We start from the raw sequence: 60,948 nt of genomic DNA on the forward strand, positions 1-60,948 counted from the left end.
GGCGTAGAGCTTGTAATTGTCACAGTGGACTCAGATATTACATAACACGTATCGTGGCAGAGAGAAATGTAGCCTATATGTTGGCGTAGAGCTTGGAATTGTCACAGTGGACTCAGATATTACATAACACGTCTCGTGGCAGAGAGAAATGTAGCCTATATGTTGGCGTAGAGCTTGTAATTGTCACAGTGGACTCAGATATTACATAACACGTCTCGTGGCAGAGAGAAATGTAGCCTATATGTTGGCGTAGAGCTTGGAATTGTCACAGTGGACTCAGATATTACATAACACGTCTCGTGGCAGAGAGAAATGTAGCCTATATGTTGGCGTAGAGCTTGTAATTGTTACAGTGGACTCAGATATTACATAACACGTCTCGTGGCAGAGAGAAATGTAGCCTATATGTTGGCGTAGAGCTTGTAATTGTCACAGTGGACTCAGATATTACATAATACGTATCGTGGCAGAGAGAAATGTAGCCTATATATTGGCGTTGAGCTTGTAATTGTCACAGTGGACTCAGATATTACATAACACGTCTCGTGGCAGAGAGAAATGTAGCCTATATGTTGGCGTAGAGCTTGTAATTGTTATTGGACTATTAAGGTTTTAAACAATTTAGAAAGGTTAGGGATCAGTAATCGAAAGACGAAGAGTAACTGAGTCAAAAAATCGGCCAAGTGCGAGTCGGACGCGCGCACGAAGGGTTCCGTACTGTTATAGACCAAAAATTGTGTTTTTGTATGGGAGCCCCCCTTATTTTTTATTTTATTTTAATATTATTCTTCAATCAAGTGCCTACCTGTTGCCATTATTGATATCGAGCAAAAAAGGCAAAAAAAATCACGTTTGTTGTATGGGAGCCCCCTTTAAAATATAAATTTTAACAATAGCGGTTCTTGAGATACAGCCTGGAGACAAACAGACGGACAGACAGACATCGAAGTCTCATGAATAGGGTGCCGATTTCACCCTTTGAGTACGGAACCCTAAAAAGGTTTTACAAAATGCACTCCAAGGCGTCTAGTTGTTTTTTAAACTCTGATAGATCATACAACTTAAATTACGTAATTACGTACTTATTAAGGTGCTTCACCGCGAGCATTTGCGTGTAATGTAATATTTTAGATTCGACGAGCATTCCATAGCAAGCTGACTTCACTGTCAAGTAGCATTGATGTTCCAAGTTGTATCAAGATATTACACATTATATCATCACAAGGTGCGCATTGTAATGCACGGTTCTCCTCCCTCACTGATGTAATGCTCGACTCTGTAACGTTACATTACAAGCGAATGCTCTCGGTGAGGGAGCACCTTTACAGTTACTGGATACTAGATATTAAAGGGCCCATTCACGGCAGGCCGCCTTGCCGTCCGCCGGCTTATGCAGGATAGTGAATGGTGTCGCAGGCCTGCACTAGCTGGCCTGCGACACCATTCACAATCCTGCATAAGCCGGTGGACGGCACGGCGGACTACAATGCAGGATAGTGAATGGGCCACTTTTGAGCGGTACATACGTTTTTTTAAGGATTTTCTAAATCTTTAGACACGGAACAGAACGCAAGCAAATCCTAAACCATCGTTTTTATTCATTGTCTATATTTCAATCAAATAAAAATAAGAAAATCAAGCAAACGCATCCTACTGTACCAAATTCTAAGAAAACTCCAAGATTTTAGTCTTCTATTAAATCGGTGCGAAAGTTTTGATTTCTTAAGTCGATCAGATAACTACGTTATAATATTAGCTTATTCGACTTGTCGATAATTTTCTTGGCTCAATAAATTCCAAGTTATTAAAAGTTATATCGAAAATTCCAGCGAACTTGTCGCGCGCGACAGCCGGCGGAACCTATCGAACTTGCTCCACAATTAATTATTATTCAAAAAATATACCATCAGACAAATTGATTCGGTCGGGTTATAGAGGCCACCACGGCGCATCATCGCACACCATTGCTTTATGGACACAGTCACCGTATCGCCTTCGCCTCGCCGTCAACAAGGCATCAACCAGGCGTCAACCTAACGTATGCACGTATTAACAAAGCGTATCAGTAGCGTCTGTAGTACGTCAACTCGTCTACGGCTAGGCGACGCCTCGCTTACGGCTCGCCGACCGCTGTCCCCTTCCGAGGCGAGGCGATTACGTTACGGTTCCGCTTAGTGTGCGTTGCAGTAGGGAGTTTCATGCAAACAATATTCAACGGCTCGAGGCGATACGGTGCCGATCCCTTTCCGAGTTGATATGTGTGCTGTGACCATTACACGGTGCGAGCTGACATACGAGCTGACATAGCTGTTAAGTTACTGAGGTGCAGCTACTTGCACCGTGTGACCGCATCAAACGTTTTACTTTGATATGCGAGTTGATCAGTTGCTCGGGTGCGAGTTACTACAACAGTTTTTGTTTTCACTGTCCACTCGCCTTCCCCACCACATAGACCTAGGGAATGCCACTATCTACTATGTCGCCAGCTGCGTGCATAGTGTGTTTGACCCAGGGAGGCTAGTCGAGTGCTCCCATGAAAGTACACAGGCACATTAGCTGCCTACTATCACTTCAGCTGCTCGTACTGTGTAACCTATCCTTATGTCTTAAACGACGATGGTTTCAAATCCAACACATTTTTTAATCTATAAATGTCCCTTTACATAGTTATAAACGCCAATAAAATGTGTATATCCTTTGTGAAATCAGCAAGGCCGCATTCTCAAAATTGTCACTAAAAATAATTCAAGCATATTCGATAACATACTGATTATTTTATTTATGAGTATTGAGATTTGAGCATAATATATTTGTACACCATGCTGATATGATTTGTAAATCCTCTACTATTATTAAGCCATACTTTTTAATTAGGGTTGCGTACCCAAAGGGTAAAAACGGGACCCTATTACTAAGACTTCGTTGTCTGTCCGTCTGTCTGTCTCCAGGCTCCAACTCAAGAACGGTAATAGCTAGAGAGTTGAAATTTTCACAGATAATATATATCTGTTGCCGCTATTACAACAATTAATACTAAAAACAAAAATAAATTAATATTTAAGGGGGGCTCCCATACAACAAACGTATTTTTTCTGCCTGTTTTGCTCTATATCAATAATGGCAACCGGTAGGTACTTGAATATTTCACGAAATCCTTAGATATATTTGTGTACTTTAATATTATATAATAATTATAAAATAAAATGTAAAATGAAGGGGGCATACAAAAAACACAAATTTTGGCCTAATTTTGCTCTATAATTGTACGGAACCCTTCGTGCGTGAGTCTGACTCGCACTTGGCCGATTTTTCAATATAATAAATGCGAAAGTGTATCTGTTTGTCTGTTACCTCTTTACGCCCAAACCGCTGAACCGATTTTGCTGAAATTTGGTATGGAGATACCTTGAGTTCCGGGAAACGACATAGAATACTTTTCATCCGGAAAAATGTACGGTTCCCGCGCGATAAACTAATTTTGGCGCAACGGAGTTGCGGGCGTCATCTAGTTTAAAGATAATAATTATTTATTATTTATCGTGACTATGTGCGAATATATTTCAAATAACGAATGAGGTTTTCAATTAAAATAACCATTTTTAATTGGAAAAATTTTTTCAATCAAAAGAAAAAATATTTTAATGAAGACTTATTATGAACTAAATATTTGTATTTAACCAAAACAGATTGAGAAATCAAAGTAAACACAAAATCATTACAGTTTAAAATTGTTTTATACAAACAACGCACAACGCAGAAAAATAATTATATTGTAAGAGAGTTTAAGTTTAACGGGAGTTTTTTTTTTTAACTCAAGTACCTTATTTTTTCACTCAAGTCTTGAATTACTAATCATTAGTTACATACAGGAACTTGAAATATTTACAAAGTAGTTACTCAATCGTTGGGAACCGTGAGAAAAACCGCCTTAACTTGGCCAGCTTTTAAGGCAAAACTTTGTCGTACTTCATTAAAAAAAAAAAACGAAAAAAGTTATCTTAGTACGTCTTACTCCTCTACTGTATAACACGTACTTAAGTTCCCACTTCACTCCACGTATAAAGGGCGAAGCTGGCCTTGAAATTTTGCGGCCCTAGGCTCAGTCCTTATGGCCCTATAGGGAAATCTGACCCTTTTGTAAATCTTTTACTGCGTATCCCAACTCTGGGTTTTATGACTAGATCCACTGACAACTCATGATTTTATTCTTGCGGTCCAGACGTCTAATAAAAAAGTTTTTTTTTTCATATTATGGGCAAAGCAACATATTTTTAACTTTTTTTTAACATACAGAACCAAAAATGCGTTACTAGTTGATGCCTGCAATTCCGTTGCACCAAAATTCGTTTGTCACGCGGGAACTGTACATTTTTCCGGGTCAAAAGTACCCTATATCCTTTCCCGGGACTCAATGTATCTCCATATTATTATATACAAGACCTCTGTGGCTCCGTTGGTGGGCGAGTTGGTAGCTCAAGCCGGGGGTTGCGGATTTGAATCCCGCCGACTGAATAAAAAGTTTCCAAAGTTCCTGGGTCATGGGTGTGTGTTAAAATATATGTGTAATAATAAAAATCTTAAATATATGTATAGTAAAGGGTGTCTCAGCGCCGATCTTCAACTTTAAACACGAATTTCTCGGCAACCTTCGGGGTTAGCTGGAGTGGAGTGGTAGCGTCCGATAGGTGACGAGTGCGGATTTTTTGATCGCCATGGCGGAGTGGTCTGGTGCGCACCGCGCGTACGCTGTAGAAGCGTACGTATGCAATGGGTTTTCGTTGAGTGAAGCACGGCGTAAATTTTGTAGTCGCTATGAAATCCACCGTTTGAGTGATGCCCCGAGTACTCAATTAATTAAGTCGTGGGTAGAGAAGTTTAGAGCGACAGGATGTTTACTACATCATTCAATTGGACCACGAAATAGACCTGTGCGATCGACTGAAAACATCAACCGCGTCACCGCTGCGGTCGCAAAGCTTCCAAGACGCTCACTTAGAAAACATGCTGCCTCTAAGGCGAGGATAAACCCCAATTTGTTATTCCGTGACTCCCGGTTTACCTAGTTCCAATATAATAACGAAGTGTTAAAAAATGTGAGATATAAAGCACAATATTCAAAATACCTTAAACCATAAACATTTTAATAAAACGTAATACTTTGGCTGTAATTTGCGCGAACGTGCCCACAAATTAAGTGAACAGTGTCTTCTAAATTATAAAAAGAGAATAGAATACAACATTTCTGCTAACCCGAAAAGCTTTTGGGGTTTTATTAAAGATAAACGGAAGGGTAACACCACTATACCGACAGTCATGAATAATGGCGACACGATAGCAACAAATTTTATAAATTTTCGTCCGTATTTTCTAGCACTGTCTTAGACAATGATACAGATTTAACTTTTGATGGTGCATTATCATTAAACAACATTTATATTACCGAGAACCAGGTTTCACGAGCAATTAAGAAACTTGACATACGAAAAGGTGCTGGCGCAGATGGAATTCCCCCTGTCTTTGTAAAGCGTTGTAGTTCTGCCCTATCACATCCTCTAACAATTATTTTTAACAGATCATTGCGGGACGGAATATTGCCGGAGATTTGGAAAAGAACCAAGATAATTCCCATTTTAAAAAAAGGCGATAGCAATGATGTTAGTAATTATAGGCCTATTGCAATCATTTCGTGTATCCCTAAATTATTTGAGTCTATAATTTGCCCTCTAATCACGCATCAGTTAGAAAAAAATCTTTCCATCCACCAACACGGGTTTAGAAAAGGCTACTCAGTGGAAACTAACTTGGTAAGGTAAAGGTTTAAAACTTACTTGTGCAATGAAATAGACAGTGGTCGGGAAGTAGACACAATTTATATGGACTTTTCTAGTGCCTTCGACAAGGTTTGTCATGCCCGGCTGTTAAAAAAGTTAAAAAGATATGGCATTGGAGGATCTCTTTTAGAATGGTTTCGATCATACCTAGCAAAGAGACTTTTATATGTTGTTGTTAATGGTTTTATGTCTGACGATTACACAGCAATTTCTGGTGTACCTCAGGGCTCCCACCTTGGTCCAGTACTTTTTTTAGCTTTTATAAATGATCTCTCAGATGCCATACACAATAGTGAGTTCAGTCTATTTGCTAATGATCTTAAAATATACAGAAGCGTAACCTGCGCACTGGATGCTGATCTTATTCAGCAAGATTTAAATAGTATATATTACTGGTGCTGTAGTAACGGTATGGTTCTAAATGCTAAAAAGTCATTTTATCTTAAATTTACACGAAAACGTGAACAAAATAATGTAACTGCAACTTATGCTATAAACTCTGCCGTACTTAAACAGGTTACAGAAATTCGAGACCTGGGCGTGGTTTTTGACTCCAAGCTCAATTTCAAGTCACACATAGATATGCGTGTCAAAAAAGCGTATAGAATGTTAGGATTTCTTAAAAGAAACACTACAGGATTTTTAAGTATTAAGCCTAAAATTATTCTATATAACTCATTAGTTCGTAGCTATTTGGAGTTTTCATCAGTAGTTTGGAGCTCTCGATATATTTCCCACTCCATGCGCGTAGAAAATGTCCAACGTGCATTCACGAGACATCTCGCGTTTCACTCTCCTGGTATTTCTCATCGTGCTACTTATGATTTACGCTTAAAACACTTTAAAATATTGACACTTAGTAATCGCCGAATGATAACTAATATAATTTTCTTAAAAAAGATATTATCCGGAATTATTAACTGCGACAACCTACTTCGTTGTATAAAATTAAATGTCCCGTATCACTATCCTCGTTATCCAATTACCAAATTATTCTACACTCCTAAAAGCAAAACTAACATCCTAAAATACTCTCCCTTATCTAATATCTGTTCTGATTACAACCTAGCTTGCACATCTGTAAGAGACTTAGATATTTTTAATGATTCCTGTAAGAGTTTAAAAACCAAATTAACCAATTATAATACTCAAACTTCTGCTTTCGAAAATTAAAACTCATATCAAGTAATCATTATTACATTTAATAAATAATATATCTACTGTTCTAATGAATGCCGTACCCGCCTATAATTGGCTTACACATAAGTGCATGTTTTAGTTTAAGTTTTAAGTCTAAATGTATTTCTGTGTTTTGCTGTTGGCGAGTCTAATAAAGAAATAAAAAAATAAAATAAAATTAATTTACAAACTTACCTCCGAAAAAACTCTATTTCATCAAAATATAAGTATTAACTAGGATAATTGTACATTTTATTTGAATAAATTGTTAGTAAATCTATATTAAAAATCTTCTTCTATTTATTATATTTATTTCCAAAGATATTAAAAAAAAACATGAAAAATAGAGATATACGCTTGGTCTTTGGTTGTGTGCAAGGTTATCGTTTTTGATTGAGATTAATCCCCGCCTTAAGCTTCCATCGGTCAAGAATTCAAAGAATTTTGGCTTTAGATTTAGAATTTCATCCATATAAAACCCAAATTGTGCAAAAAATTAAAGAAGAAGACTACAACAAGCGAAAAAATTTCTGTCGGAAGATGTTACAGATTTTTTCGGAGGAAAACGAGATGGACAACGTTTATTTTAGTGATGAGTCACATTTTCACCTCGAAGGGTACCTACGTCAACCGTCAAAATTGCCGCAACTGGTCATCCAGCAATCCAAAACAAAAACATCAAAAAGCAGCTGAAGACTAAAATAACGACAGAAGTGAGAGCCATACCAGCGGACATCCTTCGGCGCGTCTCGGCAAATTCACGTGTCCGATTTGAAGAGTGCATTTGCACAGTTTGGATGACAATGCATTATATTGTATGTGATATCACTCTAAATCCAATATGGCCGACCATCCAAAATGGCGAAATAGTTATTTTCTATGGACTTCTACAATATGGATATTAAATGAAAGGGCTTTTTGAGAGTAACTCGAAAATGAATGTAATGTCATACTACATCCAATATGGCGGCTCATCCAAGATAGAGGTATAGTTATTTTTAATGCACTTCTGCAATATGGGTATCAAATTAAAGGGCTTATTGAGAGTAACTCGGAAACGAATTTAATGTCATTCTACATCCAATATGACGTCTCATTTAGGGGAATATAGTTATTTTTAATGCACTTCAGCAATATGGGTATCAAATGAAAGGGCTCATTGAGAGTAAATTGAAAAGTCATGTCATGTCCTGTCGTGCCGTGTCGTGTCGTATCGTGTCGTATCGTAACATGACGTGACGTGTCGTGTCGTGTCGTGTCGTCTTGTTATGTCAAGTCAAAACCAGCCGGGTATTAGAAAATGCCTGGTTGTATCCGGTCATTTTTGTTAAGTAATATTTAATTTTTTAGTCGTAAAATTAAGTACGTTTTCTTAAACACTTAAATTAAGTTAATAGATTTTAACAAATTCTTGAAACAAAACAAACTACGATCAAGCAGACTGAAGAAATCTAATCGGAGATCTAAAAAACAAAAAATAAATTATAAGCAAAAAACTTTTTGAAAAAAGCTTTTATTTAAATACTCTAAAAAGAAAAAAATAAATTTCCCCTTTAAAATTCTAACTTTTAAGTTATAACCTCAATATATTATATAATTTGCATTATAATAAAAGCTTGTCGCGAGACTTAACAATCTGTCAATATTTAATTACTTTAATAAAATAAAAAATATAATATCAGTTTACTCAGTTAAATTGGCACTTACTAGTTTATTATTTACAAATCACGCGATAAGCTTTTATTATCATGCAAATTGTATAATATATTGAGGTTATAACTTAATAGTTAGAATTTTGAGGGGGAAATTTATTTTTTTCTTTTTAGAGTATTTTAATAAAAGCTTTTTTCAAAAAGTTTTTTGCTCATAATTTATTTTAAAACATAGTCACCGAGGCTTTACCCTCACCCTAAAACTTGACTTGATTTGACTTGTAACCTGAATTTGACAAGGTCAAGCCAATTTCTACAACTTTAATCGAAACTCAAGGTAATCATAACATTTGATCACGCCGTTGTTATTATTAATCATTAATTCACGAATGTTACAAAATCTGTAGGCTTAAAATCCAAACTAATATTATAAATGCGAAAATATATCTGTTTGTTACCTTTTCATGCCCAAACTGCTGAACCGATTTTGCTGATAATAATAATAATATAATATATTCTATGGACACTTCACACCCCGTCAGTCTGGCCCAATGCTAAGTACCTGAAGAGTGAAGGACTTGTGTTACGGGTACCAGACAACTAGAAATATTATATTTAATACTTTTATAAAGGGTGTCTCAGCGCCGATTTTCAACTTTGAAAATTTGTATAAAAAAAAAACAAATTGTATTTATAATATTTTTATTGTAGTAAATTAAAGTGTATTAGTGCGGATTTTATGTACGAAATATTACACCGTCAAGGTGTCTTCCATCACGGCAAATGCACTCTTCAAATGTGCATGCAAAATTTCAGCTCGATCGGTTAAATATATCTACTTCAAAATTGAGTTCCAAAATTTCACCCGAACATACATACTTACATACGGAGCAAATTAAATAAAAGCTTTTAAAAATAGAAATAAATTAACAAAGAATCTCCATTTTGAAGTCGGTTAATAAAACATGTTCCACGTGAAAGCTATAAAATATAAGTAGATTCACTTATATTTTAGGAATCTACTGCTTATTAAGTGGAAAATGGTATGCATAATATAATATACTGAAGCAAAAAAATGTCATTGCTAAGTACTCACTTTGCTCGATCGAGCCAATAACGTCAAGCAAAACCCGCGGCTCGGTCCACACATTCAGCATTGCTCGATAGTTTTCCATCGAGCTGGTTCGATGCGAGCCTTCGAGCCGTGAGTTTTACGGTCCACACAGTAATTAGGTATTACTCGATTTGGAGTAAAACTATCGAGCAAACCCGTATGTAAGTACCTACTTAGCAATACACGAAATAGAAAATTAATCTTGTATGACTCAACGCAACAGCCAACATACGCCAACGAGATATTATCTCACACTCGAGATAATTAAAAACTACTCGTCTCATAATGTCAAAATCTTGACATTATTTCGACAAAACTCTACAAAAATGTGTTATTTCGATGATAGATCTACGCGAGAACAAAATATGTTTGTCATGCTAGGGTCAATAGAGATGAAGAGACAAACCATCAAACATCGAGAAAACATGTAGAGTGAGATATCTCGTTTGGCTAGGCAGGCAGTACGTTCATAAAATAACTGTTGATTTTATTATTTTTATTACACCTTAAATTCCTTAAAGTAAGTAAATGAAAAATTAAACTATTAAAACTAGTTTAAATCAATATTTCGAATTTTAAGGTAAACTCTATTAAAATTTAACCACACAACAAATTAATAATAATATGTGCTGTCCAAAGAATATTATAAATACAAAAGTGCGTCCGTCTCTCTGTTACCTCTTCACGCGCAAACCACTGAACTGATTTTGCTGAATTTTAGTACGGATATACTTCCCAGTATTGAAAATAGGATACTTTTTATCTGTGAGAATTGAGGATTTCGGCGCAACGAAATTGTGGGCGTCATCTAATACTTATTTGATTTTTATCTTTTAAAATATCACAATTCCATTTGGATTACACCAACAACTAAGTAATAAGGAATTTAAATCGTTTTTAAACGTTTTCACCGAAAAAGTTTTTCAGCTTCTAACTAAGCTACGTGATGAGAATAAATCTAATTAGAGATTAAAAGATTTACTTTTAACCTTAGATTAAAGCGTTCTGGTGAAAAGAGAAAAAAAGTTCCAAAATTAAAATTGTATTTTTTTATTATAACATCTAAGTGATATTGTTGCTTTTTAATATCATGTATACTGTTATTACAAAAAAAAATCATCAAGTATATTCAATTAATTAATGTTATGCCGGTTTTTAATGGGAATTAAAAGTTAGAATTACCTATAAATATAAAAATAAAGTTTTTCCAAGGCGTCTCAATGTCAGACGCGAATTATTATCAATAATAAGTTTAAAAAACAATAAAAATACTTTAAAAAGTTTCCAACTTACCTCGAGTTTACAATTTCAATTTCACAAAAGTTTACATAGTAAAACTTTCTTAGTCAACCACTCAACCCATGTTTTTTTAACCACTAACATTCAACCATTCAACCACTACACTCACAACCACTGTGACGTATTTTGCGCGCGAAAAAATCAAATATGGCCGCCGTGACGTGACGGCTCGCTTCCCGGTGCTCTACTAGAGCCAACTCCGTCGGTTCTCGTTACTTTCTATGCGCCGTACGATGCGCAACTTTTTAAATTTAGTATTCTTTTTTAATTATTTTTTTACTTAGCCATTTATAGAGGCTTGGTACACAAATATGCTATAACTTATGGATTAAAAATCATTTTAAATAACATAAAATATAGTAAGTAAACGTAATTATTTAAGTAGGTACTTAATTAAATTAATATTTTAGGTGCTATACAAAATGATTAAAGTTTAGTGAATAGGTATAGTAATCTAAAATTGAATTGTGTACAACAAAAATTTTTAGATTTGTTGTAAGTATCGGAATTTCATACACTTCAGTAAATTGAAGAGACCAGAGGTCGCTTTTCCACCTTAATAATTTTAGTACAGCCAATCTATCAATATAGTATTGTAAAGAGATATGTAATGTAAACTTTAAAAAGTATCGATAGATAATCTTTGAATCCACTAAAAATAATTACCAAGTTTTTCAACGTTTTTCATTCATTTTCTGGCGTTGCGTTGACATTGCGAAAAACTATACAGTTCATACGTTATTTTGTTCATACGTATGTTTCAGATTGATGTAATAGAAAATAAAAAAAATACGCGTGGCACTCGGAGACTGCCGCGGTAAAGTTATTGCATAGCATTTTTATCAACTTATAATTTGCGTACGTCTAGTCGCACGCCCACAAAAACCGCGTTGCCAGACTTGCAACACGTTGCCAGACTTGAAACACGTTGCCAGACTTGCAACACGTTGCAAGTCTGGCAACGCCGCACCGCTGTGTCGGTCGAAGTGGTCGTGTTAGGTTTTTTTCGTTACGCAATTTTTTGATTCGGTTCCCGCGCTTGAATTCCACAATAGAAGCTATGCTATATCCCAAATAACCCAAGATAGTCGAAAATTAAATCATTACCCTAACTACTGGTTCCTGGACCGGATTGGAGAATGTTAATATTGGTAGCTGATCCAGCATCGAAACAGCTTAGCTGCCACCAGCTTCTGTATCAATTTAAACCAGTTTTTAGTGTTGGTGCTGGTGATTATAATGTTCTTTAAGAACATTATAATCACCAGCACAATCGATGGATTGGTGATCGAATACGAATATACACGTTCGTAATCGCTTGCCCATCATGGACCATAGTAGAGAGAGAGAGATAGAACGGATATAGGCTGTCTCTCTCGTCTAAACGACACTAGCCGAATTTTTATTTCGGATCAAGATTAACGAATTCCGGTATCAAAAATAAAACCAGTTTAAAATTAGCGTCTCTGACGTCACTTACGACTTATACCTTTCACTCAATCTGACGGTACCATTACGAAAAATTCGGTCAGTAACCAACCGGCTCGTTGGTCTAGGGGTATGATTTTCGCTTAGGGTGCGAGAGGTCCCGGGTTCAAATCCCGGACGAGCCCAAATCCTTTTTTGGGGAGTACATTAAACTAATCACGGAAAAAAACAAAACATACGGCATCCAACTTATGATTAACACGAAAATACTACCGGAAAAAGTACGAGTGGTTATTATTTTTGGTATAGGTTTAAAATTGTAATGTATTGAAATTCTATGATATATTTAAAAATATCTAGATCTAAGTATAAAGAATAAATTATGCACACTGTGCCAAAAATAATCATCTTATCTACCTAAGAAAAAAAGGGTATTCAACTAGAATGGTGTTGAATGTTTTAAATATTTTGTATAATACAAAATAATACTTATCAATGTCCTATTTCTCCTATCAATCAATAAAATACTATCGACAACAAAACAAAATATAATATCTTTATTGTACGCTGCGCTGTAAGCCCTGATTAAACCTGTACGACAATGGTACAGAGTTTATATTATTATTATTATTATTAAACAATGTTAATTTATAGTAACATAATATACTAACTATAAATTTAGTAACCAGAAAAGGCTTAAAAACTATTATTATTGTAGAAAAACCGTGGTTGCTTGGAAATGGTTCCGTAGGCGTTGGAGTTAGTTTCATTAAGAGGATACAACAGGGGCTAGAGAAATGAAAAAAAAGTACGTGTAATATCTATAGCTGTCTCCCTTACCTCAAGCCTATACCGCAGAACGCGATAGAGACAACTGCAGAAAATCCTGAAAACCAACGATTCGTTGTCCCCTGATTCCTTCTCCAAAACTTAACCGATTTAAGTACTTTTTTCATTAAAGATTAAAAAAAGGCTTGAGCTGTGTTCCTATGTTTTGCTTTTTTTTGTATAATCTAGCCAAATCTGTTTTCTGGACGTTTGAACACAGCGGAAAATCTGGCCATTTTTTTAGGTTTTTGAACGTTCATATCTTATTTAATAATTTAATTATGAAAAAAAAGTAAACATAGGGACATTGTATTAGTGGCCGTAGATATTCAGGAAAAAAATTATAACTCTACTAGCATTATCCAGGGAGGAAACAGGGGACAACGTTTGTATGGAAAAAATGGCGGTGTGGAATCCTCTTAATAGCGAGTAATGAACTGCATTTGGTTTTGAACTGCTTTTTAGGGTTCCGTACCTAAAACGGGTAAAAACGGGACCCTAGTACTGAAACTTCGGTTCTTGAGTTACAGCCCGCTACAGACCCGCTACAGCTAGACTTTTGAAATTTTCATAGATTGTGTATTTCTATTGTCGCTATAACAACAAATACTAAAAACAAAATAAAATAAATATTAAAGGGGGGGCACCCTTACAACAAACGTGATTTTTTGGTCTTTTTTGCTCGTAATTAATAATGGTAGCAGGTACGTACGGAACCTTAAAAATAAAATTCGTAAGAATTTCAACTTGTATCTTATATCTTTAAACGGCTCCAACGATTTTCATGAAATTTAGTATATAGGGGGTTTCGGGGGCGATAAATCGATCTAGCTTGGAATCATTTTTAGAAAATGTCATTTTATTCGTGTTTTACCGAATACCGAGCAAAGCTCGGTGAAATAGCTAGTTTGTTGATTAATTGTTAATAACAAACATCTTAAAGGCTGTTAGGCTGATAACCGATCTCTCTAATCTCGGTTTTCGATTTGGTAAATTAATTAATTCTATTTTGAGACGAATTTTGTAATACATAATTGTTTTGTTGTTCATAACATTTTTTCACTTAAGTGGTAATTAGGTTTTAAAATATTGCGTTGCTTAATTATAACGGGCTTTGAGCGCGGCGACCGAATCAAGACATTCCGTAACAAAAAAAATCTAACATGTCCCACTCCGTCCGGCACAGCGCAGCGGTGCGGCGTTGCAAGACTTCGGCACGGTGTTTGTGTGCGTGCGACTAGACGTATACGAATTATAATTACATCATTTGATAAAAATGCTATGCAATAGCTTTACCACGGCAGTCACCAAGTGCCACACTTTTTTTATTAAAAAAAAATCATAATTGAATAATTCAAAGATGATTTCGATCTAATAGATTTTCTGTCACTCTTTATTAACTTATAGCTAAGAAAATCTTATATATAAAATTCTCGTGTCACATAGTTAGTTACCGTAGGTACTCCTCCGAAACGGCTTTACTGATTTTTACCAAATTTTATATGCATATTCAGTGGGTCTGAGAATCGGCTACTGGGTACTTTTTATATTGATAAGTGCATTTATTGAATAAATAATAGTAAATTATTACAACTCGAGACTGACGGCGACCACTGTTTGTGCGACGGGATAGCGATGGACGTTGCCATGGTGCCATACTTATAAGTCACTTCAATAAAATAATATGGGCTAAATACTTATATGGCAAAACAACGTTTGCCGGGATAGCTAGTATCATTATAAATTTCTATGATGTTATAGTTATGGGTAGAAATAAAATATTGTTTGTAAACGCATTTTTTATTTAATTTCCAAAAAAATCTTACATTAAATGATTTTTATAAAACGGTTCCAGTCATGTACATTTTTACTAATTCCATAAGGAAATAGATGTATTTAAAGGAAATAAATTATAACATGACTGAAAATGTTTTAAAAATATTCTTACACGCTAAATAACATCTACTAAAAATGCACGAAATTTCCAATAAGAGAAATAAAGTAAATATATTATGATATTATAATTCTTGTAAAATAAAAAATAAGAAATAAAAACATTGTAATGAATATTCCCTTTATCATTTCAGTTCCTTATAGTAGCATTAAACTATGGCAGTGCTATTTCTTAATATTCAATCAATTATTATAATAATAGAGCTAAGAGAGATATTTTTGAGCCATAAGATGATACTGGTATATATTTTCTGTTTACTGGCATAATAATATGTATACTGGCATATACTTGAACATAATACGTTGAAACAAAGAGGTGGACTGAGAAAATCACAGTATGTAATTGGTAAATTGGTTCCAATGTGTGCGGGAGAAGTGACACCTAAAAAGTAGTGAGTCCTGCATCATTTGATCGGGTTATATCAATTCAACGTTAGTCGTAGTGTGTCGGCTGGATTTGACATAACGCCACCAAAACGTAGATCAATCTGACTATGAACCAACTCCTCTAATTTTTTCCTCAGTCCCTCCTAACAAAATGGCACTTAGTAGCATTCCTCTCTGTCAGCGTTGTCGGGCCAGTCGCAGACGTTGAGTTTGGTGTTGAAGACAGTGCCGGGCTTGCACGTGAACTGGAGAGGCTTGCCGTTGTCGCAACGCCAGTACTGGAATGAAAAAATTGCATGAAAAAAACGTTCTTCCAAATGAGACCACCAAAACGACACCACCGGTGGTGTATCTAGTCCATATGACCCTGGTGATGTCAAGATGACCATTTAAGTAACAGATAATAAACTCTGCTTGATCTTCATTATTGGAGTTTTCATATCAACAACTAAGCAATAATGTAACATCACTAATAGTCGGTGGTGTTATATGGTCTAGAGATTCCATATTGTCACCGGTGGTATCATTTTGGTGGCGTCAAGTGGAAAGATAAAAAAAAACAAGCCGAACGCAGAACCTTCTCCTTTTTGGACGGTAAAATGGCTCGAGACTCGAGAAGAGCACGTAAATAATACGGCCTTTTCTTTTAATGTGTAGCAAAATTTTGTGAACTTATCACCTGACAATTAATTTGAAATCTATTTTTTATACTCAATATAAAGATAAATATAAACACACACCGGATATAACATAGACGGCAAAACAACTGCTAGTCTATCTATATTTTATAAAGGCAAAAGCTTATTGACTGATAAATTGACACAAGGAAAATAGAGCTAGAAAATTTTCTTCAAGGAATCTTTCCTCTTGGGAATGCGTGCGAAATTATGATATAGATATATGTAGAAAATATTTTTGATAATTACACCCCTAAGGGGATTAAAAAGGGGAATCAAATTTTGTAGGTAATTTTGCAAGCGCACACTGTTCGTACAAAATATACTCTGTTATTTCCAAGTTATTTCCCTACTAGCGGTCCTAAAGCACCGTTGTTTAGGATATAATTCCGATTTAGGTGTTCGATTCTCAAGATTCGAATACCATTTCGATTGCAGACTTTGTTACTGCTAAACAACATGTACGCACACGAGTAATAGAAAGGGCTTTCGAAGCTCTAGAATCGGACCCCTGTTTAATAGCGTGAACAGAACAAATGCCAGCTATTTGTGACAGTGCAAGTAATGCTAGCAGTTTGTTAGTGTAAGTAATGCTTACATCCGTCATATGTGATAAGAAATGTGCATTTTCTGCTTATACGGGATATGAACATTTACCTTAGCAAGCGACCATTATAGCTTAAGATGTAACTTTAGTAACAATATGAAAAGATTACAAAAAAAACAACAAAAAAAAACAAATCTTAGTTTTGTTTATATGTATATAAAACTTTGCCCTTTCTTTATTTATCACCATATTAGTTATTAGACAAAGCTATTTCATATTAAATTTTTAAGAACCTATTGCTTAGTTTCATAAAATACATGAATAATGTATAAAAAATTTAAATAACAAAAAATTAAGCGAAATTATTTTACAAGCCAAAGTGAATCGCTTTCGTCACTTAAGTTTATATTTGAAATTAGAATTTCCAGAACTTTCTATTGAAAGAACACTTTAATAAAGTAAGGACATGCTACGTCTAGCCACAAAATTTCTCTATTATTTAGTGTCCCAATGAAGCATAAGACTTATTTAACTCGTATAGTTACGCTTATATAAATTTCTTACGACGAATCCCTTTTTTTCCTTCGTAGATTGTATACAGAAAATTAAAAGTGCAAAGAGTAAGAATGATATATTATAATATAATATATAGATAATATAAGACTAATATTATTAATTTTATGCAGCAATCTTGACTGCAATGTTTTGTTCTATCGTTGCGGACTAGTTATTGAAATGAAAACTAACCAAATGCAAATATCACTTGTTATAATAATATAATACATAATAGTTTATTTGGTCTAGTTTTTTCTTTATTAAACCACAATGTATAATAGAATGATAACGTAAGATATTTCTACATAGTCTACTACTTTTAAAGTAATTACGGAGGTTGTTCTTAGAGACCTATCCTTACTATCAAAATAATTGGATAAGGTGTTTTTTTTTAATCAAGTGAAAGTGATTTACCTTATCACAGGTCCCCTTGACGGGCATGTAATCGTCGTTCTCGGTGCACTCCGTAGGGCTGTCCACCTCGTTTTCCTGGAATTAAGTGAATTTGGTTATGATGAACTAAAATGAACTTTTTTATGCTTTTGACAGCCCTAGTTGTAGACTAGGGCTGTGAAAAGTTATTTTGTAACAATTGGCTCTTGAGGGTCCATCACTTTGGAATAGGTACCTCAACATTGATGTCAAGTTTGTCAATTTATGTTACATACAGTTCTTCTGTGGTAAATAATAATTGAATGGGTCATTTAGAAACGCGACGCATTGCATCGAGTCGTAACATTGCAATGTGAACTCTAAATAAAGCTTTGCTACTAACTTTATTTTGTAACATGAAAAGAATCTACTTTGAACCGTGATGAATAACCATAATAGCCATCATTATCGCGAAGCTATAACATGACCAATCGATAAAATATGAGCAATCATTGACAAATATTATGTTCATTACTAATCGCTTATATTGGTCACACATGAACCAACCTTTCTGATAAAAACTTTACGCGCAGGGCCTATAGCAACGAATACACGTTCTTAATAGTTTATCCTTTAGATAACGGCCGGATAGGCAGGAAGTTAGCTATAAATAACCTATATGAGACTCTGAAATTTATGTCAGTATTAAATCACATATTCCATTGATTACCTCACGGCCTTCTACCATTATTATGACGGGTTTAGATTTATGTGCACCTGAAAGTCCATACGGGCAGGCCGATCGATCAGATCGGACTGGTCGCACCGACAGGCCTCATGTACAATATCATACACGATCAATTTCAACATAGCACAGTCCATTCTCTATATCTGTGGCCCGTATTATGTGATTTTCGGTCTACGGCAACAATGTGGTACATTCAGTTTTATTTTCCTCCTGACCGGATGGTCAGGTCGGTTGGTTGCGATCGATCGGCTTTTACGTATATGAAGACCTTTAGGCCGACTGGATTCCTAATCGCATATCAAAATGTTATGTCCTCAGGCCTTTAGGTCGATGCCAGTTTGTTCTTAGCCTCTTTCGGTTTCATAAAGAGAGACTGCCACCTGCCAGGCCTCAGCACTCTCGAGCAAGTGAACCAAACTCGAAAGCGTCCCGCCCAAGCACCGCCATGAGATCATGGCGCTCCACGGCCCAAAGGTGTCCTGGGCCTGGGCCGCAACGCTACATTCATGGCAGGCTGGCGTAGGGTCTCTCCTGGTGACCTTACATAAGCGAAAAAAAATGCAGTAATCTTTCTTATTGACAAAGCAATAGGAAATAACACAGTCTAACATAAGGCCAAGAGACTTACCGATGGTGCTTCCTCAGGTACTTCAGCTATGGTTTCTTCTGTGGTTGTTGACGTTGGTTTCGTTGTCGGCGCAACCGTTGACGTGGTTGACGGTTTCTTGGTGGTTGTGGTTGTGCTTGTGGTTGGTGGTCTGGTAGGTCCCTTGGTTGTGGTATAGATGACGGGAGCGCCTTCGGATGGGTCAGGGGTAGTAGACGGGGGTCGCGCCCATTCAGGCTGGAAAGAAAATATAATGTATTTAAAGAAATAAAACTCTTAACATACTAAATACTAGATCATTTACTAGCGGCTCCTGTCGCGAAAATGAAGAAGTTTCGCTGTAAACGAACATGTAGCTAATTTATGTATATTATTTACTAGCGACCCAGCGTACTAACTGAACGTTGTTTTTCCGTATAAATTATTTCTAGTATCAAAATAAAAAGTGGGTATAAACCTATTCTCAGGCCTAAATATAAATGTACATACAAAATTAAACTCGGTTCACAATCGTGCACAAACACTGTGGCACGAGAATTTTATGTAATAGAAGATTTGCCAAAAATACATAAAATAAAATACATATTTCATAAAAATAAAATAGGTTCGGTAGTTCGTAAAACCCATTCAGACAAACAAACAAAGTCTACAGATTTATAATATCAGTAGATATAGATTTCAAAAGTGGGAAGTATTTTTCCTTTTTAACGGGTCATATTACTATGAGCTGATTATTTAAAATTGAACAACTGCAATCCTTGAAAGTCAAACTCAGAGACATAATAATGATTAAACTTCAATTCAATGTTTGACATAAAATGTAAATCTTCATTTAATTACAGTTAAGTAATTAATATTCATATTTCGTCTACTGAGTGCGGCAGTAAGATTAAACTATTAGAATACAGAATGTGAAATATCTTCAAATCTTGTGATTTACAGTATAAACGTCAACAGCTAATCTTTATTAAAACTTAAAAGCTATTTCGATTTCACGGATATAAGATTAACCCGCAATCACTGTTTGTTCCTCTGCCTGGAAAACCGACTTTATTGGACTAACTGCTACTATTTTTGTATCTTATTTTATGGCTTTTTCCCGCAGCTAAGTAAATACTTTTTTTTTTAAATAAGGGGGCAAACAAGCAATTGTTTTGCCATATAAATTATTTCTAGTATTAATATAAAAAGTAGATAAATGCCTCTAAGGCCTAACGTTGTACATACAAAATTTAATCAAAATCGGTTGAGCCATTTTGGAGGAGTTCGCGCACAAACACAGTGACACGAGAATTTTATATATTAGATAGATAGAGAACCAAAGAATCAAACCTAAAAGTCGATTAAGAGATTAAAGTGTAACCTTGTGGTGGATTAACTTCGATAAGGCGGGGATTAGGTTCTTTCAGCGTCAGACAAGGGCCGGGAAACTGCTGAGCACTTACTAATAGTATAAAATATGTATAATGTGTCCGTCTGTTTCTCATATAGAGACAGACGGATAAAGGCTGCTGAAACGGTCAAGATGAAAGGTATGAAGATACATAAAGAACCCGACAAAATGTAAAAAAAATATTCAATAGTCTAGACTCCAGTTATTAACTTTTTCGATGAAATTCCCCTAGGTACTAGAATAAATTGAAGTGAGAAAAGACGTGGGAGAGCCATGCTTCCGCATAAATGGGCCGGCTCGACCGGAGAATTACCACGGGCTCACAGAAAACCGGCGTGAAACAGCGCTTGCACTGTGTTTCGCCGAGTGAGGGAGTTTAACAGAGGCCCAATCCCCTACCCTTTTCCCTTCCCTACCCTCCCCTATTACCCTATTCCCTCTTAAAAGGCCGGCAACGCACTTGCAGCTCTTCAGATGCTGCGAGTGTCCATGGGCGACGGAAGTTGCTTTCCATCAGGTGACCCGTTCGCTTATTTGCCCCCTTATTTCATAAAAAAAAATCAAAATAAATTTTGTCCCTATCTGGCAGTTAGTGAAGTCGCTTGACAGACACCGACAAAACGTAAATTAATCTATATATACATTATAGTCTCAATTTTTAAAAGAAGAATTATTGTACTGTATTTATTGGCTACCAAAAATTTACAAAAATCGCTTCTAAAGTGTTCCAAATAAAGGCAAAAGCCAATACAAAGTTGAGTCCAAAGTAAAAGTAGATAAAAGTTCGCCCTTCATTTGGAAGTTTTGTCGTGCCCTGCTATTCCGCCCTTGGCCCTTCGATATCGAACAAACTGCTTTATTAATTAACTCAATAAATTACTAACACTAAGGGCCTGTTTCACAACTTCCTGATAAGTGCCGAATAGGCTATCCACCACTTAACTTGACAGATGAAGTATGGAGAATCTGTGAAAAAAGTTGTGAATAGCCTATTCGGCACTTTATCAGAAAGTGGTGAAACAGGCCCCTAGAAGCATTAATTAATGATAACTCAACTTTAGGCTCCATACGTTTTTGGTCAAACTCTCCATTAAATTAAATATGTACATATTATAACACAGGCCAACAAAATTAAAAATATATTTGGTGCCTGAAAACTAAAACCTGTAACCTGTAATTATTGGAATTTGTGCCCTGATCATATTATGTTTCTAAGAAACCAAAACTACTGTTGGTCTATGTATATCTGAGTGAAGACGTAAATAATTATTGTTAATATGCTGTACGCATTTCTATACTTTTTTACTTAAAGGTGGAAGTTGTTTTCGCGGAATATTGCTAAAAATAATAACAAACTAAATTTAAACTGTGGATTTCCGCAAAGTAACGAATGCCTAGCGGAATATATTAACTTTATGATGTTAACTGAACTCCTTCCAGTGTCTTAATGTAACGTTGGGACTTGGGAGTTGGGACAAAGTTTAAAACAAAATCGATATATTTTTTCTTTCTTATGATCTTTTATCGAAATATATTTGGAAACTCCTGCTGAACTTTCTAGACGAAACTCTCTTCATTTGAAAATATTTTGAGCTTAAGGTGGCTTTCCAATCTTTGTCACAAAGTAGCATTTTATTTGAATTACGGGTCGCGGTCGCTCGCGGCAAATATCCGAAAGCCACCTTAAGGTGACTTTCCGATCTTTATAGAAAGCGACCGCGAACGACAAAAAGAACAAGTGCACTGGCACTTGTTTGACTTTGTTTGTGTAGGTACTGACCTAGGCTATAGGCACAATAGACATAACTACCAGTAGTTCGACTGCAAAGAAACGGACAGGTTTCGATATCTGTCAAATTCGTCGGGTTTCACTAGGATTATGAACGGAATGTGCCTCGCGCTGGCTGATATAATTTATTTTTAAATATTTAAAATAAAGATTTCAAAATTGGATTCTGCCAATTTTAATCGCTTGTGCCAAAACACAAACAACAATACGACCAAAGAGGAACACGTCCAGCGAATATGTCATAGTTTTAAATTCGTAGGTAACAAGTTAACAACCCTAGCGACGATTTTCGTCATAATACGTCAAATTTAAAAATTTCAACATCAGCTCTAAGTCGGCATACTCTATCATTCTGTCTACTCTGCTATAGGTTTTTTATTTTCTGCCGACATTAGTTTAGCGACCCATGCCGCCGCTCCTTTGTAATGGCGTAGACTGTAGAGCCAAATGAAACCTAGACTAGGGTCTAGGAGCTAGATCTTACTGTGGAATTTTTTTTAACTTTAGTCGGTCGTGGTCGCTTGCCGCGTTGATCGGAAAGTCACCTTTAGAATTAATGTTTTAAGATAAGCCAAAAGCATATTAAGTGCACAAGTGGAATATTACTTTATCTCTAGAACTTAAGTTGGTACCTATTAGGTTCTGAACCTAGGCGCACCCCAAATTAGTATTCATTAGGATACCTACGATAAGCCCTTAATTGGGATTTGATCTTGGAATAGACTTTCATAAAATTAATACTGTTATAACCGACACACACGTTCGAATAGCCAAACAAGTTTTATTATTTCAATAAAATTAATTTAGTGCTTTTTATATTACTTACTTAAATTCTATAAACTAACGCCAATTTCAGATTTTTTTATTTTTGCGCACTAAACATCACCAAATTTACCCATAAGTGAAAATTAAAATATAAATACTAAAACTAAAGACTCTACTGCAATGGTTTTCTTTCTAGAAAAAGTCGACATTGACTTCGAGCGTGTATATAAACTATAACAATACTATTATGATGATCGAATAAGATTTCTTATTATCGAAAAAAGTTGTACCTACACTGAAGTTTGAGTAAATCGACCAACTTATTCAAACGAGTGAACTATAGTAACTGATAAATAATTCTTATAATAAAAAAATACAATTATTTTAAGCCAATTAACACATTCGAATGTCTAAATCAGCTTACATATTTTGATCCAACATTCGACCCAACATATTCGAGCGTGTGAATCGCCCATCCAATTAGTATTCTACGTACCGTAGGTGTAGTGTTGCCGGCGCGAGGAGGGGGCACAGTGTACGACCTCATGTGTTTGTCAAGGAGCTTTATAAGAGGATTCTTCTCGCCGCACAGTCCTCTAAAGTCGTCCATGTCTATGGCCCAGGTCATTGCCCCCAGGTATCCCTTTTCCTTGATCCAGTTCATCTTGATCTCGATGCTGGTGGGATCCTCGTACCCAACCCACTGGGTTCCCTTGTAAGCATAGGGACACTTGCCCTGCTCATCCCATTTCTTGGTCCATTCAGATCCGGGCTTATCGACGTAGTCGCAGATCTAGAAAGAGATAGAGTACTTAAAAAAGAGAGATAAAACATTTTAAAAATGATAATAAAGTTTTTTTAATATTATAATATTAATAGCCCCCACGCTGATTGCCCTTCCAGTAGTGATTTTATTGAAATTCATCCCTTGGGTATAAATTTATTGTACACACACTCGGGCACTATACAGTGCCCGAGCGTGTGTACAGGAGAACACTCTATTAATAAATATTATGTAAAGATGAGATAAAAAATTAGTATTAAAAACATTTTGTAAAAGTAGTAATAAACAATATTTCATGGCTGGCTCCTTTAATTTAGATAAAAGTTTTCAGTACATTCTCTTAGATACAAAATATTACAATGGAGTTAAATACCTATGCTTTAAAATATAAAATGATTTATCAGTATTGTATAAGTTTAACACCCAATTAACAAAGTATCGTAATTTAAAACTTTTAACATAAATAATGTTTAGAATAAAAGCTGTTAATAAAGGGTTTAAAACATAGTTTCATGACATCCAAATGTTATCGAACTCTGATATATTTAATATTCTAACCAAATAAACCTCGCCTTATCGCTGTTGGTAAAGTCATAGTTTTGAAATTACTTAAGTTTGATTATTACAGAATTGATCTATGAGTATGTTCTAAAATGTAACCCAGTATTCTGTCAAGTGCTCAAGACGTCTTGCATATGATGTCATATTGTACTGATGGGTCTCTGGTCGGACAAGTGTGACGTATTAAGGTGCCCATACACGGGACAATTTGTCGTTTCGTTCGATCGTCAAGAAAATCGTTCAATCGATCTTTTGAACGTAAAATCGTTTGCGATATTGCTACACATGTACAATTTGTCGTTCGATTTTAACATCGAGGAGATAAATCGTTACGATAATTGTCCCGTGTATGGCCACCTTTATAATGACATCCCAACAACATCATATACGTATTGACGTATGTTTTGATACGTTGTTTGACAATGCACAGTCGTATGTTTTGAAACGAATCAACGACGTCGATTCTAGACATCATGAGCTCTGCCCTTTATACTGGGTTCGATTTCGGAATATACGCCTAATATTTACCTAATTACAATAACGTTCTTGTCACTAAAAGTATCTTCTTGAGTCGTAAATGAAGCTTAACTTTAAACACCTGTTAAAATACAGGAAACACCTGTGTCTTTTAGTTTTATCTCTGCTACCACCCAATGGTTGACTGGTAGAAAATTCCCTATAGCATTAAGTCCGCCATTGTTACATGATTGTGCAAAAAGTATAAATAAATAAATAAAAATACGTTATTTACGCGATTTGATGTTAGGTTATGTTAGCGGCGGATAGAGTGAAGGAACTCACTGTTATGGGACTTTCATCCTTATTAACTTCAAATTTATCTCATAATAAGCCCAGAATCCCGTGGCATTAGTGTACGGGGCAGGGTATCCACCTCCTGCCTCCTTGTTGATGTATGTCCCTGGGTTATAGTAGTTGTTGCCGGCAGATAGAGTGAAGCAACTCATTACCACGGGATTTTCGTCCTTATCAAGCTCAAACTTACCTCATAGTAAGCCCAGAATCCTGTAGCATTAGTATACGGGGCAGGGTCTCCACCTCCTGCCTCCTTGTTGATGTAAGTCCCTGGGTTGTAGTTGTTGTTGCCAGCAGATAGAGTGAAGGAACGTCCGTAGAATGGCACTCCGACTACCAGTTTATTGGTAGGACAACCCTTCTCCTCCCAAAGGGCTAGGCCGTCATTCTAGAAAACAGAAAAATGTTTTTACTTAATTCAAATTGGTTACAAACAAAGGTTTTCTTAATGTCCTAGTAGGAAGGTTGAAGGAACCACCACCGGTTTGGAAATTTTACCATAAACCAGGATTCAGAAATTATCAGAAACGCAGCTAGAAAAAATAGCAACTTTTTAGCAATAACATGATAGAAAAGTCTAAGGATTTATATTATAAAGGATAGAAATATGAGAAATTATGTATGAATGATATGCGATCGCTTCCGAATCGTTTCCGACTAGTCATGACGACAAATAAGCGTATTTGCAAAACGCCTACTAAATTATGTAATGACTATGTTACAAACTATTGACAAATAAATGTGTAGTGAAATATCAACAGACATACACTAGATTAAAACGGCACACAAACATTTACTGTTTGCCAAATTAATTTGTATGCATATACTCTATAATCTAGCTCCAATTTCGTTCCACAAACAGCGACCGAAGTATCTATTATGATATTCGATTGTCGCGAAATTGTAAATATTTACCGACTTCTATGTAGATGATATTTTATGCAAGATATCTACTTGTATTGTTAGTTATAGGTAGCTAATCGTTAATTGTTAAAATTGCCTAAGGGTAAGACCGCATTAGACGACACTACACTGCAGAGGCGACGCATCACGGCAAAAAGTTTCGTGGACGAAATTGTATGACCTAAGCCGCACTACGCGACAGCGACGCTGCGCGACACAAAACGTCAGTTCCATGGAACGTGAAATCGTATTGCGGTCTCACCTTTATCCTCTTTAAGCAATGATTATAAAAAACATAATATAATATCATAGCAGGCCCGGATCTAGGGGGGGCGAGAGGGTGCACGTGCCCCAGGCAGCAAAAATTGGGAGGCGGCCGGAGGCCACCTCCCAATCTTTTGCAGCTTTCTTTACCGCCGCGTGCGCCACCGGTGGCCCACCGCGCTACTACGTCAACGTTGTTTCGCAGAATTATATCTGTTGCTAATAGACTTGGAGGCATCACTTGTCACCAGGGACCTCGGCCTGACATAAATTCTCACCACCGCCACTTCAATTCAACAAAGTTGCGTAGAACTCGTTCTGCGGTTAAAACCTATATGACCATGAAAATTATTACCTATTTTTGCTTGGAGGGCGGCAAATTGGGATTTTGCTCCCCCCTTTTTAAAACGTAGATCCGGGCCTGTATCATAGTCTTTAAGGGTATTTTTTCTTGCTATGCCTGTTCTCACCCACACTCGGATCTAGTCCGCATGCGGGTGACAGCATGCTTCCTGCTGCTACCTCCTTTTAACCTCTACGACCCTAGTACTCACCACGTTCAGTTTCTCATAAGCCCACTGGTCGTGCGGGCGGCGGTACAGCGGGGAATGGACGTCGGCGAACCCGGCCCAGTTGCCCCTTAAGTCGTACGACATCACGTGGATCGCATCCAGGAGTCTGCAAGTTGAGGTTATATTAGCCTGGTACTATCAGAGAAGTTGTTTCCTAGACAGATGGCGGTCCTATTATAGTAATTTGGTCGCGTTAAGTCAAACTCATCCGACCGATAACAGCTAACATTGAATTGACATAAGCCGACCAAATGAAGTAGGTCCTACAACTGCCTAGGAATTAATTTCTTCGATGGAACAATAATAAAAAAATCGCCACCTCGGTCCAGTGGTTTAGACCGTGGCTCTTGAATCGAAAGTCGTGGAATTCCCGCGTTGGAAACGTGTTATTTCAAAGTTTGGTTAGGACAACGCTGATCATCTGATTGTCTGACAAGTAAGATGATTCATAGGGTGAGCATGTAAAAAGTTTTCCTGGACACCAACTGGCGAGAAATCAGGGCAGGACAGCCTTATTTCCATTTTGTCAGATAATCATGTGATTAGCCCGCATTATCCTAACCAAAAATGGAGCTAATTAATAATAAAAAATATATTTGTTTAAATCCAACTCGATTAATCCCAAACTTTAAAACACTGGGAGTCGGAGGCGTAAATAGCAAAGATTTAATCGTATCCTCTCAATAAGGTCTCTGAAACTATTTAATAAATTTTGAGATAAATTCGTCTATAAAATAAATTGAAATTCTGAAAATAGATTGATCAACTGTTTTTGTTTAAACTATTTAAGGCACAGCGCTTAACAATTGATTAAATAAAGGTCTGAAAGCGCCTGCCAAAATTACATCTACTTAGGCCTTTCACCAAGCCGGGTTATTGCTAATACTGTGTTAAATAATAATATTATCATATTGTCTTCTAGTTCACAAAATATACTAATCATTATTATTACGATAGCTTATTGTACTATCAATGAATTACAGGTAGATGGCGGACCTTCGTAATTTAGTAGCGTTACTAGATGACGCCTGCAACTCCGTTGAATTAAAAGTCGTTTATCGCACGGGAAACGTGAAATTTTTCGGGATATAAAGTATCCTATGTCCTTTCCCGCGACTCAAAGTATATCCGTGCCAAATCTCAGCAAAATTGGTTCAGCGGTTTGTGCGCAAACTAGCTATTTTACTGAAATTTGATATGGAGATACCTAGAGTCCCGGGAAAGGACATAAGAAACTTTTCTCCCGAAAAAATGTACGGTTCCCGCGCGATAAACGGAGTTGGGGGCATAATCTAGATTCTAGTTTATAGTAATGGATTAACATAACCCGACCAAATCCATGGACATCACATCTAACATCACTTCTGCTTCAATAAAACCAGATACCGCCACTTACTCGCAAAGTTCAGGCACATGGTATCCCTCGTTCAGTCTAAAGTTGGCCAACGGAACCGCTGCAGTCAGCTCCCACTTCTTGCCAGCCCTGATGAAGGCCCTCCTCAGCTCCTGGACGAGGAACAGGAACCGGTCCTTGTCGGAGAAGGAGCCCCCGCGGTCAGAGGCCCCGGGATACTCCCAGTCCAAGTCAAGACCGTCAAAGTCGTATTTGTCGAGAAAATCTGGAAAGAAACAGAGAGTTATAACATTTTTTTTTTAGTAATAATTGATTTTTATCATTGTCAATTGTCATCTAGCCACGATGGTTTAATACCAGTGATTGATCTATGGTTGCCTATAATAATTGACATCCATGGTGTATGATATAAACAGTTTGGTAATCATGGCAAGTTTCGTCGAACGTGAAGAGAGGTCTTGGTCACGAGAGATGAATAGCGGTCAGTTTTGCGTTCTTCTATAGGTACTAATATTATAAAGCGGAAGAGTTAGTTAGTTTGTTTGTTTTTTTTGTTTGTTTGAACGCGCTAATCTCAGGAACTGCTGGTCCGATTTGAAAAATTATTTCGGTGTTAGATAGCCCATTTATTGAGGAAGGCTATAATAGGCTTTATTTTATCACGCTAATACTAATAAGAGCGAAGAAATAGAGAAAAATGTGGAAAAAAACGGGGGAAATTATTTGAAAGGGCTTATCTCACGAACTACTAGAGCATTTTTTCTGTTATTTGGGTCAGATAAGAAATAGACCACGTGAAGGATCATAGGCTTTTTTGTGTACTAATTTGTCTGTGTAATATCTAATTAACGCGGGCGAAGCCGCGCGGAACGTCTAAGTAGTTGTGTTATATAACGTTACATAGATAATATACTAAAACAGGAAGCGTTCTGACTGCGTCAGAATACCTTCGGTGTGACGACATGAAGAACGCAGAGCTGACCGTTTCAACGCTTGACCCCGTGAACGGTCTCTGTCTGATATCCTTTATGAGATTAAGGGCCTGTTTCACCACTTCCTGATAAGTGACGAATAGACTATCCACCAATTAACTTGGCAGATCAAGTATGGAGAATCTGTCAAAAAAGTTGTGACTTGTGAATAGCCTATTCGGAACATTATCAGAAAGTGATGTTATCTTACCCTTGTTTTATTAGCTACATGGCAAAATAGTGTTTGCCGGATCAGCATTCAAAAAATTAACTCTAGTTTTGTCAAAGTGATACCATTTGCTTCAAAAGACACCTTATTACAATGTTGACATTGAAATGAATAATGCACTACACATTATAATTCTACCGATGCGCCGAGTTGAATTCTTTCGTGCTTTTAATAAATGATCAGTATTCAAACGCCATTATGGAAGCTATGCCATAACCCGGCGACATTTTTATGCCTTACTATGTTGAATATTCTATAATTAAGAATATATTTTGTGTTGCTTGTACAGTTAGTAATGATTTATTTATAAGTGTAACAAACGCGAAAAAATAAAGGATTGCACTCCGAGAGTGCCGACTTAAGTGATAACGAAACATTGTCGCAGCTCGGTAAAAAGAGGAGGATATTACCTTCTCTCATACGCAACGCCGACGGTCTACTAGCTTTATCAGTCTTATGCTGGATTTACACGGGTGACTAAAGCCGCACGATTTACGCCGCAAGGCGAAAATCGACTGTCTAAATGGCAATTCGACTACGCCGCGCCGCATCCAAAGTCGTGTGGCCAATGGCCGCATGCGGCTGGTGACTAAAATCGACCGTGCAAGCGATCGCTTGCTGCAAATACAGAGCGGAAATCTCGGGCGGCACAGGCGATTTTTATAGAATGTGTAAATGGGGTGGCGATTCGGCTTGGACAGGCGATCCGACTGGTGACTTGCCCGCGCGACAAAAATCGACCCGTTAGTCACCCGTGTAAATCGAGCATCACAGAGACCAGACATATTATTTTCTCTATGGGCTTACGAGTTTTCGATCACGCATCCTGAGGCGAGTTTAAGAGTTGTAACTAATCCACTAAAAATATTGGACTCTGCTTTAACTATACAATAAATAAGTTTTCATTAAAAAACTTCGTTATGATTTGATAGAACAGAAATAAAACGAAGTTGCAATTATATTTGCTACTATAACGTAACATTCATCTAATTTTCCATAACTAATCAACTTTTACTCCCAACCAAGACCACTGCCATATCTATTACATAAATTATTAAATACTATACGAGTATAAATCAATCTAAAAACGAGTAATTGGCTTCTTGGACATAATAAAAAAGTTACAGCTGCACTCAGACCCATTTAATGTTGATTAAAGGTAGAAGTTGGAACCGAGCGACACGCGACAACTGCAGACGACGTGTCGTCACTCGTCGCGAGTCGCGACACTACTGGTTTCTATGAAATACCCTCCGCAGACCGCAGCTAGCGGTAGCGACACGAAGCTAGCGACACTTTCATAGAAATACATAGAAACCAGGGGGGTGAGCCAAAATCTTTTCGTTTCCGCTTCGTTATAGAATCGCCAATGAAAATGTACGGAATTGTTATAATCGTTAATATGACGTTGACGTTCGACTCGTCTAATATCAATTCCATACATTTTGATCGGCGATTCTATAACGAAGCGACAACGAAACAGTTTCGGCTAAATGGCCAGTAGTGTCGCGACGACACGTCGCGTCGTCTGCTGCAGCTTTATGTAGCGGGCTTCCAACTTATACCTTTAACCTCTAATTTTATGAAGATTGAGGTTAAAGGTATAAGAAATTTGACAGATAATGTATGGGGCTTATGTCAAAGTCATTTAATTACAGTTATGTAATAACTAATAAATATTCGACTCTGACTGCGGCAGTTACTGAAATATTAACTTTTATTCGCAAGTCTTTCCACGTAGTAAGTTTTTACTGTGATTACTCTCTTCCGGACAGAGGCCGTCTCGGAGAATGTTTGAGCAAGTTGAAATTGCTTTTATAGTCACGATTTGAGCTAAAAATTTCAAAAGACCTCAGACTTGCTTCATATCAAATATTCTGTATTATAACTACGTTGTAGTTATGTCTGTGTTTGCTATGTTAAGTCCATACTAATATTATAAGTATGTCTGCCTGTCTGTTTGTAACCTCTTCACGCCGAAATCGCTGAACCGATTTTGCTGGGTATGGAGATACTTACTCGTAATAAGTCCCGGGACAGGGACATGGATACCTATCATCCCAGAAAAATGTGCGGTTCCCAATCCATAACCGAATTTCTGCGCAACAAAGTTGCGGGCGTCATCTAGTTTTATTATATTATTTTAGATTTAAAATTAAATATTATACTTTCTTGGCTTGAAAATGTATTTATTTATTTATTGATTCACCAACAGAATCACATTTAACAAAATACAAAATAATACAGCACAGTTTTTTATGAATGAAAATGTTGCCTTAAAGTCATTACGAATTGGCCATTTAGTTCATTCTACTTTTGAGGTTGTTAAAATAAAATTAAAACAAAGTATGTATTTTAATTAGGTATTAATTGCTTATTAACATTACAAAGTTACTGTGTTACTTTTTTTTTTAAATAAGGGGGCAAACGAGCAAACGGGTCACCTGATGGAAAGCAACTTCCGTCGCCCATGGACACTCGCAGCATCAGAAGAGCTGCAGGTGCGTTGCCGGCCTTTTAAGAGGGAATAGGGTAAAAGGGGAGGGTAGGGATGGGAAGGGAAGAAAATAGCGGAGGGTAGGGAAGGGAATAGGGTAGGGGATCGGGCCTCTGGTAAACTCACTCACTCGGCGAAACACAGCGCAAGCGCTGTTTCACGCCGGTTTTCTGTGAGAACGTGGTATTTCTCCGGTCGAGCCTGCCCATTCGTGCCGAAGCATGGTTCTCCCACGTCTAAATTGCTTGTTGAAGTAAGGGGCACTATTAGCACACATACCACCTATTTCTGTGACATATACAGTAAATAATCCGACCAAAATCCGACATGTTGTCAAACGTTGAACAAATCTTATTAGCTTTGTCCACATTGTGCCTTTTTCCAATGATATTCTATGTTACTAACGTAACTAGATTGGAAGTTTACGGTAGCAACGCGTTGCCACTTCGAAGATGCCTGCAGGCATATCTCACATACATAATGACATAACGAATATATGACTTGACATTGTCTTTTGAACAAAAAAGTGGTTACGCATTTCTGAGAATCTTTTGTAAGACATTGCTACTCTAGTATTTTAGAAACTCATTGCCTTTTTCTGTTCATCAAGGGCATGCCTTATAGGGCTGTCAACAGCGAACGTGAGGCATGCCCGTGACGCGCGTTGTAATCGTAGCGCGCGCTATGACACTTTTCTTTCAACGCGGGTGGATTATGACGCGCGTCACGGGCATGCCACACCTTCGCTATTGACTGCGACTCTGTGCTATAAGTTATAACGCATGCCCTTGTTGAACAAAAAAAAGGCACAATGTGGACAAAGCTATTGTTCATTGTCTGAGCTGCCGTCTACCGTGATTACATTGCAGTAATATTATATCCTATTCAATGTGACTACGCTTTTCTATCATTAAAAGTGATAAATATAAATCATTTATCTACACATTTGTATTGAAAAAATTAGTAGCGCAAACCAAAAACTATTCTACAAGTTTCCAAGGAACTATACTCGGATTAAAAATTTTACATTTAGTTCGGACAAGTGTAGAATCTACTTGAAACTTTGTCCGTATTAAGCTTACAACTTTTAACGACTCGAGCTTTTACTGGTACATTACTGGCGGTTCTTAAAACTTGGGAATTATTTAGACCAAACTTGATAGTTTAGGCGTTGGAAACCGCACGTGATTATTTAAGTGGGAGGAAATTCTTGTTAAGGAGGTCTTTCTTGTTTTAAGTAACTTATAAAATAGGGCCAACTATCCCATCGTTGGTATTAATCTTATTATTATTTTCACTCAGTTTTATCAATGACAATGTTTAGTTTAACTATTTTTTGTAGCCATATCTAGTTTTTATCTGTTGGCGTTGCCAAATCTTTGGAACCTTGAGTTTTTGGCAGTCGCTTTAAGGTCTGTCTTAGATTAACGCATTGCAATTAGTGAAGGCAGTGCCAAGATTATGCCATTTTGGATGCTTTCTCGAATGTCACGGATTTAAGTACAAACCATTCATGCCTATTGCTCATGTCGATTACTCTAAAAAAGTGACCGAATTAAGAAATTCCGTAACGAAAAAAACCACGCAAACCCCCCCCCCCCCCTCCACACTCCGTACGGCGTTGCTAGACTTCGTCACGGTGTTTGTGTGCGTGCGAATAGACGTATGAAAATCATAATTGCATAAGTTGTTAAAATGCTATGTAATATAGCTTTATCGCGGCAGTCACCAAATGCCACACATATTTATACTTCGTTCAGATTTCCTTTCTGTATTTTAGTGTCCGAACCTAATTTCTAAATGGTCCAAGCGACAATTGTGATAAAATCTAGGCTAGAAATGTTAGGGTCTGGATTTCAATTTCTTATCTTTGGTGTAACGAGCATGTTACTGCCCATATAGAAGATACAAAATAAAGTCTTTAGGTGGAATCAAACTAAATTATGAATTATAATATTATGTAGTTCTTTTACCGGGTGAAGCCAAACGAGCGTAATTTGTTAGTTGTGAGTCGCAGAATTTCGGCTGGCAGAAATTCTGCTGCATTCAGTTTCATACAAAAGTCTTGTTTGATTCAAACGTAATTTTGTGAATCCTGATTTGTATGAAAAGATATTTACGCGGCAGAAATTCTGCAATTCACGACTCACAAAATTATGCTCTTTTGGCTTCATCGTAAGTAAGAGATTTTTGGGGTTTTTTGCAGGATTTTGTTTATAAATTATCATTTTTCAGATATTTTTCAGTAGAAGAAAGTTATCTCACATCAAAATGTTTAATTATTACCAATCAAGAACGTTATTAAAATTATAAATTCCCGTCGAAAACTCAGCAGCTGGCCATATTTTTTCCCGGTTTCTCAGGTTCTGCAGCAGCATAATATACAGGATGTAACAAAACTAAGTGATAATACTTTAGGGTGTGTGTATAATGTATATTATGTCCCTTAGGTGAGAGCCACAACGTAATGAGTTTGCCCACTCAAAATTAAAAAAATACTATAACTTAGTTTTGTTACACCACAAGGTGTTAAGGAGTATCACTTACCAACAACGCTTCTCACGAAGGTCATTCTGGTTGACTTCTGTGCGACCATACGAGAGTACTTCGCGCCGCCCTCCGCCCAGCCGCCCACGGCCACCATGTATTTCACATCTGGATACTTCTCCCGTAGCGACGTGAAGTTTCTGAACCCGTTTTGCTCCTCGTCCAACTGTAATGAAATGAGTAAGTTTAATTTTATAGTAACATGAAATTCTCGTGGTATTTACTGTACTCCTTCGAAATGGGTTTACTGATTTTTACCAAATTTTATATGCATATTAAGTAGGTCTGAGAATCGGCTACTGGCTACTTTTTATATTGATAAGTGCATTAGTTGAAATAATAGTAAATTATTACAACTTGAGCAAACGGCGACCATTGTTTGTGCGACGGGATAGCGATGGACGTTGCCATGATGCCATACTTATTTAGATTTGAGTCACTTTAATAAAATATTATGGGCGAAATACTTTATATGGCAAAACAACGTTTGCCGGGACAGCAAGTATGAATATAATATTCTAAAATCCGTACTTAATATTACTTTGAATTCGAATGTCTGTCTGTTTTTATCTGAGGATTTGTGCGAGTTTTATTCGATCCGACGCATCGAACATGTTAACGTGAATTTATATGGGATCAAAGCAGTATCCATGTTAGCCAGTAGATGGCGCTGCTTTGATTCCATATAAATTCGCGTTAACGTGCTCGATGCGTATGATCGAATAAAACTCGCACTAACCCCTGTTATCTCTTCATCACCGCTTTGATGATATGGGGATAGTTTTCATCCTGGTAAAATTTTTGATTCCTGCGTAAAATTATGAGCAGCTTTGAACCAACTAAAAGGTACAGTGCTCCTAAAGTGACAATGCACATGATTCGGCAACTGTCGTATTTCCCGAGCGTCGGAAGACGTCGCTGCAAGCGCTGTTTTAAGGGGGCGACTAACCCTAAAGTGTCGATTTTATAATTCATTTTTATTACTGAAAATAAGCCCCGAATTGTTTCATTTACTAAAATAAGATGCTACATTATATTTCCGAGAATTCGATCTGAGCAAAAACACGATATCTTAAAATTTTCTCGAAGGAAAAAAATCACAAAGATGACGGTCGGGATCGCCCGCAAACTCTGCGGACGATGATCGCAAAACGGGCGATTTCTACTACGATCGCCTACTACGGCTACTGCGATCGACCGCTAAACTATGCAAGAGCGCGCTATAGCTTTCTTATAATATGTTACCGTGGGATATTTTTAACAAAAGAATGTTCATAATAATATTTTTATAGAAAGTATACTTACCTTTATTACATTTTTACAGTCCAGTAATTACTTTTAAAGGTTTAACATAATGTCATATGTGTAATATTCAAGCTCATAATATATTATAACAGCAACTTCCTAACCTTGTCTGTGGCCCTGGTACATAAAAATATTAGCTCAAGGGCTGTAGGGCGTTAGGGCCTGTGTTGCGCGTAGGGCTATTTTTAAAGCTTACCTAATGTTTTAATCGCGATAAGCCTAGAGATACTTTTATCTGTGTTTATGATATTGAATGTACTGTCACTTCTTGGTGGAAATTTATCTTCAGTTAAATAATTATACACTTACCTTGCACTTATTCCACTTTATTTTAATATATTTATTACAAAACTGTTAACAGTTTTGTAAACTGTTAAGTAAAGTAGAGTAAAGCTCAATTTTTTATCCTTTCGTCGTTTTATTTCCAAGTAGGTTACAGAGGAATCATCTTTCTGGAAAATCTCCGATGCCTACCACCGTTTCTGGAACTAACCCAGAGGGAAGAACCGGCAAGGCTTCTTACAGACAAACGGCGCATGTCGACGGCATGCATCGACGGCAGTTGGCGACGCGTGCCGTCGACATGACGTGCCGTTCGTCTGTAAACGCTTCTTAGAAACTTCTGACACCAGCATTATCACCCACCTCAGTATCCAACACCAGCACCTCGCTGTCCTCGGTGACGCCGATGAAGGAGTATATAAGATGTGTGCACAGTTCCACGGGGATATCCTCAATGCCGTACCGTCCGATCCCCGGCCGGTACACTGCCCAGTTGCTGAAGTAGCATACGACGCGCGCTCTGCTGTCTGCTGCTGAAAATAAAAAAAAAATGTAGACGAAGTTAATCGCCTTGAAGGAATACCCACAGAAAAAAGCCAAAAATGGAGTTGTTTTTTCTTTAATTGGCATAAAAGCCACGGCGTTATTTTGGCTGGTTTTATCGTTAAGCGTTTCGGCAGTGCCGTTGGCGCGCCGCGCGTTTGAAGATGTCTTGGGGGTAGTACTTTGCGTTTCAAAGTCGCGCGCTTGAGCAGCGACGTTCGTCCGTTCGTTCGATCTTCGAACGCGCGCGCTCTAATGGCGCTGCCGAAACGCTTAACGATAAAACCAGCCTTTAAGATATTGCATAATTTTTACCGCGGGATTTGAGCGCGACGACCGAATCAAGAAATTCCGTAATTAAATTAAACCTAACACCCCTCGCTCCGACTGCTGTGCCGGTCGGTGCGGCGTTGCCGTGCCGAATGCCGATGCACGGTATACGTTTAATTTTGCTCTACGCCGCCACCGCAGCAGCGGTGGCATGGGTCGCTAGACTAATGTCATTAGAAAATAAAAATAAAAAGTAAAAACCTAAAATACGGTGGTATTATACAGGGGTGCAATTAAACCTACCTGCCAAATTTTTTCCAGGGCTTAGGTATCATTAGGAGAGTCCTTTTAACCAAAAAAATGGGTGCTATTTTTTTTAGATAACAATATTATTTTATCCCATTTAAAATCGTTGCAGAACGGTCACTTCGCGGCAGTGAGTATGAGGGTGACGAGGGGGGGACGCGCGTCGTGTCCATTAATTGTGGTGTTTTTTAGGATAACTTTCGGAAGCTTTTTCTCAACATTTTAGTACTGAGTGATTGATTATAAAAGAAAAAATCAATCAAAAAGGATCAATGTGTCAAAATTTGGCCGAAAGGTTTAATTGCACCATGTACTAGAATATTTTATGTCGGTCGCGATCGCTTGCCGCCTTGATCGGAACGGTACTTGACGTTACATTTACGACGTTACAATTTTTTTGGAATTTGATTATTCTCGCGGAACACTTTTCTTATCCTCGACGTTTGGCCTGCTCTCCAGCGGCAGTGGTCACGGCTGGACTGAAGTGACAGATGTCAAACTCGCTGAAGTTTTGCAACTACCCAAAAATTTTAAATTAATATATTATATTTTGTGTTCCGATCCACCAGAACGCAGTACCCACACAAAAAACTTTATTAAAAATAATATTGTGTTAATATTATCTTCTTTCATTCTTTATATTATTCATATATTTTTAAACCCAAATACCAATACTTCAAAGGTAATCTAAATAAAACTTTCGCTAAACCTAAATAATTTATTACACGTCTAGTTTTATTTAAAAAGTTTCCTTTAACAATTGTAAAGTTGTTGTCTTAGAATAGATTAAAATCTCCATCGAAGTTTCATACAAACTTTTTTCTTTCTTCTGTACAATAATAGACATTGTAAATTGCAATAACTTTTAATGAACTGTGACATTATCGTTCTATTTTCAATTTAAATTGCAGTGCTTCTTTGTTTTTTTTTTTTATATTACATTAATTTCAACTACGTATAATAAAAACTATATTATACATTTCTGGGGCTTTTGAGTGGTAATGCCAATCTGATCTGAAAATTTTAAAACGATAAAAGTATACTTACATTGAAAAGTTTATTAATCTACTCATAAACTCATTAAATGTAGCAAGTTTGGCTTTATGTTTGTTGTAATTTATGAGTTTTCGTCGTAAAATTGTTTATTACTAATAAATTTTGCCTAGACTGTGTCTGAGACTCAAAAAAACCATATCTTCTAAGACTTATTTTAATTATTACTTGCAACGTCTGGTGTAGTAAAACAAAATAAAAATACTGCCGGAAAAAAATTATCAATTATTAAGCATAATTAACCATTTGAATAGTTATAGGTTTACCAGAATCTGATGGCCAAAAGTAAGAAAATAAATAGACTCTAGCAATACCGGGGCAATTGGAATAAAACATTTTGATCCCTTTTTTCCTTATAGCGGCTTATTGTGTGTGTGAAACATGCAAATATAAAAATTTATCCAATGAACAAGGATATTTTTTGAAAATCTGCCATCAGCCATCAGATCCTGGTAGACCTTTATATAAATTTATTATTAAAAAAAACTTACATTCGGCTACAGCCAAAACAGCCAGGACTGCCAACGCCGTTGATAGTAACTTCATTTTACCTGAAAAAAAAAACAACACTAGATAATATTATAATTATTATATTTTATACCCGTGCGGAGTCGGGGCAGGTCGCTACTAGCTAGTATTTAACATTAATTATATTTTTTTATTGAGGTACAGGTCATTTGAATTATGTTATCTTATATAGGTATAAAATTCTTGTGTCACAATGTTAGTTACCGTACTCCTCCGAAACGGCTTTACGGATTTCTACCAAATTTTATATTATGCATAATATATTCAATAGGTTTCAGAATCGGCTACTGGGTACTTTTTATATTGATAAGTGCGTTTGTTGAATAAATAATAGTAAATTATTACAACTTGAGGTGGCGCGGAGGCGACCATTGTTTGTGCGACGGAATAGCGATGGACGTTGCCATGGTGCCTTACTTATTTAGTCACTTCAATAATATAATAATATGGACGAAATAGGTATTTTATATGGCAAAACAACATTTGCCGGGACAGCTAGTATTTTACATAAATCTTAAAATAAATCGGTAAATTATAATATAACTTAAACTCAAATATGTCACATTATGAAAAGGCTAGAAAGGTTTTTTTATTTCAAGGGCAACCGACAGAAATGGAAACATCGTTTAAATCGTTCATCCCTACCGTTTGGTCATTTGTCAAAGTCGACGCAGTCATGCGTACAAATGGTACTCATATTATGTATAGCTGCAAAAAATACAACTTTGGTTAAATCAATTACTAAAGCGTACCTACTACATAATATAACGCCCGCAACTCCGTCGCCGCAAAATATGTTTATCGTGTGGAAACCATACAGTTTTTCGGGATATAAAGAATCCTATGTCCTTTCCCGAGACTCAAAGTCTCTCCATACCAATTTTCATCAAAATCGGTTCAGCGGTTTAAGAGGTAACAGACAGAATATCGACAGCGACGGGCGATTGTCAAACGTGTAACAGAACTTTTTGTTTACTGTCTGTGCCATGAAGCTATTATAGATCTATATTAGCTTCATGGTCTGTGCTGATTCTGCCTCTAGCGTAAAACATTGCAGTAATATATCCTATTCGTTCCTAAATAAACAGTGCATTATCGCATATTATGACTTTGTAGCTTTGCTGTGATGTGATTATAATACGTCACACTTGTTTCTCAAGTAGCACAAAGCGCGAGCATTCACATGTAATGTAACATTATAGATTCGTTTTTAAACATTACATCACAAATATACCTCCCTGACCAACGAGCATTTACGTGTAATGTAACATTAAAGATTCGACTTTGAGCATTACATTACAATACTGGCGAGCATTCGCGTGCAATGTAACATTTGGCTTTGAGCATTCCATAGCTAGTTGATGTTACAAGTTGTATCAAGATATTATTACACACTGTATTATTACAAAGTACGCATTGTAATGCTCGGCTCTAATCCCTCACTGATGTAATGCTCGACTTTATATTTCAGAACGCTGTGTCTACTTAAATAATTAAAATCAAAATCAATTACGCTCCATATAAGTAATACAAATCATACTTTCCTCAAGACATTCAATATGCGATTTAATTATAATCCTTATGCCCTACATCTTAAGACATCATAATATCGGTTACCCTGGATAACGGTAGAGCTAACGGGAAAGCGCCCACTAACCTACTCCACTCAGATATTTTATGGCATATGACATATCTAGCTCAATCTCAAATGTCACGTCAGCTTTTGTTTTGTCATCAGCTGCCGCCAATGCCGCCCCCAAATGTGTCAAACGGCCGCACTCAAATTAATGATTGATGATGAATTGATTGAATGAAACTTCAATTTAGTAAATAGTTTGACAGGAAATGTACGGAGCTTGTGTCAACTTTTTCTTTAGTTTAAGTAATCACTAGCTATTTGACCGAACTTTCCTCGGTATTCGATAAAACACGAATAAAATCACATTTTCTAAAAAATATTCCTAGCTAGATCGATTTATCGCCGCCGTTGAAGCCGATTCCGAGATTCCAACTATATATATATATATATATATATATATATTTTTTATTTTTTTTATAGTAATAGGACGCAATCTTCTTTTATGGAATTGATAAATTAAGCCTTAATATGAAATCGACATTTTGCTCGTAGTCATGTCATGTCAATTGTCATCAATTTCATATATTTTGAAAGGGGATTCTTAAAGAAGAGCTGATGAAGAAAATTTGTTAGCTAAGCGTCCAAGTTATCTAATTCCCCTGGACTTGGCTAAGGCTCAGCGCAGACAGAACGGAGCGCAGGGGAGAGGAATAACAGTAAAGTACGAAAATTCCCGCGTATCCTAGAGGACGAACGAGCATTTTTTATAAGGTTCAAGTATTTAAGCACTAAAAGTCCGGGTGCCATCGAAATTATCATACAAACGTAATACCAAGATCATTTCCCATACGAGAATATTATTATTATTATTTCGTATACGGTAAATATTCTCGTATGGGAAAAGATCTTGATATTTTGTTTGTATGAGAATGTCGATGGCACCCGGACTCTTAAGTTTAATAATTTTAAAGTTTGTTTTCATATGCGTTAATAAAATCTTCTTCCAAGTTCTATCTGCGCTGAGCCTTAGGGGCATGATTATTTCATCCTATTTACTAATTGCAAAACAATGTGATTAGATTCTTAGAGGGATGTCTTATCCACTTAAGCTGCGATTACACTTATCTTATTACCAGAACACGTTGATTAAATACTGCTGTATCAAAGAAATTCCCCGTCATCATATCTAGTTAAATACTTAAACAGGATTAATAGTATTATGTTAGTACCTATATACTATTAATAGCTCTCGTATATTATTATCTCTATTTTATCTATTAGAGTAAGAGCCCGAAAGGGCCAGACCTTCTTTCGTTTCGTAAAGCTGAAAGTTTACCTGTTTGTGACCTTTACAGAGGTAAGAACGACCAGCAACTATGGAGTTTCAATCGCGGTTACTTTAGGAGGTATTCAGTTCTTAAGGTCTACCTGATCTACGAGCAAGATTAAAATTTTACGAAAGGATTAAGGAAGGAAGGTCTAGCCCTCGCGGGCTCTTGGTCCATATTATCATTTCATCTGGCATAAATTATACCAGTCCTGTGCTTCAGTTTTCTGTAGCGAAAGCCTAGCCTAGGCTGAGCTAATAATGTAGCTATATCTAATGTTTAGGTACAATCGTCTCCTTTCTCTCGCAACTTCTACTAAGTTACTTCTAGCGAAAAATTAAAATTTTGAAGTCTAAATAAAGTTGATACATACAAAATTAAATGAAGTACAAAATTCAATGAAGGTTTTAAATATTAAAACTCTCGTTTACCACGCGGAAACCATAAGATTTTCCGGGACAAAAATTTTTATGGTTTATATCCTATGTCTTTGCCGGGATTCAAAGTATGTACATATCTCCATGCCAAATTTCAGTAAAATCGGTTCAGCGATTTGGGTTAAAAAAATCCGAGTAGGCGTAAGATATAACCCTAAAGTATTCAATGGCTTTAATCGCCCCAATCTATTAAGACTAATGGTCTGTTGGTCTGAGCTCGGGATTCCGAAAAACTACACTTCTTAATTCTACTGGCTAATGAGAATATAATTGCTTCTTAACACTCGGTGTTCTCCAAGGGCTCACTTGTTAGAAATTAATTCTTATAATATCTTTAAACGAGCAATTCTTGTATATACAATGTGTCCCGACACCGGTGTCCGATCTTTTAATGTCATGATCTATGGCATATTTTATCGACAAATTGGCTCTCAAATTTTTTCTCTCTCTCACGGTTGTAAAATGGCAGCCATTTTAGTTTTTCTCGGGCTTTCACACTAATCTGACCAGTACTTCTCATGTAAATATCCTAAGAAGATAAAAAAGGTCTCATTTGATAGTTAAACTTTACAGACTACGCTTACACAGGCAATTTATTATAAATTTCATGGAATTAAACATAGAAAAACCAAAATTGTGTAATGGCTTTTTGTGAAAAATCTAGCGCATTAAACTGGTTCTTTTTTATTTACCGGGGCGATAAACCGATCTAGCTAGGAATAATTTTTAGAAAATGTCATTATAATTGTGTTTTATCGAATACCGAGCAAAGCTCGGTCAAATAGCTAGTAAGTGTAAATTAAGAAATTCTAAAAAGCCCCCGGAATATTTTTAGCAGAGTTAGCTGATGATGTTGCTAAAAACTCTCTGGGACTGGATATAAGTCTACGTAAAAAAATATATCTTATCTTATATCTTTAAACGAGCAATTCTTGTGCATATATATATTTATAATTGGAATCTCGGAATCGGCTCCAACGATTTTCATGAAATTTAGTATATAGGGGGTTTCGGGGGCGAAGGCAAATCGATCTAGATAGGAATCATTTTTAGAAAATGTCGTTTTATTCGTGTTTTATCGAATACCGAGCGAAGCTCGGTCAAATAGCTAGTAAACAAAATAATGTCTTCAATAAAAACCCATTATTACCTTATTGTATAGATACCGTTGGCAAAATATAACACATTATTTTGCACACCTTATATTGTTATAATTATTTGTCAAAATTGTATTATATTATTCTCAAATTACCCAATTTCAACAAAGCTCCAGGGGCTTACACTCGAAATACTAAAATTGGGACAAATGACAATACATGTTTTGTGAATATATTTCGTAAATTATATACCAGGCTTTCAGGAACTTGCTTATTTTTATCGTAGACCAAGTATGTCGAAATTAGAGACGTAAGTGGATGAAATGGATAACTAAAATTTTGTAACATACTGGCAATTACTCCTTTTTTCTTTATAACTTAAACAAACCTTGTAACTTATCTATATATCATCTGGCTATAGAGCCAGATGATGGAGTAGATAAACAAAAAATTAATGTGGATTTTATCTTAGATATAAAATCCAGATTTTTTTATTTCAAATAATTTTCCTGGTCCTAAAGCAGCAAAGCCTTCAGGAAAAAACAAACATTTTCAAATTAGTTATAAGTCTACCAGAATCTGATGGCAATTTTTGACAGCAGATTTTTAAAAAATATCCTTGATCATTCGATACATTTTTATATTTGCATGTTTAACAGACAGAATCAGCCGCTATGAGAAAAAAAGGGATAAATATATTTTATTCCAAATACCCCATTTGCAATGTTGCAGGCTTTGGAGACTAATTAAAGAATGTTGTTTATTAACTAACTTAATAATTACTTAACCTACCATAAATAGGAGGTGAGACATACACTACACGGTATTGCTAGAGTCAATTTATTTTCTCAATTTTTGCCTTTTGGTAGACCTATAGTTACCCACTTCATTCACTTACGACATCAATTTATACTGTGTGCAAAAGACACCATGGTGACCGCGATACGTTGACTATAATCTGCATGGCAGGAGAGGGTTAAATACAGTAAAAAGTATTCTCATAGGCAAGAATTTCTGCTGATTCAACTAATCAAATTGCGTTGGACACCTTTAAAATTTTTATGAAGTAACATTTTATATACATATTTTATATATAAGTTTCTTTGCCATATTATATTATAAAGTACGAGCTTTTCGCTCGCGTTAAGAAGTATTATTATATACAAACTTTCATCCCCTATTTAAACCCCTTGGGGTTGGAATTTATCAAAATCCTTTCTTAGCGGATGCCTACGTCATAACATCTACCCGCATGCCAAATTTCAGCCCGATCCGTCCAGTGGTTTGAGCTGTGCGTTGATAGTACTATGTCAATCAGTCAGTCACCTTTGAGTTTTATATATATTATATATTTAAACGAGCAATTCTTGTATATATGTATATATATAATTGGAATCTCGGAATCGGCTCCAACGATTTTCATGAAATTTAGTATATACGGGGTTTCGGGGGCGATGAATCGATCTACATAGGAATCATTTTTAGGAAATGTCATTTTATTCGTGTCTTATCGAATACCGAGCGAAGCTTGGTTAAATAGCTAGTATATCTTTAAACGAGCAATTCTTGTATATATGTATATTGTAAATATATAATTGGAATCTCGGAATCGGCTCCAACGATTTTCATGAAATTTAGTATACAGGGGGTTTCGGGGGCGATAAATCGATCTAGTTAGGAATCATTTTTATAAAATGTCATTTTATTCGTGTATTATTGAATACCGAGCAAAGCTCGGTCATACAGCTAGTATATATAATATAATATAGAAATATAGATTTCGCCCGTATTATTTTATTGAAGTGACTAAATAATATATCACCATGGCGACGTCCATCGCTATCCCGTCGCACAAACAATGGTCGCCGTCAGTCTCGAGTTGTAATAATTTACTATTATTCATTCAACAAATGCACTTATCAATATAAAAAGTACCCAGTAGACGATTCTCAGACCCACTCAATATACATATAAAATTTGGTTAAAATCAGTAAAGCCGTTTCGGAGGAGTACGCGGCCTAATATTGTGACACGAGAATTTTATATACAATATATAAGATGTTTCATGTTACGTAATGTATCAACAGATTAATTTGTTTTTTAACCGCATTGAAATATCTTATGCTAAGTGATACTCTTTTCAATTATTGTTCCCAGACTGCACCGTCTAGACAAATCGGTTTACGATCTAGTTAAAAATTTATAACCACAACAATAATTTTAAATGGAGGTTCCACAATACAGACTGTAAGTGAATCTTACACTCTTATTTAGTAAAACTTTTGAAAGAGAAAAACACAAATTAAATCCCATTTACTTCTCCAATTCAATAATCCAATCCACAGTAAGATTGCTATTGGAATAACGTAAACGGACAATACAATTCAGCGGGGCTAAAATGGTCACATTAAGCAATTCCTCTAAATCAATTCAGCAAATGAATTGTCAAAACTGTCAACCTGACAAATGTCAAATCAGTACAAAAATACAGAAATAAATTGCAAGCAGAGTTGCATTTTGCGATTTTAGAAAAATAAATCATATTATGATTCATATCATGATTCTTCAAAGCGACCATTTTAGCCCCGCTGTACATTGGATTTTTTCAATTACTGGATTGGATTACTGGATTCGAATAATGTAAACCCGCTATAACAAAAAGTATGCTTTGCACTTGAATTTTTGGATCATTGCAGTTTTACTCTAAGAATTACAGCTCACATACACAATCAAAATAATAAGTAAGTATGCATATCAAATATTTTTTCTTACATATGCTATGCATGTCAAATATTTTTTCTTCATTTTTACTCGCAAAATGTTTATAAAATAAAAAATATCTGTACAATATTTAAAAATACCCAATTTTATGACTTCTTTCTTATCCTCTTCGTATTTATACAAAAAGGCTTAAAACTATTAGCAAATTGGTTCCTGCGCACACTGATTGACGTAGTAACGTGGAATAGGCGTTTCTTGCAAACTTGGAGGTCAATATTTGTAAATGGACTTTGAACTAAAGGGTATTTTCTGTCTTACGTCAATGTGCGCCTAAGTCAACGGAGTGCTTACAGGTTTATCCTTAAAGGGTTAAATAATTTACAAGAAAAGTCTTGATTTAGCGACCTTTTTGTTGAATAATCTGTTAGTCAAGTTGCATTCGATTTTGGTGAAGAAATTGACATTAAAAAACTACATAGTGCATGTGAAATGGAGGTTGCGATTATTTATTTATCCAATCCAGCGCTGGATTGCTACTGGAATGTAAACGGGCACTGGAATGCATCAGAATTTTATTCCAGCGCTGGAAAATACTACTACGTCAAATCATATTAATATTAAATAAATTCGCTGTTAAAACTATCGACTGCTATTATAGAATACGAACGAGGCAAAATATATTTGGAACATAAAATTAGTCCTCAACTTTCACATTGAAATTGGAATATATTGTCATCACAATATGTGCATTTTATTAGCATTCGTTTCTCAGTAACAACTCTCTCTTTGAATATAAATTGGGATAAACAAAGAGAAAGAATGCTTGAGGAAATTCACGACAAAATACAAAACTTGTATTTCGAACGTTATTATTAGAACTTTATTATTAGAAGTTTGCGACTACATACGCACATAATAAAACGACTTGGGAACCGTACATTTTTCGTAACAAAAAGTAGTGTGTGTCCCTCCCAATAGTCTACAGAATCTGTATATATTATGTGTAAAATTTCATTAAAATCGGTTTCGAAGCCTACTAACTTTATTTTGTGTCATTTTTGTCATGACAAAAAAAGAAAAATACAAAGGGCCTGCTGGTCTCCTAATGTTGCAATGTCCATGGGCGACGGTAGTTGCTTTCCATCAAGTGACTCGTTTGCTCGTTTGCCCCCTTATTTTATTGAGTAAAAAACAAAGGGAATATCATCATCAGCATCTAGTGCCCGCTACATGTCGAAGTCGAAGGCGGTCAGCAGGTTGAATATATTCCGGTCTTGGGCTAATTTCTTTAGTTACGGGTAACTACATATGGTCCATTCCTTTATGTCATCGATCCATTTTCTTCTTGGTCTACCAGTAGCCTTAGCACGGCCACTAGTAGAAATGCGAAAGTATGAACAAACTGTGGAGATAAACTTAAGGTAGCGTTCCGATCTTTTTACGTTCCCAAAAATTCAACTAAAATGCCACTTTATGACAGACTATAGTCCTAAAAATTCAAATAATATCCTACTCTATGACATATATTATAGTCTGTCATAAAGTGGGATTTTAATTGAATTTATGTCGGTCGCGATTAGCCACGGTGAAGATCGGAACGCTACCTTAAGTTTATCTCCACAGTTTGTCCATACTTTCGCAATTATACTAGTGGCCGTGCTAAGGCTACTGGTGATATCTTTCCCGGAAATCTACCCTCTATGATCAACCGTATAAATTCGTATTGGGATCCTCTTTGTAGGGACCGAAAAAAGAGACCGAAAGGGAATATAAAATGAAAATGAATAGTAACATAATTACATTTATGTATAAAACTGTTTAAGACCCACCGACAGCAAAAAAGTAGAGTCTTCACTTTTAGGTCCCTTATCGCTGCTGAAAATTAAAAAAAAACAAAGGATCAAAAAGTTGCAAATCGATTGCGACAAGGTTCCATTTTAGTCCGGCGACCTTAGCCACAGCTGGTCATGGAACCTCCTCACTATGCGCAGCACGCGCCGGCAGCCACACGGAACCAAGATGTAATTTCAAATTTATCGCTCCTTCCGCGGATTTGGATTACGCTTACACATGAGTAATGAGGAAAAAACAATAAATTCGTGAAAATTGGAATAGAGTAACTGCTTAACCAGTACGTAGTACGTAATGTTACGTAGTTATTAAAATTTTAAACTATCGATTGAACTATTTAAGTACTTACCTAAGGTAAAACCACAGAAATGGATCTAGTTTCTGTGGGTAAAATAGAAAAGTAATTTTAAGTAACTCATATTTTTTTAACTGATCTGCTTTAATGATTTCTTTGTGTCAATTTCTTGAACATAATAATATAGCAAAATAAATAAACACAAAGAAAATAATATCATTATTTGAACATGAACGAGTTTACGCGAAACGCAAAAGCCAAAAAAAAACACATAATAGCGATGATTTTTTTTAAATTTAAAATACTGTCTTAACTCTTAACAGACTATAAGTAATCTTAGTTTTAACGAACCGAAAAAGTGTTAACTTTTTTCATCAAAATCTGATCAGTAATTTTTGTGCTACGAGCACATAGACTGCCAAAATCAAATTACATTTGCGTTTGCTATGATGTAATCAACTCCAGAGCATAAAACAGCATTCATATTTCCAAGTATGTTAAGAAAAGTATCAAATACTTGTAAATCATCCATCTAAATGCTTTACCAATATATACTTTCATACTTTGGAACTCTTTCACGACGATTGAGCTCGTATCGCGGACCATTAGACCACGTCAATCAGCTAAAGACATGTATAATATAGGTATATGAAAAGCTGTATGTATAGATACCACAGTATCTATACCAATTTTATACAGCTGTAGAGTTTGTTTGAACGCTCTAATCTCACAAACTACTGGCGCCATAGTCAAAAAGCATTCGCTAGATTCTATAATGATTTATATTAAAATTTATGGGATTTAACATCTAATAAACTAACTTTTTAGATGAGGGGAGAGACTCTCATCTAAAAAAATTAGTTTTTTTAGATGAGAGTAGGTACATGAAATTTGGATTAAAAGGCCAGGTTCGAATTGAAAAAGCTTTTTTGTGTCGGATAGTCCATATTTTATCGAGGAAGTCGTTAGGCTTTATAACATTACGCTTGACCAATAAAAGCGAAAAAGAAATGGACAATGCACAAAAAAACTGAAGAAATAATTAAAGATACGTCTTTGTAATTGTGTCTTGACACAGACGAAGTCGCGGGCAACTAGTTAATAATCTCATCTTAGCCTTTATTATAGATCGGTTTATATTTTTGTCATTGCAATTGAAAATCCTTTATACCCATAATAAATTATTTTATACATTTTCCATTTTACACAACTCACCATTTAACAGAGTAGACTGAACTGAGTTTATTACAGTTTACTCTGTTTTTAACTTTAAAATGGTTATAACAAAAGTTCGCGGATCATAAAGAAATTATTATCCCGGCTAGACCAGGAGCTAACTACAAAACGGTTTTAGTGTTGTTTTAATTATGCCACAAATGGGGTTTCACTGAAATGACTCGACAGTCGCTAATGCTTTGTAAATATTAGCAGAGTTAATAATAATATATTATGTTTGATGTGATTTCCTTTACAGCTATGATGTGTAATGCTTATAATAAATAATTACATTTTTATAGCGTTTTGAACAATAATATCTAATATTTTAATAAAAACATATTTTTTTTCTTTAATGATTTGTGTGCATTCATGATACACACTTATCCATATTACAAGAAAAGAACATCAACACGGAACAATAATTGAAATCAACTTAACATAATATTTCAATATATTATTATAAAAGTAGGACATTTTTCTCTGCGAAGCATACCACTGATTTTGTTGCAGCAAAAGAAATAAATTGAATATATAATAATTTATGTGAAATTATAACTTTTTTTTTGTCGGGGGTTAGTAATAACTAATAATAATAAACCAAACAAATTTTAAAAATTTATTATTTTATTTGCTTATTATATACATAAATACTAGAAATAAATTCGAATCCATAATAATCATTTAGCACCTAGACTATATGCGTGTTAATGCGTTAAAAATGATAAATACAGTAATCACTGTAAACGTTATAATTGTTTATGCAGAAACGCACCGCTAGAGACATAACACTGACGCAATGTTGGATTTTTAAAGTTACTGAAAATATTACTTTAGATTTTCAGAAAGTTGGGAATTTTTTTTTGTAATTTTCAGAAAGTTTTAAAATCAATCATTATCATTATGTTTAGACTTTAGTGCATAATATGCAACGAAATGTAGAAATATTAATAAATAAGTCCACTATTTTTAATAGGTGTAATAATTGAAAAAAAAAATAGCAATGAAATAATGCGATTTAGCACAAAATTCTTAAACTTTTATCATATCTCACTGATATTTGTTATTCCGTTCACCCCTCTGTTTACAAACAAGGATGTTAAATTAATTCCAAAACCTACAAATGAAAGAAAGCAAAGGAAAACACAGTTAATTCAATAATGATTTTCTTTCAGAAACTGTCACTCGCTTCGTGACGTGCGTGTTCCGTTGTTTATTTCACCCCAATTTTTCACCCCATTTTACCGAATTACAATAATGTCTTCATTATGTTACCGGTTTTCCCTTGCTTTTACCGGTAAATCATATTATATGACCACGTGACATCCTAATAATATAATTTTAAAAACATTGTTGTGTTTTTTTACGAAAAAAACTAAATAAGATTTTTTTAAGAACAATGATTAACTTTAAGAACAATTATTTATGATGTGATTTGTGCATCTTTATCGTTATAAGCTATTTATTTTTATTAAAATATATAACCTACAAAAGCATAAATCGATTTTTTTTACGAATTTCAGCAATATCGTATTATAATATAATAACACATATTTTTTTACTGAGACTGATTAACAAAACTATAATATTAAACAATATTATGGCAAATATTATTAGCCTGGACGTTAATTTAATGAATTAAATAAAAAAAATCTCACTTCATTGGAATATAATCGTGTAGAAACTGATTGAAAAAAATATTATGCTCGTCAATTTACTGAACAAAAAATCTCAAAAAAAAAACTTTTTGTACACGTTAAAAAAACTTTTTTGAAAAATCCGAACACCACTGGTACTAAATGAATTAGGCGCATTATTTATTTATTTGTTTATTTAGTTATTTATTATTATAACTCACAGTTTGGTAGATGCGTGCGCGCAGGGTGCCGGCGACACTCACTTTACCCGGGACGAAGCCGCGCGCCTTTATATTATGTACACCCAGCTTATGATAATAACCCCTTTTTAGGATTCCGTACCCAGAGGGTAAAAACGGGACACTAAGTCTTCGCTGGCTTGGCCTGTCTATCTCCAGGATGTGAGAGGAGATTTGTGAAAAATTCAGCTGCCCTAACTATTGCAGCTCAAGCGTAGATAGCTGAAATTTTCACAAATCGTTTATTTCAGTTACCGCCTTAATAACAAACACTAAAAATACACAGACGAACATGTTATAACCTCCTCCTTTTTGAAAATTGGTATAAATGTTTAAAAAATGTATGGTTTTTTTTTTTTGCTCGATTTCAATATTGGAAATAGTTAGGCAGTCAAAACGTTCACAAAATATGAAAATACCTACTCAATTGTATTTCTACTTTAATAGTAAATTTTAAAAGTACTATTAAAATTAAATATTTATTAAAATCTTGTCTTGTTTATATAAAACTCAAAGGTGACTGACTGATTGACATAGTGATCTATCAACGCACAGCCCAAACCACTGGACGGATCGGGCTGAAATTTGGCATGCAGGTAGATGTTATAACGTAGGCATCCGCTAAGAAAGGATTTTGATAAATTCCAACCCCAAGGGGTTCAAATATGGGATGAAAGTTTGTATATAATAATACTTCTTAACGCGAGCGAAGCCGCGGGCAAAAGCTCGTTATTAATATATTTTTGCTCTATAATGGTACGGAACATGACGGAACCCTCTCCGCGCGAGTCCAGCTAGCGCTTGGCCGAGTTATATTTTTTATTTTTAATTATCACCACCATTAATTTTTAACAAAAAACACGAACCGCGGATTTTAGTACCGATATTCGATATCTGATTTGGTCAAATTAAGGTCTTAATTTAGATTGGTACTTTCGGATGGTATGTGACAGTTAAAAGTGCCTTTCGTAAAACTTTTTAAAATTTATAAAAAGTATGGTATTATTAGTAATGGTGTGGAAAAAGCCTCTGTGGTCTAGTGGTTAAGAGCGTGGCTCTCGACTCGGAGGTCGTGGGTTCGATTCCCGCGTTGGAAACATGTTATTTCCAAGTTTAGTTAGGACAATTCAGGCTGATCACCTTATTGTCTGACAAGTAAGATGATCCATGCGTCGGATGGGCATGTAAAAAGTCGGTCCTGCGCCTGATCTCTCGCCAGTCGTATCGGTCTTCCATCCCACTGGATTATGAGAGTGAAGGAATAGAGAGTGCTCTTGTGTACTGCGCACACACTTGAGCACTATAAAATTACTCCTGCGTAACTGGCCTGGTTTCAATGAAACTGGCCACCGTCACCAAAATCAGTGTGGGGAGTATTATTATGGAAAAAGATGCAGAGAAAGAGGCCCGCATACGCAGGGCCCATCTAAGGGGGGAGATCAAGCCGGGCTTTTGCCCAGAGCGGCAAAAAATGAGGGGCGGCAAAATGAGTTATTCCTATCTTCCAACTATTAGCCATGAGCCATCCACCACCCAAACTTGAAATTTTACCTTCCAACCTACTTCAGGTTGGATAGTTTAAATATTTAAGTATTTTACTTAAATATATTTAAACCATTCCATTCCCAACAAAACTAGCTCATGACTTATTATAATATAGTTTTCTGTATGTAAAGGGCGGCGAAAATTTTTTTTGTCCGGAGTGGCTAATGCTCAATTTATAATAGCGCAGAGTCGAAGCGAAGCGAAGCGAATTCCCAAAAACTGAACACAGAAAATTCAACCCTAACTCGAGAGCGTGACACATACATTTCTTCTGCGAGATCAATCAGCGTTGGTCGGGCGCAGTTACGCGAATTAGCGCGGATGCGCGCGCCTTTTTAAATACGCAGAAAGTTAAGGTTAAAGTAATGTTCAGTTTAAATAATAATTCGCTTCGAAGCGCTTCGACTCTACACAAGTATAAATTGACTGCACGTTCCAGGAGGCATTTCATCAGGCCAAAAACAGAGACAAGTGGAAAGCCCCTAGAAACAAGAATGATGGCTTTTTAATATCATTTGTCTCTGCTACAACTACTGAAAAGACAACTAGCAGATACTTGACTGTTTATTAAAATCTCCTTCAAATTTCAATACAGATACCTACGTTTTTTCTGATATTATAATTAACAAACATGTTTAGACGCTAACCAACAATAATTAGGGTTCCGTAGACAAATGGCAAAAAACGGAACCCTTATAGATTCGTCATGTCTATCTGTCTGTCCGTCCGTATGTCACAGCTACTTTTCTCCAAAACTATAAGAGCTATAATATTGAAACTTGGTAAGTACATGTAGTATTTTTTTTATGAAATAAGGGGGCAAATGAGCAAACGGGTCACCTGATAGAAAGTAACTTCCGTCGCCACCATCAGGAGAGCTGCAGGTGCATTGCCGACCTTTTAAGAGGAAATAGGATAATAGGGGAGGGTAGGGAAGGGATAGGGGATTGGGCCTCCCGTAAACTCACTCACTCGGCGAAACACAGGGCAAGCGCTGTTTCACGCCGGTTTTCTGTGAGAACGTGGTATTTCTCCGGCCGAGCCGAACCATGGCTCTCCCACGTATAACTAAATTATAATAATTGTACCACACTCAAAAACTTTGGTCCACATTCATAGAGTTAAGTAGAAGTTTAAATTAATTTATCGGAATACCACGATAATATACTGTTAAATGGTTTATACAAACAATTTAATTAACTCTATACCAAATAACTATTAAATTACGATCAAAGTTTGCCCGCAGCTGGGCATAAATTCTGCTTTTATTCTTTTTAGGGTTCCGTAGTCAACAACCCTTATAGTTTCGGTCTGTCCGTCCGTCTGTCCACCCCACCTTGTAGTGTCGGTGGATAGTTTTTTTAATATGAGTACCTATACAAAGATCATTTTCCGATTTAGGGATCCATTTGTGAAATATGAAGTTTTAAAGTGGAAAAAATCGTTAGAGTCCTGTGTCCCCCCGCCCCTTCTACCAGCTTAACGGTTGCTTCTGGAAATGTGAAAAATTTTACGGGAGTAGGAAATGTGATTAATTTAAAAGGAAAACTATCACGGCTAAGGAGACTGGGAGAAAACTTATGCTGGATTTATACAAGGTGTAACAAAACTAAGTGATAATACTTCAGGGTGTGTACGTGTTCCTTGTAGAGAGTTCACTGTGAAAGTAGCAGCGCTGAAAGACCAATTTATTTTTCACTTTTGTATGGGGGAACTTAGTTTTGTTACACCTTGTGTATGCGTCCGCCCAGCACCCAAACGCGCGGCTTAGCTGCTACCGCGAGACTACTTACTAGTTATAGGGAATGCAATACCGGGATACCGGGATCCCGCATGCATTTTGCGGGACTAATCCCGGTCGAAAATTTAGCGGGATCCCGCGGGACTGGCGGGATTACAAAGAAGCGTGATTCAAACGTGAAACTCTATGCGCGGGGATCGTGAACTGGCTACAGGCAGCCAAACAATTTACCTTCAATTCATCTCTCATATTACTTTAAATGACAATTGTACCAGCCAGCGTGGAAGCTGAGCGAACTTTTTCAGCTGCTGGCTACCTTATGTCGAAAATCAGGAGCTATTTGGCAGACGACACAATATAATTGACCGTCTAGGGTTGATATTGAACGCGCCCGCCTTTCAATCTAATTGTCAAATAAATTGTTAAATACTATTGTTCAATGATATTGCACAACAAAATTGATCGTCTAGGGGCCCACTTAGACAGAAACGGAAATCTGTCAACCCAAAAATAGAGAAAATGAAAACCTGGCAACCATGAAACGGATAAAATGGAAATCTGGCAATCCTGTATAATGCATATCCTAAAAGTGCAAACACTGCAGTCCAGGTCGAACAACGGTGCCCAAACCTGTCTCACCAAGCTCCTTACCTCATTAACATTTTGTTTATAACTTTTATTGTTATTGTTGTTATTTATTATACTTTCATTTCAGTGTTTGGGGTCAGATATAAAGGGATTCGCTATAGGATATTCGGTTACAACTGTCGAAAGTTTTGTTATGGCACATAATCATAAAGTTATTACTATAATACAAGAGTTATGCTACAGTCAAAATCTAAGGTAAATCTGCTTTAACGTTGTAACTTCAGACCATACTCACTAAAACCACCTGCAGTTTCCCATCAGCCGTTTTAAAAGAGAGTAAATTGTGTCATGGATTGTTCTAACATAGCACAACCGCCGCCTATCGGGGCTGGTTCTCCAAAATTAGGGAACACGCCGACAAACAAAAAAACAGCTTTACCTAGTGTATAGGGTGTCACAAAACAAACAGATAATCTTATATACTATAAAATTCTCGTGTCACAATGTTAGCACAATAGATGTTAGTCACCCGTACTCCTCCGAAACGGCTTTACTGATTTTTACCAAATTTTATATGCATATTCAGTAGGTCTGAGAATCGGCTAATCGGTTCTATATTGATAAGTGCATTTGTTGAATAAATAATAGTAAATTATTACAACTCGAGACTGACGGCGACACATTGTTTGTGCGACGGGATAGCGATGGACGTTGCCATGGTGACATACTTATTTAGTCACTTCAATAAAATAATACGGGCGAAATACTTTATATTATGGCAAAGAAACGTTTGCCGGGACAGCTAGTAATATATACATTTTTATGTATGTGGCCCTTAAGAGTTAACTGAGATTTTAGCAGCGCTGAGGGACTTTTTTATAAATTTGTATGAACAAATCCATGACGTTGGGATATTTATCATTGAAACATAGAAGTCACAAAAGTAAATCTTTCAGCACTGCTACTTTCACGTTAAACATATGAAATACACACCCCAAAAGTGTTATGAATATGTTTTGCAAGATTTTTAACAATATTATCTTACCAAATACCAAATCGGCGCCGCCATCAACATAAAACAGTCTACAGTCCAACAGGTGCCAGTAAACGGACGCGGGCTTCGCATTTTACGGACCGAACTTTATCGTTTCTTGTTGGACAAATCCCTAAAAATTAATAGAGGTTCCCTTTATGTCCCTTTTATTTGAGGAATACTGTATAAGATATGAGCTCCTAAGACCATAAAAATGTTTTCCCTTACGACTTTTTGCATACAGAGTTTGGTTAAGTCAAGTTACTTGAAGAATATGATCTTGTTCTGATTCTATATTGAAATAATGCTGTATATTACTATCGGACCTGGCAAATGTTGCTTGGCCATATACGAGGAGAGAATATTATGTTCTCGACCGTGGGAATCGCGGACACAATAGATTTTCAAATGTTATGCGACAGCCGGGTGCCGCTTGGGGATATAAAAATCTTCCGACCGAACGAAGAATTGTAGAGTAGTTATATACTCGTAGACCGTAGTATACGTAGCTTAGTTTGTGTACACGAATCAATAAGCTATCACTATGTTACTTTATCTAAACTAAACTATGTCGTGGGAGTGGATTTTGACGTGGGAGAGCCATGCTTCGGCACGAATGGGCCGGCTCGACCGGAGAAATACCACGTTCTCACAGAAAACCGGCGTGAAACAGTGCTTGCGCCGAGTGAGTGAGTTTACCGGAGGCCCAATCCCCTACCCTATTCCCTACCCTCCCCTATTCCCTTCCCTTCCCTTCTCTATCCTCCCTTATTCCCTTCCTTACCCTCCCCTAATACCCTGTTCCCTCTTAAAAGGCCGGCAACGCACTTGCAGCTCTTCTGATGCTGCGAGTGTCCATGGGCGACGGAAGTTGCTTTCCATCAAGTGACCCGTTTGCGCGTTTGCCCCCCTATTTCATAAAAAAAAGTCTCTTCAGTATAATTTCTTTATCACGAATTAAACAATCACATAATTCACAAAGGAAATCGATCGAGATCAACCGTGTATGTATGTGTGTCATCTGGTGACATTCAACTTGGGAGATGTATCGGGGCCGTCGGACCAGTTTTTGTTTACTCTCACCCAAATAATTAATACAATGGATTGTAGAGCAATTTCTATTTTTGTCTGCTAGGACGCTTCTTTCACCGCGGTAAAGGCCTTTTTAAAGAAAATTAGGGGGCAAACGAGTAAGCGGGTCACCTGCAGCTCTACCATGAGTTTAAAGCTATAGTTTTGTCGATACTCGATACCGACTACGTAAATAATTTGGCGATTTTAGTTCCGCAAGTGACCACAGAGGTGCTATAAAATTTGCCATACTAAAACTTTACGCAGTCGGTATCGAGTATCGATAAATACTATAGTATATACTATAGCTATAGTTTTAAACTCATGGTAGAGCTACTGGAGAGCAGCTTCCGTCGCCCATGGACACTGGCAACATCGGAAGAGTTGCAGGTGCGTTGCCGGCCTTTAAAGAGGGAATACGCTCTCTTCTTGGAACTTTGCATATCTTATCCATGATAGACCAAAGTGGAGCTGTATGCACAATCGTTGTCAATCATGAGCAATCGACAACAATCATCAAAAATGTTGGATCCATTAATAATATTGTAAGACCTTTTTGTACCACATTTATACAATAAATCATTATTATTATTATTATTAAAACAACAATCTATATTGGCCGCCGCTTTGAGCGTGAAGGGGTAACAGACAGATAGACAGAAAGACACACTTTCACATTTATAATATTGTTGTGAATGTGCTCGGCCAGCACTTTACTTGGTAGATTTAATCAAGGCAATATTCTTGTACCATGGTCCAAAAGACAATTGTACCTACTACATATTACGGGCAAGTTAACTTCATACATAAAATGTCAAAATTTGTATGAAACGTTGTGACTAACCGACTTAGTCTGTAAGCTATTGTAATTCATCGCTATGGAAAATGCGGTCACTTATTATGAACACCGCAATTATTGAATCCAATTTCGCAGATAACCATGAGTTTTGATTAAAACGGATTTATAATATTATGTACCTACGTACGGTTATTTATACACACTAATATTACAGTCTATATCATACCTAAATTGTAAAAGTGTATCTTTCTATTTTGGTACCTCTGTACTTTGTCAGGCCCGAGCCGACCTTAACGCCGCGGCGTAGCCAATTTTGTTCAAATTTAACAAATAAGAAATTAAAACTTTAATATTTCGAGAAAAAGAGGCGCTTCATAGATTTCGCACACAGGCGCTGTGGGGGGCTGGCGCGGCCCTGCGGGGCTAAAACGGTTGCTTTGAAGAATCATGACATGAATCATAATATGATTCATTTTTCTAAAATCGCAAAATGCAACTCTGCTTGCAATTCATTTCTGTATTTTTGTACTGATTTGACATTTGTCAGTTTGACAGTTTTGACAATTCATTTGTTGAATTGATTGAGAGGAATTGCTAAATGTGACCATTTTAGCCCCGCTGTACGCTGTAGCCACCGAAGTGATAGCTCTAGAGAAATACTGTAAGTCCCGAGAGAGTACGTATAAATTATTATATATAATATTTCATGTTTACGTTACTTACGTGATAATATAATTTCTTCGCAAATGAACTCGCAAGGAACATCTAGAACTAAGTAATACATGAATTATTTATGAATAATAATAATATTAGCTTCAACGTACATCCAACAAAATATTATTATACAGTAAGAAAATATGTTTAAATTCAAACATTGATTAAGTAATTTAATTTTGTACAGAGAGCATTTGACATAATTTATGTTTCTGTTCCCTATCGGTCATCTTGGCGTCCATTGAGAGAGGCCTACGTCCAGCAGTGGACGACTATAGGCTGATATGATTATGATGATGATGTATCCGTTCCCAGAATTGATATTATATTCCCAGTTTTTTTTTATCTTTTTTTTTCCTGCATAATTATAAGCGGTGGTCACCCTACTACTAATACTCTGCATACCAAGATGACACCAAGTAACGGAAGGAAGACAATCGGCATTGATCACTCACTGTCGAGCGTGACAGGAATAAAATACATGAACAAAGAAATTATTATCCTCCTACACCCAATGTACTGTGAAAATCATTAGCCAAAGTACCTACTGTTTCAAATTAAGTTAATTCTTGTTGAGAATTCAGTAAATTAGCGTATCTATATGAAATATGAATATATATTAATGAAGTATAAGAATTATTCGATACCTTTTATAACACTTTTAAGATTAATATTGTTTTTAACTTGGAAGCCGGGTTCAATTTTTATGGCTAAACCGATTTGGCTAATTTAAGTCTTGAAATAATCGTGAAAGTTCAGGGAAGGTTTATAGTAGGAGGGGAGGGATACGAAATTCACGGGGTTATCTAGTAGATACAATGAAAACTGAGTTCTACTGTACAACTCTTTTACGCTGGTTTATCGCGTGAAAACCGTAAGTCATTTTTTCACAAAAAAGCTATTCCATGTCCTTTTTCCATTTTCACCTCTAAAAGTATCATTTATTTGCAAAAAGTGCAGTAAAAATTGGTGTTACAATAAAATATAGGATTACCTAAAGTCTCATAACTTTTTAAGTTTCAATTGCTGAAATATGTGTCCAAAACTTAAATCTATCAGCTCTTATTGAGTTCCAAATCTGTAACTTTAGAATTCCAGTAAAAGGGTAAAGACAATACAAAATTATTAGTACGATTGCCCAATCCACAATTTTATCAAATTTAGCTCTATTGGCGATTATAATAAGCTGTACATTGCAACGAACGATGTCTGTAAAAGTCAAGGTACCCTCTTGCGGATCTATTTCAATTAAAGATCGTCACAGTTCCTAAATACTTGTGCAAAGGTTTACATTGTCTACATGCAACCTTTGCCCTTTGATATTAGATTTAGCTGCGTAATTAGGAAATAATTCCTAATAGTACTTCCATGTTTCAATTCTAGAGAATGAAGGTTAAATTACCTAAATAAACTACTGAAACTTTTTCATAGATAACAAGTTGATGGGCATCAACTCCGATGCGCAGCTGGATTTGCTTACCGCGTGTGAGCCGTAAATATTTCCGGGACAAAAAGTATCCTATGTCCTTTCCCGGTACTCAAAGTATCTCCATACAAAATGTCATCGAAATCGGTTTAGCGGTATACACGTGAAGATGTATACCACTAAGAAAAAGCGCAAGGAAATAATATCTAATATTATAAATATCAAGGAGTACCTACCTATCTGTCAGCCTGTTTCACGCTAAAACTGCTGAACCGATTTAGTTTTTTTGATGAAAATTAGTTCGGTGATAACTGATAAGAGTCACGGTCAAGGACAAGTTGTGTTCATCAAACTGCAGGTCTTTAGAAATAAAACGAATAATTCCAAACAAATTTTATCTTTATTCAAGTAAGATACATAATTGACGATATAAACAATAAAAAACAGTTTAGGACATCTGAAGAACAGGCGTTAAGGCAAATACTATTTCAGTCTATAAATTTTCTTTCAATTAAGTAAGGATAGGATTTTAGTAATAGGGGTATATATAAATTCAATGTAAAGGTGGCTTCCGATCCTTGCTACAAGCGATCGCGACCGACAAAAAAATCAGATAAATTCTCACTTTTTAACACAGGTTTCGTTTTCTACCGACATTGGTTTAGCGACCAGAAGCATTTTATTTGAATTTCTGTCGGTCGCGGTCGCGGTCGGATTTGATCGGAA

The 60,948-nt window shown here is 36.2% G+C and overlaps 1 protein-coding gene and 1 non-coding gene across 3 annotated transcripts; one reads left to right on the forward strand and one right to left on the reverse strand.

Annotated features, from left to right (window-relative positions):
• Window positions 1-12,616: 12,616 nt before the first annotated feature.
• Trnap-agg lies at window positions 12,617-12,688 on the forward strand. The gene has a single exon. It is a non-coding gene; the product is annotated as a tRNA-Pro (tRNA).
• A 2,685-nt stretch (window positions 12,689-15,373) lies between these two features.
• Window positions 15,374-51,315, reverse strand: LOC121736019 (endochitinase). 2 transcript variants are annotated; one of them, XM_042127050.1, is made up of 11 exons: window positions 51,288-51,315; window positions 38,870-38,929; window positions 36,570-36,736; window positions 34,620-34,785; window positions 28,418-28,640; window positions 27,004-27,127; window positions 25,473-25,670; window positions 23,621-23,917; window positions 19,199-19,414; window positions 17,865-17,939; window positions 15,374-15,949 (listed from the first exon to the last, which is right to left on the reverse strand). In XM_042127050.1, the coding sequence occupies exons 2-11, from the start codon at window positions 38,922-38,924 to the stop codon at window positions 15,830-15,832; spliced, it is 1,641 nt and encodes a 546-aa protein (XP_041982984.1). In that variant the 5' UTR covers window positions 38,925-38,929; window positions 51,288-51,315; the 3' UTR covers window positions 15,374-15,829. The 2 variants fall into 2 exon arrangements, with proteins under 2 accessions (XP_041982984.1, XP_041982983.1); XM_042127049.1 differs by having other exon boundaries at window positions 36,570-36,739.
• Between the last annotated feature and the right edge of the window lie 9,633 nt (window positions 51,316-60,948).

The sequence above is a fragment of the Aricia agestis genome, chromosome 18 (genome assembly GCF_905147365.1).
Source record: "Aricia agestis chromosome 18, ilAriAges1.1, whole genome shotgun sequence".
NCBI lineage: Eukaryota > Metazoa > Arthropoda > Insecta > Lepidoptera > Lycaenidae > Aricia > Aricia agestis.

Coding starts and splice junctions, on each gene's coding strand:
- LOC121736019 (XM_042127049.1), bottom strand. CDS start 38,924: ATGAAGTTACTATCAACGGCGTTGGCAGTCCTGGCTGTTTTGGCTGTA. Junction 34,786..36,569: donor TGCTGGTGTTGGATACTGAG/GTGGGTGATAAT, acceptor ATTTCATTACAG/TTGGACGAGGAGCAAAACGG. Junction 19,415..23,620: donor CCGGCAACACTACACCTACG/GTACGTAGAATA, acceptor TTTTCTTTCCAG/CCTGAATGGGCGCGACCCCC.